At 38.2% G+C, this 71,078-nt stretch overlaps 1 protein-coding gene across 3 annotated transcripts; it reads right to left on the reverse strand.

Annotated features, from left to right (window-relative positions):
* Positions 1-19,760: 19,760 nt before the first annotated feature.
* MTPAP (mitochondrial poly(A) polymerase) lies at positions 19,761-60,029 on the reverse strand. 3 transcript variants are annotated; one of them, XR_009356476.1, is made up of 12 exons: positions 59,847-60,029; positions 53,015-53,187; positions 50,920-51,153; positions 49,590-49,814; positions 42,384-42,595; positions 39,565-39,791; positions 29,454-29,546; positions 29,297-29,370; positions 26,959-27,667; positions 25,053-25,148; positions 24,809-24,962; positions 19,761-20,501 (listed from the first exon to the last, which is right to left on the reverse strand). XR_009356476.1 is itself a non-coding variant. In XM_059183805.1 (9 exons), exons 1-9 carry the CDS (start codon positions 59,998-60,000, stop codon positions 27,305-27,307), a joined length of 1,755 nt encoding a protein of 584 aa, XP_059039788.1. In that variant the 5' UTR covers positions 60,001-60,029; the 3' UTR covers positions 26,653-27,304. The 3 variants fall into 3 exon arrangements, 1 of the variants encoding a protein (XP_059039788.1); XR_009356477.1 differs by lacking the exon at positions 19,761-20,501 and having other exon boundaries at positions 22,985-24,962; XM_059183805.1 differs by lacking the exons at positions 19,761-20,501; positions 24,809-24,962; positions 25,053-25,148 and having other exon boundaries at positions 26,653-27,667.
* Between the last annotated feature and the right edge of the window lie 11,049 nt (positions 60,030-71,078).

Consider the following 71,078-nt stretch of genomic DNA (forward strand, 5'->3'; position numbering starts at 1 on the left):
CAATTATAAGGTTATCAGTATTAGTCTAGTTTATAGAATAATTGGTAAAAACCCAAGTTTACTAATAAGATCCAAATTTAATAGGTGAAAAAACTATAACACTAACCCATTATGTGACTTTTATGAATGAATAAACTTTAATTAATAATGGCTTCTGCTTCCAGCCAAGATGGAGTAACAGGGATAGGACTTGTTCCCTCCCCTAGAATAACTAAAATACCAAACAAGCTATATGGGGGAAAACAAAAACAACAATGAAAAAAATAGTTTTTATGACTTTGGACCTAAAGGAAAAAGCAAGTGAGCTCTGAGAAATGGGAAAAAAATGAAACGAGCCCTAAGTTTTTCCCAGCCTCCTGTCTTGAGAGTTTGCAGCTGAAGTTCAAGGCAAGGGAAGTCAGGCAGAATGAAGAGAACTTCCTGAACCAAGGCACTGCAGTTTGCAGTGCAGAATACTTGGGATGTTTGTACGGAGACAGTATCTAGTTGGATCTTGTTTCTTAATTCATTCTGCCATCTCTGCCTTTTAATTTTCATTTAAAGCAATTACCGATAAAGTACTTACTTCTGCCATTTTGGTATTTGTCTTACATATGCCATATCTTTTTTTTTTTTTTTCAATTCCTTTATTACCGCCTTCTTTTGTGTTTATTTGTTGTAGGATAAAATTTTTATTGAATTCTTACTTACTTTTCTGTATACTTTATAGTTGTTCTCTTAGTGGTTATCCTGAAGTTTGAAATTAACATCTTAAAAATAAAACAACCTAGATGGAGAGGAGAACGGAGTTGAACCATGAGAGACTATGGACTCTGAAAAACAATCTGAGGGTTCTGAAGGGGCGGGGGGTGGGAGGTTGGGGGAACCAGGTGGTGGATATTGGAGAGGGCACGGATTGCATGGAGCACTAGGTGTGGTGCAAATACAATGAATACTGTTACACTGAAAATAAATTATAAAAAATTATTAAAAAATAAAATAAAAAATAAAAATAACACAGCCTAGTTGGAATTAACACCAGTTTAGCTTCAATAGTAGAAGAGTAGCTTCAATCTCTGTTCTTATATAGTTTTGTTCCCTATGTTTATAAATATCACAAATTATATCTTTCCTGTGTGTCCATAACATAATTTTATGATTATTATTTTATGCATTTGTCTCAAATCATATATAAAATAAGATCAGGATTACAAACAAAAAAATATAATTTAACATTGGCTTCTCTGTTGCCCACGTAGTTAACCTATATTGGTGTTATTTCTTCATATAGCTCAGAATTAAGTCTGGTATCCTTTCATTTAAGCCTTAAGTTTCCCCTTAGCATTTCTAATAGGGCAGGTCTATAGGTGACTACCTAAGCTTTTGTTTATCCAGGAAAGTACTATTTCTCCTTGATTTTTGAAGGGTAGTTTTGCCAGATACAGTATTCTTGTTTGACAGGTATTTTTCTTTCAACACTTTAAATTAACCATCCACTACCTCGGGTCTCCATGGTTTCTGGTAAGAAATTAGCTGCTAAACCGACTGAGGATTCCATCTACACAATAGGTCACTTTTTTCTTGGTGCTTTCAAGACTCTCTTGGGCTTTGACAGTTTCACTGTAATGTGTCTTGGTGTGAATCTCTTTGAGTTTATCCTACCCAAAGTTTGTTGACCTTCCTGGATGCATAGATTCATATCTTTTACCAATTTGAGGAAATTTTCAGTCATTATTTCTTCACATAATCTTTGTGCCCCCCTCTCTCTCTCCTTTCCGTGTTGGATTTCTATTATGTGTAGGTTGGCAAGCATGGTAAGTTTCCACAAGTTGGTCAGATTTTGTCTCCTTTTCTTCATTTTTTTTTTCCCCTGCTCTCCAGACTGGATAATTGCAACTGACCCATCTTCAAGTTTATGGATTCTTTCTTCTGCCTGATCAAATCTATTGTTATGCCCCTCTGATGCATTTTTATTTTAATTGTTATAATTTTTTAGATCCCAAAATTTTTAGCTCCATTAATTTGATTCCTGTATATGGTCTTTAATCTCTTTGATATTCTCTACCTGGTAAGACACTTCTTGTTCTCTTTACTTCTTTGTCTATGATTTCCTTTATCTCTTTCAGCATGGATAAGATAATTTAAAGACTTTGGTAAGTACAATTTCTGCTTTCCTGGGGACACTGCTGTTAATTTCTTTTCTTCCTAATAGTGGTGCTACTTTGTTTCTTTACATGCCTCATAATTTTTTGAACATGGACACTTTGAATATTATAGTGTGGTAGCTGGAAATCAGGTCTTTATCCCTCCCCATGATTTGGTGTTGCTGTTTCAGGAGGATTTTATTGGCTTTTTAGTGAGTCTTCTAAACTAATTTTGTAAAGACTCTATTCTTTCTTGGTAGTACACACATTAGTCTCCGTTATATAAGCTTACTGGTCAGCTAGTGACTTGCCAAAGACTTCTGTAAGTGGCTTCAGCCAGTAATCATCATCCTCATCCTCATCATCTCCCAATCTTTGCAGACTGGCTCCACTTGGACACTCCTTCGATTCTTAGCCAAGCTGTGTATAACTTCATTTCCTGCTTTCAGGAGCCTAAAAGTCAGCCAGAGATAAAAGTTCAAGATCTGCTCATGTCTTTTCTGAGCAAGCCTCCAGTCCTGTGTGTGTGTATGACTTTCTATATACCTGAGAGCTTCCCATAGCTCTTACATCCCTATATATCTATCCTCTTTTCCCTTTTTCCCCAGGATTCTTCAGCATATCTACTGTTTGGTGTAACTGTTATCTCTTGCCCCAGGCAATTGCAGCTAGTATATTTGCTATTAAGTGTTTTGACAAATGCTTCCCAGACTCTGTTTTGATTCTGATAAACTCTGAGGAAAACAAATGAAAGCCAAGCCTTTGAGTTGATTATTCAGGGAGTCACCAAACAAGTCAAAACACGTAACACAGTTCTTTGAGAATAGGGTCTGCATTATTCCCTCTGCATCAGGAAGCTACGCAACGAATGCAGGCTGCCGTTTTCATAGCCACTGTCAAGCTGAAGACTAGGGAATAGTAAGCAGGTGAGTGAAAATGTCATAGAGTTCTCTTACTGAAATTCATCAGCTTCCTTCTTTATTATGTATCCTTCAGTACATTGTATAAAGTGTTTGTTAGATTGCAAACTTCCAGAAATATTGATTCTGAAAATTGTCTCTAGCTTAATCACTGTTTCAGGAAAGGGATGGAATTTTGGAGTTCCCTACTAAAACATTTTAATGATTGCTGATCAGGAGTAATGTCACTCAGAGACAACTGATTTTTGACAAAGATACAAAGTCAATTTGATGGATATCTGTATGCAAAACAATGAATTTCAATACATACTCTATACCATATATAAAAATTAAGTCAAAATTAAAGATAAACTAAATTTAAAATGTAAAATAACAAAACAGTTAAAAGAAAACAAATGAGAAAAATCTATTTCCGTGGATGAAGCAAAGATTATTTACCTGTGCCTCCAAAAGCATGATCCATAAAGGAAATATTTGTATGTTGGACTTTATCAAATTTAAAACTTCTGCTCTTCAAAAGATATTGTTACATAGTACAGGGAGTGATGTCAACAACGTGGTAGGATATGTTCCTGCTTTTTATCACCCTTTTTAGTAAAACGATTAAACATCCATACACTAACAAAAGTACTTTTGTGGTTATTTTTGGACCGGGTACTTTACCCCAAGAGGCTCTTTAGGAATCTTGCCCCTGAGTACAGTCCAGCATGTAAGATGCAGACAGAACTCTGTAAGGGCTGCAGAACCATAGAGCCAGTGAGATTGCCTAGAGCCCTATAACTGCTGTCAGGACAAAAATCAGGTGAGTGCCATCCTGGACAGGGACTGATGCATGAGAGAGAATCTGCAGTAGTGGACTTCCCAAAGGGAGGCTGGACTTCCTGAAGGGAGATTCCAGGATACCACTGGGGAAAAAAAAGAAAAGAGAAGAGAAAAAAGGAAAAGAAAAAAGGAAAGAGAAGAGATGCCAATTTGGTTGCAGTGGAGATAGTAAGAGAAACTTTCCCAGTGCCGCGCCTCTCTCAAGGAAACACTGACACAGACTGAATTAACAGGAAGCCAACTCTCCCACAGGGAAATAGGAAAGTGGTGAGTGACAGCTGAAATATACCATTTGGAAGATATATTTCTCCCCATCAATACCTGCAGTACTGTGGTTGGAGCTCTGCAATGGGGGAAGGGAGCATAATGAGAAAGAGGCAGATAGGAATTTCAAACAATATTAGTTTGTGCTCAGTAGAAAGTCCACCCACATGCCTCTCAAAGTACCACCCCTGGAGATCTCTCTATTAGGTCCAGGGGCACCCCAATGCATGAAGTGCTAAACCCACACCTCCCCACCAACTCTGCTACCAGATCTTTGTGTATGATTAGGCATGCACCTGGGAGAACAAGGTCCAGCACACAAGGAGTTGGCTAAGGAAAAAGGCCAAGGCTGTGGGCAAGGGGCAGAGGAAAAAAACCAAAGCTGTGGGCAAGGGGCAGACCACAAACTTCAACTGTGAGGCCACTTGATGGGAAGAAAGAAAGGCTTCCAATATCCAGCAGGGTGAATTATAAGAATCAGAGTAGACATAAAAGTTTAAAAATTCATCCACAAGAGGGAACAAGAAAAGTGAAACAGATCAACTTTCACAAAGACAGAGAAGAAAAAAAACAAAAACAAAAAACCCTTAGATAATAACAACACCATAGAACATAACACTCCATCTGTTGAAGGAAAAGGGCAAAGAGTTAAAGGTGTCTGCTACTTCCAGTGCAAAAGCATAAGCACATAACAACAAAGAATATGAAAAATCAAGGTAATATGGCATCACAAAAGAAATGATAATTCTTAAGCAAACAAATTCAATGACATAAAATATTGTGATCTGATAAAAAATTCAAAATAGTTGTTATGGTTTTGAATGAAATTCTTCCACTTAGATATTTGGACTTTTTTCTGTTGTAGATCTTCAACTAATGTCTATCTTCTCCCCCAAAACTCTAAGTTCTTTGACAGCAGAAGCCATGTTACTTTTATCACCATTACATCACCCAGCACCTACAATGTATGTAATGCATAGCTATGTAAAAATGAAATTAAAAAATGAATTATCTTTAAAATATGCATATGAATATATTATTAAAACTAATTTCACTTATTTCTCTCATCTTTTTTTTTTTTTAAAGATTTTATTTATTTATTTGCCAGACACAGAAGAGAGAGAGAGAGCATGCACAAGCAGGCAGACTGGAAGAGGCAGAGGCAGAGAGAGAAGCAGACTCCCCACTGAGCAAGGAGCTCGATGTGGGACTCAGTCCTGGGACCCTTGGGATCATGACCAGAGCTGAAGGCAGTGGCTTAGCTGTCTAAGGCACCCAGGCGTCCCTTCTCTTATCTTTTTAAAGTGACTATTAGAAAATATTAAAGAGGAGGTAGGTAGCAGGCATGGGTGAAATAGGTGATGGGCACTGGGTGATGTATGAAGTGTTGAATCACTATATAGTACACCGGAAACTAATACAACATTGTATGCTAGCTACACTGGAATTAAAATTTTAAAAATTTTTTTAAAAAGAAACGATTAAATAACCTGAATTATTTTAAAGGTTGTTACGAAGACACTCAACAAGCTACAAGAAAACTCCAAAGGACAATTCGATGAAATTAGGAATGAAGTATATTAACAAAATGAGTTCTTAAACAAAGATACTGAAATTATTTGAGAGAACCAAACAACGAATCTGGAGCTGAAGAATGTAATGAGTGAAACGACAAATGTAACACAAAGTGCCTGTAGCAGGGCAGACCAGAAGGAAGAAAAACATACACAGTTTGGAGAATGGGAATTTTGAAATAACACAAATAGAAGAAAAAACGGGACTAAGATTTTAAGAGCAAAGAAAGCCCACGAGAGCTATGGGAGTCCACCAGAAAGACAAAATAATCAGAATTGGGGTTCCAGGAGGAGGAGAAAGGGGAAGTGGGCGGAGAGCCCATTTAAAGAACTAACAGCGGAGTGACTTCCGGGGAAGACGGCTGAGTAGGAGCATTCAGAGCTCACCTCCGCCCACATCAGTGTAAAGAACCCAGAAAAGAGCCCAAAGACTGGCAGAACCGATTCTCCACAGCAGAGACTAGGCCACATCTTCGAGGGTAGGAAAGGAGGAGATGTGGTGGGAGCGGAACAGACCCAAGGGACTGTCGGCGGGAAGGACGGATGCGGCCGTCTCAGAGAGCCGAGAGGGGCAATCCCCAGGGGACCCGCAGGAGGAAGACGAATCCCCATAACATCTGCTTTGAAAACCTAAGGGGTTTAATAATCATTGAAGCTTCACACCTGGGACTTTGAAAAAAATCAGAGGGTTCAGCTGGGAAAGAGCTGGGAAGTCAGAGGCCATGCCCTTGAAGGGAGCACGACGAACAGCCCCACGGAGATCAGCACTAGAGGCAGCGGTTTGGAAATCGCCTGTGGTAACTGGGAAGATTTACTTACTAATCTTAGACTGTGCACTGGAGGGCAGGGATCGCTGGGAGACTTCTTCAAGAACAAAACAGCTGGTGGGGGTCACTTCATTCCTCCACCCCGCCCCATCCTAGACACAGGGAACACCTCCACCTGCCCCGCCAATAGTACAGCCCACCCACCCACGCTTCTACAAATCTGCCCCCTCCAGCCCTGTCCGCCTCAGCCCGAGGCTACAGGTCCACTCCCACAATGCACCAGTGCGCAGCTTGCTGGCACAGCACCGCCCGCCCCCACATTCTCTTGCAGACCTGCTCCCCTCCAATATGCCTTTGGCTGGAGCCCATCTAAAGCAGTGCCACAAGGCTGGCAGTGCACAAGCAGCCCTGACAGGAGTTAGCACCACTCCAATTGACTCCTGCCCTGGGGAGAGGGGAGGATAATGAGGCACCATCCAACTTTGGCCCCAGCAGTGGGCTGGGGACAGACAGTCTGACTGCAGGACCTGCCCAGCAACAAAAGCTTCTCGAGGGACAACACAGGGAAAGTGCTTTGCACATCAGCGCTACCGCAACACTGGCAAATGCCTAGTCTGATACAACTCAAGCCCAAGGTGGCTCCAAACTGACCTGCTAATGACATAGGGACCAAACACTGTCCACAAAAGGCAAAGAGAGCCATTGCAGATGACTGAACTGAAGGCAAATGCAGCTCAGCCACACACTGAGCACAGGCTACACACACAGGACACAGCCCTGAAACACCAATTCTGGAGAAGGGGACATTCCACTGTAGGGCACTATAGGAACTCTTCATAAAGCCACTACTTTGAAGAGTAGGAGACCTCACTGACTTTCCTAACACATAGAAACAGACACAGAGATTTAGAGTGAATGAGGAGACAAAGGAATATATCCCAAATGAAAGAACAGGACAAAATCACAGCAAAAAAGCTAATGAAATGGAGATAATAATATGTTCAATAGAGAATTTAAAGTAATAGTCATAAAGATACTTACTGGGCTTGAGAAAAGAGTGAAGACCTCAGTGAACCCTCCACAAAGAGACAGAAAACATTAAAAAGAATCAAAGATGAAGAACTTAGTAACTGAAATTAAAAATACATTAGACGAAATAAATAGTAGACTAAAGAAAGGAGAAGAACCAATCAGTGAACCTGGAGGACAGAGTAATGGAAAGCAATCAAGCTGAGCAATAGAGAGAAAAAGTAATAATAAAAAATGAAAACAGACTAAGGGAACTCTGTGACACCATCAAACATAATAACATTTACATTACAGGGGTCCCAGAAGGAGAAGAGACAGAAAAGGGGGCACACAATTTACTTGAAAAAATAATAACTGACAATTTCCCTAAACCAGGGAAGGAAACCAGGAAATCCAGATACGGAGGCACAGAGAGCCTCCAATAAAATCCACACTAAGAAACACAGCAATTAAAATGTCAAAAAGTAGTGACAGAGAATTTTAAAAGCAGCAAGAGGAGGGGCGCCTGGGTGGCTCAGTGGGTTAAGCCTCTGCTCAGGTCATGATCCCAGGGTCCTGGGATCGAGCCCCACATCGGGCTCTCTGCGCTGCAGGGAGCCTGCTTCCTCCTCTCTCTCTCTCTGCCTGCCTCTCTGCCTCCTTGTGACCTCTGTCTGACAAATAAAGAAAAAAATCTAAAAAAAAAAAAAAAAAAAAAAAAAAGCAGCAAGAGGAAAGAAAACAGTTTCATAGAAGGGAAACCCCATAATGCTATCAGCAGATTTTTTAGCCAAAATTTTGCAGGCCAGAGGGAGTGGCATAATATATTTAAAATGCTGAAACAGAAAAACATGAAGCCACGAACACTCTAACCAGTAAAGGTATCATTCAGAATAAAAGGAAAGATAAAAGAGTTTCCTAGACAAGCAAAAGTTAAAGGAGTTCATCATCACTAACCCAGCCCTATAAGAAATGTTGAATGGAAAGGAAAGACCATAAATAGGAGTAAGAAAAGTAGAAAGCACAAAAGCAGTAAAAAACAGTTAAAAAAAAAAGTAAGTATATCTATAAAAATCAGTCAAGGGATTCACAAAATAAAAAGATGTAAAATATGACCCCACATACCTAAAATGTGGGGGAGAGGAGTAAAGAACAGGTTTGAACTTAAGCAACCATCAACTCAATATAGACAGTTATATGCAGAAGATGATAAATATAACCCTAATGATAACCACAAATCAAAAACTGGTACTAGATATGCAAAAAATAAAGAGAAAGGAATCCAACTGTATCACTAAAGAAAGCCAGCAAACTGTGACAGAAGAAAGCAAGAGAATAAAGGAGAGAAAAAATCCCAAACCAACCATTAAACAAGTAACAAAATGGCAATAAGTATATGCCTATCAAAAATTATTTTGAATGTAAATGAACTAAATGCTCCCATAACAAGATATAAGGTGATTGAATGGATACAAAAGCAAGACCCATCTATATGCTGCCTACAAGAGACTCATTTCAGAAACTATTGACGCACACAGATTTTTTTTAAAGATTTTATTTATTTATTTGACACAGAGAGATCACAAGTAGGCAGAGAGGCAGGCAGAGAGGGGGAGGAAGCAGGCTTCCTGCTGAGCAGACAGCCCCATGCAGGGCTTGATCCCAGGACCCTAGGATTAGGACCTGAGGCAAAGGCAGAGGCTTTAATGCACTGAGCCATCTAGGGGCCCCTAGACACATGCAGATTTAAAGTGAAGAGACAGAAAAGCACTTACCATGCAAATGGAAGTGAAAAGAACGCCAGGGTAGCAATACTTACATCAGACAAAACAGACTTTAAACACATAGTAACAAGAGACAAAGAAGGACAGTATATTATCATAAAGAGAACAATCCAACAAGAAGATATAACAAGTGTAAATATTTACTCACCCGATGGGGGAGCACCCAAATACATAAAGCAGCTAATAACAAACACAAAGGAAGTAATCAATAGTAATATAATAATAATAGGGAACTGTAACATCCTATTTACATCAATAGATAGATCATCCAAACAGAAAATCAACAAGGAAAAAGTGACTTTGAATAACACATTTAGACCAGATGGATTTAACAGACATATTCAGAACATTCCATCCTAAAACAGCAATACACAAACTCTTCTCAAGGACACAAGGAACACTCTCCAGAATGGATCACATAATGGGCCACAAAACAAGACTTAACAAATTCAAAAAAGATCTTAGTTATTACCATGCATCTTTTCTGACCACAACCCTATGAAGCTACAAATCAACCACAAGGAGAAATATCAGAAGAATATAAATATATGAAGGTTAAATAACATGCTACTAAACAATGAATGGTTCTACCAAGAATCGAAGAGGAAATCTAAAAATACATGGAGAAAATGAAAAACACAACAGTCCATAATCTTTGGGATGCAACAAAAGCTTTAGTTCTAAGAAGGAATCTCATGGCAATACAGGCCTACCTCTAGAAGCAAGAAAAATGTCCAATAAACAACCTAACCTTATGCCCAAGGGAGCTAAGAAAAGAGGAACAAACAAATCCCAAAACGAGTAGAAGAAAATAATAAAGATTAGAGTAGAAATAAATGAAATAAAAACGAAAACAAACAGTAGAGCAGATCAATGGAATGAGGAACTGGTTCTTTAAAGAGATCAATAAAATTGATAAATATTTAGTCAGACTCATCAAAATGAGAGAGAGAGAGAGACTCAAATAAAATCAGAAATGAAGGAGAAGAAATAACAACCAACACCAAAGAAATACAAAGGATTGTAAGAGAATATTATGAAAAATTATATGGCAAAAAATTGGACAAAATTGTATTTTTTAATATTTTTGTTACTGAAGTATAAGGGTTCTTTATGAATTTTGGTTTTTAACCCCTTATCTGATACATGGTCAGCAAATATTTTCTTTCATTTTGTAGATTACTTTTCATTTTATAGATGATCTCGTTTGCAATGCAGAAGCTTTTATAAATTTGATGCAATCTCACTTAGTTAATTTTTTTTTTTCTGTTCTTGCATCAATTTAAAAGATGGGCAAAGGAACTGATTAGACATTTTCCCAAAGAAGACATCCAAATGGCCAATATCTACCAGAAAAATGCTCAACATCACTAATCATTAGGGTGATGCAAATCAAACCACAATGAGCTCACCTCACACCTCTAAATATGGCTCTCATCAAGAAGACAAGAGATTAGTGTTGGTAAAGATGTAGAGAAAACCCTTGTGCACTGTTGTAAGAATTGTAAACTGGTTCAACCCCTATAGAAAATAGTATGGAGTTTCCTCAAAAATTAAAAATAGAACTATCATATGATCCAGTGATTCCTCTACTGGATATTTACCTACAGAAAACAAAAACACTAACTCAAAAAGATATGAGCGCTCCTATGTTTATTGCAGCATTATTGACAATAACCAAGATACGGAAGCAACCCCAGTGTCCATCTGATGATGGACGTCTGTTGATGGACAACAGACGAATGGATTGAAAAGGTATGTGTCACACACACAGGATATCAGCCATAAAAAAAGAATGGGATCTTGCCATTGTTGAAATAATGTAAACATAAAGTAAAGAATGGGAGAAAATATCAGCAGCTCATGGTATCTGATAAAGGACTTATGCCCAGAATACAAAAATAAAATACTTAAAACTCAGTAATAAGAAACAAAAGGTTGAAGGTTGCTAAGAGAAGATCTTAAAAGTTCTCATTACAGAAAAAAAAAAAAACTGTATGTTTGGTGACAGATGTTGACTAGAATTATTGTAGTGATCATTTAGCAATATATACAAATATCAAATCATTGTGTGTACACTTGAAACTCACATAATGTTGTTATAAGTCAATTATACCCCAATTTTTAAAAAATAAAGAACTTAATTTTTTAATCATAAAATATTTGGTCAAACACCTTAATAAAGAATATATATAAAACATACATAAAGTATATATATTTTTAGGAATAAGAATAAAGAAGATATAAATAGGATATCAGCAACATGGCAGACTAGGAGTTCCAACCCAAACTCTTCATAAAAATGATCATTTAACAACTATTCATAGATTAATGAAGGTCTGGGAGGGCTCTGTTAGAATGGCTATTAACAACAAAACATAGTAAGTGTTGGAGTTGATGTGGAGAAAGAGGATCCCCTGTACACAGGTGGGAATATAAACTCATACAGCCATTATGTAAACCAGTACGGTGAGTCCTCAAAAAATTAAATGGAATTACCATGCGATCCAGCAATGCCCTTCTGGATATATAGTCAAATACAATGAAATCAGTATCTTAAAGAGATATCTGTGCTCTTACATTCATCATGGCACTATCCACAACTGCCTCGATACAGAAACAACCTAAATGTCCATCCACGAATGAATGGATAAAGAAAGTACAATTACACACTCAAACACACATACAGACACACAGGGATATTACTCAGCCTTAAAGAAAGGAAACCCTGTCACTGGTGATAGCATGGATGAACATGGAGAACACTACGTTAATGGAGTCAGTCGGACAGAGAGACACATACTGCATGATCTCGCGTGTATGTGAAACCTCATCAGTCGCACTCACAGAAGCAGAGTGGAATGGTGGTTCTCAAGAGCTGGAGGGAGGAGCAAATGGGGAGATGGCCAAGGGGTGCAAGGCTTCGGTTATGCAAGGTCAGTAAGTGTGGAAGACACAGTGTACATTAGTGGTACTATAATTAATACTGAGTGGTATACTTGAAATTTGCTGGAAGAGTAGATCTTAAATACCCTCACCACAAAGAAGGAAGGAAGGATGGAAAGGAAGAAAAGACAGAAGGAAGGAAAGAAGAAGGAAGGAAGGGGGGTAGGAAATATTACTATGTGAGGGATGGCTATGTTAATTAGCTTGACTGTGGTGATTTTTTGCAATGCACATGCTCATCAAAACATCAGATTGTACACCTTAAGTATATAAAATTCTATTTGTCAAATATATCTCAAAAAAGCTGAAGGGAATAAAACGAGTTATAAAGGAAAAAAAACTGTTTAAAAAGAAAATAAAGAGGTCATATTAAAGGAACTTCACAGGGATTATGGGTCTAACTTCAAGCATAAAATCTATTGCACATTCAAATTCCTCACTGAATTTTAAAAATAAATATATAAATATGTCATGTAAGCTCATGTTAAACATCATTAGTTACTGGGAAAATACAAACGAACACCAAAATAAGACCCTACTACATGATCAATTGTTTGTTTGTTTTTTAAAGATTTTATTTATTGGACAGACACAGATCACAAGTAGGCAGAGAGGCAGGCAGAGAGAGAGGAAGGGAAGCAGGCTTGCTACGGAGCAGAGCCTGATTCAGGGCTCCATCCCAGGACCCTGAGATCATGACCTGAGCCGAAGGCAGAGGCTTTAACCCACTGAGCCACCCAGGTGCCCACCCCCTGCCTTTTTAAGAAGTTTTATTTATTCTACGTGATCATTTGTAATAAAATACTTGGCTCCAATTTTGATGTTTGGTTGCTAAGTTTTCAAGCCCATCTTTTCCTCTTCCCTTTCTGCCCACAACTGGGAAAGAGGATTTATTTTTTTTTTTTTTAAAGATTTTTTATTTATTTATTCGACAGAGAGAGATCACAAGTAGGCAGAGAGGCAGGCAGAGAGAGAGAGGAGGAAGCAGGCTCCCTGCTGAGCAGAGAGCCTGATGTGGGACTCGATCCCAGGACCCCGAGATCATGACCTGAGCCGAAGGCAGCGGCTTAACCCACTGAGCCACCCAGGCGCCCCGGGAAAGAGGATTTAAAAACAAAACCACAAACAATACAGGTGTTCCCAGCCTTAGTGCCAGTGAGAAGTTTAAAACACACAACCATAGCCCATCTATAGAAACGTTCACTCCAACCTCACCCCTTAACCTCACTAAAACCCCAAGCCATTCTCCCTTTCTTGTTATCTCAAGCTAATTTCAAAGCAGCTTAGGAAGCCTGCCCTCTGAAGACTCAGAGAGTCTTATTATGTGATAAACCTTGTCATTCCTCCTTGGTCTGTCTGTGTATGACATCATCAGTGTTGAAATCCAAACCAAACTAGCTGGGGGTCCATCCTACTAGCACCAGATAACCGAATCACCATTAATGTGGCTAAAATTAGAAAGCCTGACTATATTAAATGTTATTGGGGATGGGGAGGGAGTAGAACCAACACATATAATGAGAATGTAATATACAACTGCTTTGGAAAATAACTTGTCAGTTTCTTACAAAGTCAAATAGACATTGGCCATATGACCCAGAAATTCTACTCTCAGGCATTTGGCCAGGAGAAAAGAAAACATATGTTCAAATAATGTTCATAGCAGCCTTATTTACAATAGTCCAAAGCTGGAAATGACCCAACTAGATTATAAATTGGAATACTATTCAGCAACTTAAAAAAAAAAAAAAAACTGAACAGGTAATAAAGCAAAAATAGGAATCTCAAAAAAAATTGTGCAGATCAAAAGCTGAGCACATACTTAATTTCCCAATTATATAATTTCTACTTGCAAATATCTACAGGATAGAATGCAGGAAGTTGCTGCCTGGAGACCACTTTGGGAACGACACACAGGTGCTGGTGGGGAGACACAGGAAGAAGGGAATGCACGAATGCAACATGGAACTTTTGGAAATGATAAATATATGCAGTATCTTCATTTTGGTAATGGGTACATGCCTATGTCAAAACTTAACGAAATTTTACACATAAGATGTGTGCAATGGTTTATATGGAAATTGTGCTTCAAATTAAAAAAAAAATTGAGTATTTCACCTTGATTACTTATTGACAGAAAAGAATTCTAAGGATTGTGCTTTGGATCATTTCTTGGATCTCCCCCCCCAACAATCATTCTAGGTATTCTCTTCACTTTTCTCCTCTTTTGATTCTTTTTCTGAATCCTGTCTTCCTCTTTCTTGGTTTGCTCTCTGATGTTACAGAAGACATCCTTCAAGGATACTGTGAGAAATGACACTTGTGTAAAATTACCTCAACAGTATTTATATGACAGCTTGCGGAGGCACAGAATTTTGGGTCAGAATTCCTTGTCTATCAGAACTTGGAAGGCATTGGCTGTTACCTCGTTTCTCTGTTACTGTTAAAAAGATCAAAGATGGGGCGCCTGGGTGGCTCAATGGGTTAAAGCTTCTGCCTTCAGCTCAGGTCATGATTTCAAGGTCCTGGGATTGAGCCCCGCATCGAGCAGAGAGAAACTACTTCCTCCTCTCTCTCTCTCTACCTGTCTCTCTGCCTACTTCTGATCTCTGTCAAATAAATAAAATCTTGAAAAAAAGAATAAAAGAAAAAAAGATCAAAGCTATTCTTACTCCTGATAATCTTCCTTTGTAGGTAGACATTGTTTTTTGTACTAATCTTTCCTTTTCTTCACTCCCTCTCTCACTGGAGGCCTGTAGAATTTTCTAATTGCTTCCATCAAAGTTTATGATAATGTGGCTTAGGACAAGTTCATTTACCCGTTTTGCTGGTTACTCAGCAAACACCTTCAACCTGAAAACTCATATCCTTAACTTTGGCAAATATTCTTAATGAATTTTTTCCATCTGTTTCTTCCTTCCTCTCAACGAAAGTTCTACTCTTCAGGTTTCAGACCTACTGCTTTTGCTCCTTTAATTTTCTTACCTTTTCTTCCTTGTTTTCTCCTTTTTTTTTCTTTTTTTTTTTTTTTTTTACTCTTTCTGGGCAATTTCTTTATCTACCAAACCTTATATTGAATTTTAAAATTCCATTATATTTCCATTTTTAAGGTTTTCTTTGAGTGTTTATATGTATATGTGTCATTCTGTTCTTTCAGGGATGCATACATTCGCTTGTTTCTACAAGCATGTTAGGGAAAGTTTCTATCTTTCAGGTGTCCCTCCTCTTGGATGGGAATATGTTCGATAAATCATTGTTCTGGTTTCTCCCACTTTAGAAGTGTTTCTCAGATATCTTGTGTATTATTTTCCTATTGCCAAACAAATTACTGCAAACTTACTGGCTTAAAGCAGCACAATCATAAATCTTGAAGTTGGCAGGTTGGTATTCCTTGTGGAGGCTCTAGAAGAAAATCTGGTTCCTTGTCTTTTCCAGCTTCTAGAAGTACCTACACTCCTTGGCTCACACCCCCTCCTCCATCTTCAAAGCCAGCAGCCTATCATCTTCAAATGCCTCTGACTGCATCATCACTGCATCTTCTTCCCTCTCTCTTCTTCTAGTAAGTGATTATATTGGGCCAACCCTGGATCAATTTGACCCACCCAGATAATCCAGAATAATCTTACCATCTCAAGACCTTTAACTTAACCACAGCAGCAAAGTCCTTTTACCATGTAAAGGAACATAATCTTTCTGGAGATTAGAACGTAGACACAGCTGGGGCCATTACACGGTCTACCCTATCTAGTAACCTTTGTTTACCAAGGAGTCCACCTATTCCGTCTCCATCATTTCACTGCTGATCCTGAACACAGATACTTGCAATGTTAAGATAATTAACTTTCACAAAAAAAAAAAAAAAAAAAAAAAAAAAAAGAATAAGAAGAAAAGGAGAGATTTTCCCAAATATATTAATCTTTTGTTACTATCTAACAGATGACCAGTAATTTAGCAGTTTAAAACAATGTATTTATCTTCTCACAGTTTCTGTGGCTCAGGGTTCAGAGATGATTTAACTGGTCTTAACTGGTCTTCTGTTCAGGGTCTCAGAAGGCTCAATAAAATCAAGGTGTTGGCTAGGATGTGGTCTCACCTGACGCTTCGGGGTCCTCCTAGAAGCTTACTCATTCATTATCTCACAGTCTTTTCTTGTCTGGAACTGAGGTCCCTGATTTCTTGCTGGTTGGTGGCTGGGGAGAGCTTACAGCTCTCAGAAGTCATCCTTGACTCCCAGCCACATGACCCTCCACAACACAACAGCTTCCTTCTTCAAGGCCAGCAGGAATCTCTCCCCAGTCAGCAAAAGGATCTTAGATCATATAACATAATCACAGGCATGATGCCACCATCACCTGTAATGTTTAATGCAACCCAACCAAGAGAGTGAGGGTTCCATCCCAGTCACGGGTCTGATCACACAGAAGGACACAGGGTTCTACAGGGTATATACTCCAGGGCCTGGGAATCCTGGGAGCCACAACAGAATTCTGCCTACAACATCATGTATTAGTGTTGAATCTTTGTTTTAGAAAAAAAAAATTTAAAGATTGACATGGAAGCTGAGCTCTTAAACTCTTCTTTGTACTGTTTTTATATCTTAACACATTTAAAATCATGAGCTAAAAATGCGTGCATGGTGGAGGTTTGCGAAAGGGGGAGGGAGGAATTTACTGATTACCAAATATATGTCAGGTAGGGTGCTAGATTCCTTTACTTTATAGTTTACTTCCTGTCTGAAAAAGAACAGCATTTGAACCACAGAGGCACTTTAAAAAAGCTTGTAGTCAAATCAGTCATCAGCATGTTCTTAAGGCTTTTAAGTACAGAGAAAAAAAATTAGACAATGATAGTAACTGTCATTAAGTTGAAAGGCTAAAACTAGTACTTCCAAATTTTCCTAAATGAGTGACTGAGCATGCTTTTGATGGTTTTGGAAAACAAATACTCCACATTTCCCAGCGTAATGAACATTTTCTTAAAAAAAGCAAACCAGATTTTAGTTGCACAGAATTTAAAACAGATTGTAGCTTATGTAACTAAATTTAATGGCCTAAAATACCTTCTCCTGAATCACGCCGGACAGATTTTATTAATCTATGAATAAAATTCACTCCAAAATGGCACTGCACATATTTAATCCCAGTCAAATCTTTCTTCATCTAGAAGATCAAATACAGCTAATATTGCTTGGAAAATAAAAACTACAAAGGACTTCAGAATTAAAAAACATTTAAACCACATTTAAATTCAAATATTGCTTAACCTGACTTTCATCCTGAAGCATCAAGGGGAAGTTTGAAGTATGGTCTTTGTGCAGAGAGATCAAGATAAAAACATCAAATAATTTCCGTTTTCACCAAAAACGGTTTTATTAAATATTTAAAGACCTGTAGAATGTCTCTGGCAATACAGTAATGTTAGAATATATGTAGCAGATCACAAACACAAGTTGAAAACCAAAAATAATGAAAACTCAAAATAATGACGGTTATTTTTAATTGCAGGTTCTGTTACCTATGCAAACACAGGCTGATAAGACAGCTGAAAAACAACAAATATGAAATGGCTGAACATGAGAGCACTGACTCATAATAAGACAGAACACCTATATTATTTCACTGACGTAAAGATGCACTGAGATGTTTATGTTCACATGTAAGATATGATAATAACATAGGCTCAAAGTTCAAAAGAAAATTTCTTCTTATAAAATCATAAAAATTTTAAGAAGCATTATAGCCAAAATTGCCTCATTCTTGGTCTCAACCCAGAGAAATGTTTTTGGAAAACTGGAAGAAAAATTGTATTTCATAGTTGTCTGAGGTGTCTCAAGACGGTTGGAAAAAGAAGATATTTTCCCCATTCTTATTTGGGCATTTTGCACACATTCACACATGGCGTAAGTTTAAACTTTGAACGGGCATGTACAAAATCCTGTATGAGGAAATCACAGTCCAGAAATAATCACAGACCAGAAATAAAAGCAATTGCTGAAGCATAGCATGAAACAGCATTTGCAGGGCCCTGTTTCCTTACTGGTGAATTAGGCATTCACTGCAGACAGGTGTTCACACTGTTACCCAAAGCCCAGCTCAACACATGTTGTTAAGTGAGACAGCATTTGGAAGCTTTTTACAAGGAAGCGTTTGAAATGAATAGTATTTATCATTTCTATAAGGTTAAAACACACACACACACACACACACAGAGGGATGGGAAGCTGGAATCACAAAGAATTCAATGTAATGGCACACCAGGTAATAAACACCAACTCTGAACATTAAAAAGGTGTGCAAAACTGAGGGCAGTTACTTGAAAGCACCGAATGCCAAGAAGGCAGTGAAAAATTACAGGACAGTAGAGAAGTAAACGTACACAGACAGGTTAGCCCAGCATCTGGGGCTACTATTCGCATAAGGGCATCTGCTGATGAGGTAAGCTGAGTAGAGCTTTCAAAAGACTTACAGGAAAGGGGACAAAAACTGAAGTTCAGGGCTTACCAAGGACAAAGGACAGTGGTAAAGGCTGCTCTGGCTTTGGATTGGGGACACGCTCTGAGAGTAAAGAGTAACTAAAATCAGGAACTGAAACCAACTTCAAAATCTCAAAGCCCTTTCTTGACTAAGGTGATTCAAGATCCTAAGTATCCCTACCTCCTTCTGAAAGCAAAACTAAATCAATTCTGAAGGATGAAACCAACCTCTGGGAAATAATCTCTGTTCTTTCACATACAATGTCAACACACAAAATAACACCTAGGTGTACAAGCAGAGAAATCCACATCATGAAAGACGGAGAAACACAGGGCAGCAGATATCCAATTACCACTCACAGACTTTAAAGTGAGTGTTTAATACAAGAAAAGCAGACAAGACAAATTTTTTTCAGAAAATTAGAAAAAAAAATTTAAAGTACCAAGTGGATACTCTAGAATTAGAAAAACAAAAACAAAAACAAAAACAAAAACAAACACCAAAACCTACTAAAGATGATAATTCAGCGAATGGATTTTAAAAATTAGACACAGCTTAAGAAAAAAAAAAATAGTAAACTGTAACACGTTTTCAGAAAGAAATATCCAGAATGAAGACGAAGAAAAGGATAGAAAATACAGAATAAAATATGGTTGGAAGTTTTCTAAAACTGGTGAAAATTATTTTTAGGTCATTAAGTTCATGCTGAGTAACTCCACAGCACATAATCATATGTGCTGACATAATCCACATAATCCACGCTGTGTAAACTTAAGACAAAACCATTATCTTCAGTTATTTGCAAGGACAAAGGGAGAGGAAATGGAAATCTATTTTATTTTATTTATTTATTTTTTATTTTATTTATTTTTTTTTTTAAAGATTTTATTTATTTATTTGACAGACAGAGATCACAAGCAGGCAGAGAGGCAGGCAGAGAGAGAGAGAGAGAGAGAGGAGGGAGCAGGCTCCCTGCCGAGCAGAGAGCCCGATGCGGGACTCGATCCCAGGACCCTGAGATCATGACCTGAGCCGAAGGCAGCGGCTTAACCCACTGAGCCACCCAGGCGCCCAGGAAATGGAAATCTAAAGATTAAAAAGAGACTCCAGAATCAGGCCCATCAAAGTGGACAACAACTGGGTCCTGACTCAAACGAATGTCCTTCCGGAAAACCACTACGAGATCTATAAGACAACCTGAACACTAATTGGATGTGAGGATACTAAGGAATTATTGTTTTTCCTTGTTCCATTTAGATTTAAAAATGGTTTGTGATTTTGTTACAAAAAGTATCTTCTGGAGATACAGATTTACAGATGAAATGGTAGAATGACTGAAATTTGCTTCATACAAAAGGGGCAAGGAACAGGGTTATAAATTAAACACAATTTGCCAAAAGTGTTGAAATAAGTGACAGATTCATGCAAATTCATTGTACTTTTCAGTTTACTTTGTTCAAAATTCTCCACAATAAAGCCTTCTGGAATTCTTAGTACACTTCTTCTTTACTACTTACGGGTGCATTTTCGTTGCTTCTGTGGCGTCTTTGTTTTGGCCTATTACTTATAGATTTGTATATCTTATGTATTACAAAGATTAGTCCTTTCTCAGTAGTTGCCAGAATTCATTTTGCTTATGGTTGTTTCGTGGCACCTCTTCTATTTTAAAGTAGTCAAATTTATCAATGTATTCTTTTATCAGCGCGTGTCATACTTGAAAAGACATACTTCCCTGCTTCAAATTCATAATGTTCGTCCACGGTTTCTTTTAGGACTTTAGGATTTCACTTTCTCCACCTCCACATTTAATCCCAACTCATCTGGAATTTATAAGAGTGAGAATGGGATTAAGCTGGTTTTTTTTTTCTTTTCCCCCAATAGCTATCAGCTGTCCCAACACAAATTATCGAATAATCCATGTTTTTACTGATTTGAAATGCTGTGCTTAGGTTACTGAATTCCCACATAGATCCTGAATCTGTTTGTGGGCTGTTTCATTGACTTGTCTATCACAAACCAGCAGCACTGTGTTTCACTTACTTATGTCTTATACTGTAGTAAGTTATTTACCAAATTAAAAATTTCTCCTAGCAATTCCTGTATGATTATTCTTTGAAACACTTCTGATGACTTTCACATTTGAAAATCCTTATAGGATTTTAATTGATTGCATCATTATTAATTGATAAATATGAGTAAAACTGTTACCTTTATACTAAGCCTTTCTATTCAAGAACAAAAATCATTTTTTCCAGTAATTCAAACCTCTCTTATCTCTTAGTAAGCAGGGTGTCTTGATTTACGGTATCTGGTACATAGTAAACATGGTTACTGAATGAATGACCCTACTGAACCAGTATTTGGAGATTAAGTATCATTATTAGAGAAGCCTGAAAACTTTAAGAAATCAGTGGAGCTTATAAACAGAATACCTTTTGGATGTTACAGAAAAAAATCCTAATTAAAACATTTAATCACTATCTTTTTTTTGTACACCTGTACAAAAATTTGCACGAATATTCAGGATTGCCTTAAGTAAAATTCCAAGGTATTCTCAGAAACATAACAAATACACACCCAAAATTTAATATTCATTTATCATAACAAGTCTCTCTTAAATCCTACTCATTTGAAATTAACAGTTCAAATGGATAGACAGAAGAAGGAAATCATTAGGTTAAAGAACAAGCTAACAGATTACTGCATTAAATTAGGAGACATAATCGAGACATGAATTAAGCTAATGGCAACAGGAATAGAAAAAGATTAACCAAGCAAAGGGGAAAAAACAGAGCCTAAAAGGTCCCAGCCTTTGGCCTGCGGTGGCAGAGAATAATGGCACGAACCACAGAAAAAGGCCAAGTATGAGGTTAAGTCAATTTTAAGGAAGAAGATCATTTTAACTTCATGCAAGCTGCACTGGAGGGGAGGACACAGGACACAAAGCCCAGTGCACAATCAGGATCAAGTGTGAGCAGGTGGGGCGACAACGACCGGTCTTGTCCTATGCCCAGAAAGGATGATGAAGCTGTGCAATCAATGTTACCTGAACACTGTTTATCTGAACCCATCTTACTGGTTAACAGAAGATAAGCAAAGTGCTACTGCTCACCATTAATACAAATGTAGTTACTTCTTTTATTTTTTTAAAAGATTTTATTTATTTATTTGACAGAGAGATCACAAGTAGGCAGAGAGGCAGGCAGAGAGAGAGGAGGAAGCAGGCTCCCTGCTGAGCAGAGAGCCCGATGCGATGCGGGGCTCCATCCCAGGATCCCAGGATCATGCCCTGAGCTGAAGGCAGAGGCCTTAACCCACTGAGCCACCCAGGCGCCCCAGTAATTACTTCTTTAAAAAAAAAAAAGAAAAAAAAAAGGTAAATGATGGGGCGCCTGGGTGGCTCAGTCGGTTAAGCATCTGCCTTCTGCTCAGGGTCTGGAAATCAAGTCCCCATCTGGCTTCCTGCTCAGGGGGGCCCTGCTTCTCTCTCTCCTTCTGCCCCTACCCCTACTCGTGTGTTAGCTCTCTCTCTCTCTCTCAAATAATCTTTATTTAAAAAAGGGTGCATGGGGCGCCTGGGTGGCTCAGTGGGCCTTCAGCTCAGGTCATGATCTCAGGGTCCTGGGATCGAGTCCCGCATCGGGCTCTCTGCTCAGCAGGGAGGCTGCTTCCTCCTCTCTCTCTGCCCGCCTCTCTGCCTACTTGTGATCTCTCTCTGCCAAATAAATAAATAAAATCTTAAAAAAAAAAAAAAAGGGTGCATGAAGAAAAATTTAAAAACAAATAAAAATTAAAAAGGTGAATGAGTCAAATACAAAAATATGCAAAAGATATTATGGTTCTCTTTTCAAAAAACTCAATTACACAAAGTTAAAGGAAACCAGTCAATATTGATAACTGAATTTTATAATCAGTAATGCCAAGAAATCAAGCAGGGAAACTCCAAAAATGTTTACTGTTGGGTCTATTACAGAATGGGAAAGAAGGGGATATGAAGGGACATTATCACATAAATCATTAACCAACAGCCCTAATCACCAAAATTAATTGTTAACAAATTAATTAAATTAATTGTTAAGAATAGCAAGGTGAAGCTTGGCTCAAATGTTGGGATCCTTTCAGACTCTCTTTTTTCCCCCTTTGTTTGGTTAAATTTTTCTATTTCTGTTGCCATTAGCTTAGTTCATATCTTGATTACCTCTCCTAATTTAGGTGAAGCTTGTGCAAGTTTTATATTGATATTATATTGATATGTGCATATATAAATTTACGATAAATTTTTTTTAAGATTTTTTATTTGAGAGAGAGAGAGAATGGGAGAGAGACAGAATGAAAGGTCAGAGGGAAACAGAGACTCTCTGCTGAGCAGGGAGCCAAATGTGGGACTCGATCCCAGGACTCTAGGATCATGACTGAGCCAAAGGCGTTTGCTTATCCAACTGAGCCACCCAGGCATCCTACAATACACATTTTAGATGGAATAAAAAAACAAAAAAACACAGGCTTTGAGTTTCAAATTCCATCTCACAACACCCGTCAGCTTCATAATCCATCTTTTACTATTAATTTTTCGCGCAGAGAACACATCAGTGTGTTATTTTACACAACTCTCTAAGTCCATGTGTAAACTCGGCAAAGATTCATTAAAACCCTAATCATTAAAACGCACTAATTTAAGCCAAATACCAGTAATTTTGTAACAGGAAAAGTTTCAAAAATGTAAGACTTTCACCATACCTAACAATTTAGCAAGTTAAAGAATTTTGGTAAACCAAAGCATAATAGAGACCTGATTTGTCATCTTGTCATTCATTTGAAGCGATTTTATTTGACAGCATTCCATCACAGTAGGTTTTCAATCTGTAACCTATATTTTTTGTTAATTTTGCCTTGGCCTATTCCAAATTAGGTATTTTGCCATACTATCATACTATCCTGGCTTCAAAGTAGAACATTTATTATTAAAGGTGAATCTTTCCAATACCCTCTTTTAAAATGCTTTAGCTCTATGTGCTAACAGCTTTGAAACTTTACCACAGGGGGAGGATAAGTTTAAGTGCATTTATCTAAGATTGGACAGAGAAAGTGAATAATGCCTTTAATCTAGCTTTGACTCCACTGAGTTCTTACAGGTGGGTGGGATACACATACCACAGATAACATATGAACAGTATATTTTTAAATAACTTGTGGTGATTTTACACATCCTGTATGATACATATTACAGATTAAAGATCCTATATAAAATAGACATTTTCTGGGAGTTGTTCCATGGGAATTCCAGAGGAACGTTGTAATGTTTATATTCTTTGGAATATGTATCCCAAGTAACTTAACTCTGCATGAAACCAAAATAAGCCTTTCAAGTATTTAAAATAAATTTTCCAACATCATCCCGAGGTGAAAAGTGATTTTTGGTTATACTTTCATTCCAAGTATATATTGCAAAGAATTTTTCATTAATAAGGCTTTACATGAAATTGTGTGTCACGACCTGATATTTCCTGATAACTTTAAAAACTAACTTAAACCTTACTTCCTTATTAAATATTAAGAAGAAAAACTCTTCTGAGGTATATGGGGTCAGCTTCTGGACCTTCACGGAAAACTGAACAGCCAAATTTTATCTGACTTAATGATGAGATCCATGGAACTGAAACTGAAACTTGCAAACAAAGCAGCAGTGCTCTAAAACTACTTGGTATGAATAGATGAATCATCTAAAAGCACTGCCTTAATTTTTATTATTTTTACACAAAAACCTTCAGTAGCTTACCATTGAAAACACACTCAACTTCCTTAAATTGCCATTGGCAGTCCTTCATGATCTCACCCAACCTTAACTCTTTTTACAACTGCATTCCAACCCACCCAAACTGCCAGTTCTCCGAACACTCTTCCTTCTTCCTGACTCTTTTTCGGGCTGTCCTGCTATTTCCCAGCATAAGCCATATGCTCTTCTCTGTCTACCTGTACTTTCAAGATCTACCTGAGCCATTCATCAGTTAGGCTTTCTCTCTGATCATTTCAGGCAAAAATGATTTATTTGTTTCTAAGGGGTAGTGAATGTTGTACTCCTACAAGGTTTCCCGAAGGGACTGAACGGAGACTGAGGACAGCTACTCACCAACCGAATGCCAGACTCTGGCAAGTGCAAAGTGGCCACATGGGCAAGCTGTGACTGCTTGGTTGCTCTTCCTGATGGCTTTGCTGCGATGTTGCCTGTGCTGGCTTAAAAGACACAGGCAAATGTAGCTTTTCCCTACTGTGGCACCAGCAGGCTGTAAGGAATTGAACAGAGCTGTACTTTAAAGGCCAAGGAATTTCTAGGAACATGACATAACTTGAAACAATTCTAATTCTGTTCTCACCTGACTATAGCCCCTGAGCAAAAGGAAGAAGAGGATCGTAGTAATGACAGCAGGAAGTCCTACTTCGACTGTATTTTCTCTTCTCCTCTATGATCCCTAGAGATTTGTGAATGAGAGAGATTACAGATTTTTTCCTAGAATGCCTCTGGCCAATTCTCTAATTTCCTAAGGACTGGAATTATACTAGTGGACCATAAAATCCGGAACGAAGTAGAAGTGAAATCGATCTGATCTAGGTAGGCTCATATCCAAATTCTTTCCCATACTTATAACAAAAGTTAGATGAAGGCGACCCAATGAAAGCTGAGTAACAAATAGCTAGAAAAGAAACGCCCTGAACAAAACTTCTTCCTGACCTTATCGCTACAATCAGTTTTAAGAAGTGGCAATGACAAGTGCAGATTATCTCTAATATGCAATAAAAACCACGTTTTAAGAATTTGGGAGATGATACAAAGAACTTATGAGAAAACATTAAATTTCCTTGTAGTCTACGTTCAGTTGACTTGAATGAAACTTTAGATTAAAAGATCTTTGTAGATTAAAATTCATCACATAATTTAATCTCAGCCTGAAAAATAACAAAAACCTACAGTATCCAAGTTGTTGTATAGATTATTAAAAATGATCATTTTAGGCTTAACACCAACCTAAAAAAGAAAACGTCCGATCAAATATCTGGGGTCATTTCATTTAGAAACTCTAATGTAGGGCGCCTGGGTGGCTCAGTGGGTTAAAGCCTCTGCCTGTGGCTCAGGTCATGATCTCAGGGTCCTGGGATCGAGTCCCGCGTCGGGCTCTCTGCTCTGCAGAGAAGAGAGCCTGCTTCCTCCACCTCTCTCTCTGCCTGCCTCTCTGCCTACTTATGATCTCTGTCTGTCAAATAAATAAATAAAATCTTTAAAAAAAAAAAAGAAACTCTAACGTAATTATTTTCAATTCCTAGTACAGATTCTAGCCCAACAGAATCAACCTAACTGAAGAACAAATGAAAAATGGCTTTTCAAAGAACTGTATAAAAGAACGTTGCTACTTGTCCGTATAAAAGCACACCATACATATATATGCAAGAATACGGATATCTGTCTGCTGGTTTCAGATGCCAAATCAAAACAGCAGAGCCACACGAGCACTCCGAGAACCCTGCTGCTTCATAACAATTCTATTAGTGAGCCCCCCAAAATATCCCAAGCAGAGCTCGTTAGAGTTTCTGACCTACACCGTAAATCTGAATTCTGAGTAGCAAGAAGAATTTACACATCACAAAAAATAAAAAATAAAAGTAACACGTATAATGTGTCAGACTCTTGACCTAGCAAACTTTCCTATGTACCTCATGTAAATTGTCAACAAAAATCTGAGAAGCAGGCACTATTGTTGTCACCCTTTTACAGAGAAAACAACAGTGGGCCCTGAGAGGCTGAGTAATTTACCAGGAAGCCAGTCTGGCTCAAGTCCCCTGTTTTCAAGCACTACTCTGCTGGCTTCTAAACATGAAAGTCCACAAGGAATGTATGGAAATTATATTTCAATACGTATCTGCTTTGAACAGGAAGAAAGGAGGTTTCAAAAAATAAGAAAAAGAATACTGCAAATATCATATAGTAGAAACAGGGCTTTATTTTTGAAAACAGAAAAAGTACCTAACATTCTAGAATACAATGTACCAATATTTTTATGTATCTGGCTTAGAATACCATGAATGTACTGAAGTATCCGCACTCGTATCTTTTAAAACATGAACCCTTTTGGAAACCTGCTTTAATTTTATATATGAAATAAAACAGGAAAACCTGTTTTAATTTATATGTAAGAATAGTTTGCTTGAAGAATATAAAACTACATACTAAAGGGTAATAGCAAATTCTGAAGCTTTATTAAATTCAATGACTACATATGTACATACCCAAAGTCCTTTTAAATGATTTCCATCCGGGGCCTAATGTTGGTATCAATAATGGTTTGATTCTAAAACTGATTTTTTATCTCTTGCTTTGTATAGTTTATCTAAAGTGCATTCCAATCCTCTGTCACCCATTCCTTGTAGCTGACGTTCTAGGTGCCAATGGATCTGAGCCTTATCAGGCTGAAAACTCCCAGAACTTCAGACGAGGAGGAGACCCAGTGAGAAGATGATGAAAAGAGACATCGGATGACAGTGGGCATCTGTGAGAGTTTCACACGCATTCTTCCAGGCGCCCCAAAGAGCATGTTCTCGAGGGAAACCAGTTCTTAAAGCGGAGGAGGAGCCACTATGCCTGAGTGCTAACTGTTCTTTTCCCATTGGTGTTTGTGTCATTTTCTGGACTGCTACTTTTTATGGATTCCAGTAAATTTTTAATTCTTTCACTTGCAGGCTTCTTCTTTTTCTTCTTGGCAAGAGAAACACTATTTACCACCGAAGGAAGCAGCAGCGTTGCCAGCCCCCAGGGGCGATTACTTGATGGGGAAGGGCGATCTTTATCTTCCTGACTTAAAATCCAGGCACTTTCTCTGGCCAGATCTACAAATTTTTGTAGCTGGCTTTGATTTACATTTTTGCTGATGTTGAGAGAAGTTTCAAAAGGATTCTGAATATGCAGGGGAGAAGACTCAGGTTTGTTTTGTTCCCTTCCCTGCAGATTGTTATAAAGAAGAAAAAAATGTATAAATATATGAAAGGCTCAGCTACAAGAACAACTTAGTCTAATAAAATGTCAAAAACAAGGAAAATCCCAGCATTTACTTTACAGAGTAAAGAAGTGCTCTCCTAAGAGAACTGGGCATGTATGCATGTTGTGTGTGTGTGTGTGTGTGTGTGTGTGTGTGTGTGTACTTCTGACTGGGTTTTTTTACCATTGTAGTTCTGTGATTTTTCTTGAGAGAAATATAAATTAGGTTTATAGCTACGGATGATGATGCTCAGATGGGAGTTATCTAGACTAACTCAATCAACAGAAGTATTTTTAAAGTATCAACTGACCTAAGAGGATAAAGCAAGGAAGGGAAAAAAGTGAAAAATGGCAATAAATAAAATGAAGACACACTTATTTTTGAGACTTGCTAAAAACAAATAGAAGCACACAAAATTAGAATCCTTAAATTAAATACAGTAATTAATGTTTCCCAAGAATAAAGTCAGAAAGGAAGAGAAGGAACAAAAGATTATTCACTATTCATTATAAAACACTGCAAGTTTTCTATTATTCCTAAAGATCCAACTTCTATAAGCCGCTGACAGGTAAGGCCACATCCCATAGAAATAAAAGAAAAGCTAAAGTTGTGATTCATACGACCGGCAGTGATGCATTAGTATATATAATCCCCTCTTTCAAATGATATCACAAATACTACTAAAATATTAACAAAACACAGGGCCAGGATTCTCCAATGTGAGCAGCACCTCTTTATTCCCTAATGGCTCTCAAGCCCTGCCCAGCAGGGGTCCTGCCTATCCATCACCCCTGAAGCCCAGGGGTAAGAGGACAAAAAGGATAAAGAACTTCATGTGATCAGTGATCATCTTCTCATACGGAGGAATCTAAGCTATATGAGCTTGCATTCCAGAGCTCTGTGTCCCCGCCCTCTCCATTCCCCACACTTTTTTGTTGTTGTTGCTGTTAAACAAAAACTCCTTAAGCAGGATAAGAGGCAAGAATGAAAAAAGGAAGAGGTAAATAAAACAACAAAAGAGAATATCTGATTATATGTTTTATGTAGCCAATCTTACAATGGTAGTAGCCAAATGCTTAACTTAATAAACCCAAACAGAGAGCTAACTCAAGTATCCCTCATTTGGTAACAAATTTTGCCTAGGATTCTGCTCTGGATTTTCTTTAAAAAAAAAAAAAAAAAGTCTCTTATTCCAGCTACTCATATGAATCCAAATCATAAATTCATTTGCCCAAATAAATTTAGAGCTCAAATTGAGAGAACCACTAAAATCAAAACGGCTGGGTATCCTACTTCTTCCATGAACACAAAAGCAGTTTAATAAGAAGTATATATAAAGTTATCTTTTCCAGAAGATTTTTCAGAATATATTCCACATTTTGAAGGAGGCAGTATTAGATGCTCAAAGAGCTGGGTTTTGCTCTTCCAAATAACTAGATGAATGATCTTACATAGCTCCTTTAGGCATCGATGTCCTTATTAGTATCTACTACTGTGGAGCTGAAATATACTAACAAGTTAGAGTGCTTTGAAAACTAATTAAACACTAGTACAGCAGAAACCACTTAGTCATTAAATATTAAAATATTTACCTGTCGAATATTTATGGAATTTTTATTGAAAGCGAAATTGCCAAAATATTCAAAAAATTCTTTCAGTAGTGATTCTGTAAGAAAAATAAAACAAGAAAAATAAGAGAAAGGCCTTTTTCAATTAAAAAAACAAAGAAAAAGGAGAAAAAACACCTACCTAGTGTTTCTGTGTTTCCTGAAGGTTTAATTCTATTCAAGTCACTAACAAACGTACAGTTGTGGCCTTCTATTATGCATTTATCTTCTGCACCTTCAAAAAACAGAAATGGAAAATTTTCACATTTCAAAGATATTGTCTACTTCAGAAAAGGATTTGATAATTAACTAAATCAAAGTTACAGTTTAATGTATCCTATTATTAGTGTTATACATATTTACAGTGAATAGGATTTAAAACTCCTTACCAAAGATTTGAGACTAATTACAGTACAGTGAAAATTAGCATTACATTTTTTTTAGCATACTAAAGCTGTCTATCAACAACCCAACGATCCTTAATCTCTCTTTTGAGGCCATCAGTTTTTCAGTCATAAACGAAAATGTAGATAGCTCCCATCCTTCACCAACTCAACTGTTGGCACTATCTTTGATCAAAATATTGAATTTCCTCTCCATTTCTATCCTCATCACCCCCCATGCATGAATTTGCAATGGCGACACAAACTGAATGGTCTAAGAGTTTTGAAGAACTTCTGGTGATTTCTAAAATGCAGTATTCTGGCAAAACTAGAATTCACTACCACAAAGTAAACAGCACCCTAAACTTAAGCATTCACCTCTTCTAATAATACCTGTATCTTCAGAAGGATTCACCCCCTTCATGATAAATATACAGCCAGCATGAAATTCCTCGCCCACTCTAACCTACCTTCCACTGTACAGTAAGCAGGCAAATTCTCACTCTTCGAAAATCAGATTAACAGCCACCTCATCTGAAAGCATTTCCCAACTCCAAGTTGGCCATCCTCCGTTAGTTATTTCACACTCCATGAGCACCTAACTGACTGCCCTGTGATTGTGTACGCACGCTGCTCACGCCCCTACCCCAGTCTGGGATTAAAATGTCGCTGTCCCATTCACTATTCCCCCTCTCCACAACCAGTCTAGCCACAAATGTCTAGCATACAGCAGGCACATAACCAGTAACCTGAATGATCACTTCTATTTTGAAGGGGTTAAATCTAGAAATCAGAAAGAGACAGATAAGGGTCCTTCAAATTTTTGTCTCCCCCTTTTTTGGTCGTTTTTTTGTATTTTCTGTTAAGACTTAGTCACTAATAGAATTTCTCAAGTTACTCTAGATCTTAACATATTAATTTTATGTATTTTTTTAAAAGATTTATTTATTTAGAGGGAGAGAAAGCTCATGCGCATGATGCGAGGCAGGGGAGAGGGAAAGGTGAAGCAGCCTCTGCACTGAGCATAGAGCCCGATGTGGGGCTCAACCCCAGGACCATGAGATCACCTGAGAGGAAAGCAAGAGTCGGATGCTTCAGTAACTGAGCTATCCAGGCACCCTGGATATTTATTTTAATAGCAAATTTTATGTCCTCTATTACTTTACTTAAAGTACCCTGAAGAACTTATACTCGGTTATATTAGATCTATTTTTCTTTAAAGATTTTATTTATTTGAGAGAAGTAGAGCGAGAGAGAGATTGTACAAGAGAGCATATGCATGAACGGGGGGGGGGGGTGTTGGGGCAGGGAAGAGGGACAACCTTGATTTCTGACCATGGAGCCTGATGCTCTGCTCAATCCCAGGACCCTGAGATCATGACCTGAGCCGAAGTCAAATGCTTAAAAGACTGAGCCACCAAGGCATTCCACGCTTAGATCTATTTTTTATGGGACCCAGGCACAGGTTTTACTCGTTCAAATTATCGACAGTTATATTTCTTGTGACATAGTGATAGTCATATATATTGATGTTCTTTTAGCTGTTTTGTCTTTTTTCAGGAAGGTATTTCCAATTAAAGCATTATAGAAAAATGAGGTCCACATTAAAACATTTCAAGAACTGTATAATAATGAAAAACCGAGACTGTCTCTGTGACGGCTACCTTTCACTAAAAGGGTTAAGAGTGTATTAAAACTTGAAGGACAAAAAAAAGTATCCTCTGATTTAAGATAGGGCCATCTTTGTTTTTTTCAAAATTCCTGAGGCATTCACACCCAGCAGCGTGGCTGTCAAGTCCTTCCCCTCCTATGGGCTCTGCCCCATTTATCTACTGTCACACCTAGACAACATGCACACAATCCAATATAATAGCCACCAGCCACATGTGGCTATTAAAATAAAAACTTCACTTCCTTGACCACACTAATCATACTTCAAGTGCCTAAGAGCCACAAGTGACCAGTGCCTACCCTCCTAGGTACAATGTGGATCTGAAACATTCCTATCATCACAGAAACTTCTACTGGATAGTCCTGCAATAGAAAAATGATTCCCAACCTATTCAGACATATGAACCGTAACGCTATTAGTTTAAACCTGTGGTACTCTTTTCTTAAAAGTATTGTATGACATAGTGACAAAAATTTCTAAGTAAATATAAACTCCGGTTATGAAGAAAAGAGCCAGGTAAGCACCTTCATTTCCCCATATCAGGAGCTTGATGACACATTCCCCCACCTTCACCTTAAGTGAGCTTAGAAACTATGAAAAAGTAAGGTTGTGTATTTACTAAATTTGATTTCCTTGCTTCTTTTGGAAACCTCAGAGCCTCATGGATTGGTACACCCATAACTCTTTTTCAGCACAGTATACATGACAAATGAAATGAACCGAGTAATGTTCCCAGAGACATAGCTACACTGATAACTTACCCACAGTCTTCCAGGCAATTAATATCCACACTATAGGAATTCATAATTAGTAACAGGGATCACTACTGGCACTCTTAACAGATTACTGAGGGGCTGCAGTACAGATAATCATGTCTGCAGGCTGTATAATTATTTTGTTAATCTTTCCGGTCGAAAGAACAAAATCTATACTGTGCCAGCTACATGTATTTCTAGTAAGTCACCTGAAGTTGACAGGCACATACGTAAGGGGCGTAACAGGAATAAAGTTCATTTGAAGGCTTACTATTTTTTTCTTTGATAACAAGTCTTTTGTGATGTCCCATTTTTGCAAGAGGAGCTTACTGGAACACAGCTTGAAGAGCTAAAAATTGTAACTATATTCAGCTTCTAGGAGAACTATTAAGAGGTCCAAACGTTCCCGTATGCCATGGATCAGCAGTAATTAAATGGGAGAAGCCAACAGATGATCCGTGCTGTATAATTAATGCAGACAGTATAACACGCGGGGGCGGAGGTGCTATTCACTTAGACACATCGCCGTTTTGTTTCCTTCTAACCTACGCAGCCAGAATGCTTTCCGAAATGCCCATCCAAGCAACTGCCTCTCAAGCACTTGGACCTAACCTTGTGAAGAATGTGTTATGGTGATATCTGTGTTATCAAAGGAGCTTTATTTATTGCCTCGTCGCTCACCCAACTCCAGAATGTGACTCAGATACTATTCTTCACACACACACATCTATATACAGATCGTTCCCTATTAATCACTCACGCTCATCAACGCGCAGGTTGAAGTTTTACCTGCTTCTCCCATCATGCCATATGCTCCACTAACACTCGGCCTCTCCATGAGGAAGCTAATATTCTGATTAAGAGCACATGCTATGGGGTAAAGATGATGAAAGGAACACAAGCGTCTATCTCCCCCTCCAACACCAATGAAATGACACTAAAATGACATAAAATCTTAAAGATGGAGAACAGAAGAAATATGAACCAAAAACTTTTCAGTTTTAGAACAGATGGACAAGCAGCAAAGACTTAGGAGATCTGAAAAGACTGAATCCTGAACAAGCAGTAAAGAAAGCCAAGAAAAAACCTGATCTACGAGACAGACCTCCCAACAACTCAGGAGCTGCGAGCACCAGGGCTAACTGGAAGCACCAAGACTGGGAGCCTGATGGCTGAGAAAGCAGTTAGACTCCCCCAGATCTCCTCTTCCTGGAAAGAAAACCTTGAGCTTACTTTGGACAGGGTAAAAGAAAGGATATCTATACACAGGAAGACAGGAGACACGGTTGAGGGTAGGAACATTGTTCTAAAACGAACAGTAAGTAAACAAAAGTGTAGTAAATGTCTACGTGACAGCATGCTAGTACGGGGTCTTTTCTTCCAGAAAAATAAAAGTCATTTCTGGGGAATCTGAGTAACTCAAGAGGAATGACGCAGACAGTGACACCCTGAGATCATGACCTGAGCCGAAGGGAGAGGCTTTAACCCACTGAGCCACCCAGGCACCCCATCAACTGGACTTTTTAGTTCCTAACTCAAACATGAGCAGAAAATCAAAGACTATCAAAGACACCTGAGGTAGGCCTCTAACATGACACGAAACTTAAAATGAAAAATGAATAAAATGAAAAAAAAAATCAGAAAAACAGAGGCTACATAAGGAAGAATTAATTAATAGAATATATGATGACTGACTGTTTTGACAAAAGATTTAGACAACTAGTAGCAAGCTGGAGAGTCAAGTAATGTTAAGTACATGAAAAACTAAGCAAACAAGAAAATAAGGAGTATTAAAAACTATTAATTCCAAAGAACAGAAGAAGTTGGGCAGGAATGGAAATTAATTTTAGTTTACTCCATGGATTAGACAGGAACAGCATTTAGACAGTCATAAAAGTATAAAGAGTGCATAGCAAAATTAAGCCATAGCCACATTCAGAAGATGAGGCATGGAAGAGACGTGTGCATGGTGAGGAAAAAAGGTAATTCCTCTTCTTCCATAAAGGGAAGTTATACATACTGCCTAAAACTAAAAATCAAGAAACACGGTCATCGTTTTGCAACATATACAAATACTGAATCATCATGCTCTATTACCTAAAACCCATATAAAGTTGTATATGCCAATTATACTCCCTAGTTAAAAATTATGATACTTTCTGAAAATATAGTTTATAACAGCAAACAGATCAGCTAAAAGAGTTAAAAGGGGCTACCTACAGAGAGAGGCAAAAGGAATAGGAGGCAGAGGCTCAGAGTGGGAGTTATTGTTACTAAGTTTGTAGAACATTTTACTCTTCATCTATTATGTGCATCTGTACTTTGGTAGAACTGAACTTTCAAAATCAGTTCTTTTCACCAAACACCATTAAGAGAATTAAAAGGGAAGCACTGTATGTATTTATTTGAGATAAAAAGACATACACATGAATCCGCAATGTATGACCAAGGACTCACGAGGAATACATAAAGAAATCCTACAAATGAATCTTTGAAGAAGACAAGCCAAGAGTAAAATTGGCAAAAGACTTAAAGAAACATTACAAGAATTACTCAAGTGACTGATGTAGATATGAAAAGGTACTCAACTTCATTAGTCATTAGGGAAAAGAAACCCAAAACTCGCCATGATGCCCCTACACATACATTTAGAACAGCTACCACAAAAAAAGATAACACCACGTGTTGGCAAAGATATAGAGCAATTAGAACTTGTCCATAATGCCTGTGGGAGTTTACACTTTGGAAAACTGTTTGGCAGCATCTACCGAAGCTGAATACACCCAAATCCCAAGACTCAGAAATTCTACTCCTAGTTTATACTTGACAGGAGAGCCTATGCTCACCAAAAGAAATGTACTAGAATGATATTAGTAATTACCTGTAATGGTCCCAAACTACAAATTATTTATATGCCCACCAAAAGTAGAATTAAAAATATTTTTTGATTTGTTCATATAGAAGAATACCATGCCACAATGACAATGAGTGGTCCACGAATACACGAACAGTAGGAATGAATCTCCTAAACACAATATTGACAGGGAAGAAACCAGATGCCAAACAATACACTCTCTATGAGACATAAACAGGTAAAATTAACCCATGCTGTGGAAGGAGGGCGTGGAGGGGCCCGAAGGGAAGACAGCTAGTGCTTCAGTGGTATTTTCACTCAGGGAGGACTTTCCATGGGTGTGTTCAGTTTGTGAAAACTGATACATATACACAGATGTACTTCTAGATGTAATATATTTCAGTTACCTTAAAAAAATCTGAAAAACCTCTCAAAGTTTTCTCACCTATGAAAATAGTAAATGTGCCTTTTAAGATTTGCTAGGAGGACTTAATGAGATGGTGTATATGACTTTTTACCCAAGTGCCCAGCACAGAGTCAGCACCCAATAAATTGTTACTGCGTCACACAGAACTAACAATTAAAACTCTCTTCCATCCTGGGGTTTCTGCATCAAAACTGCCAAAGATAATATACCCAGTCTTTTCTTCCTCAACCCTTTAATTCATCGCAGGAAGGAAGCACAGGGATCCTAAACAAAAAGGTATAATCTAACAACTGTTTATGAAAGGAAAATGCCACAGAAAGCACTAAGTGAAGAAGTAAATTTAACAAAGGCAGCAAAGCCAAAATAGGAGAGAACACACAATAATAGACATAATGGGGAAAGGAGCAGAGATTATAAGAAAACACAAAGAAACAGAAATTCAAGAGTAACCAAAATATGAAAGTTTCCATCATGCTCCGTACAAAAAGCTCTCAACTGTAAAACGCTCAGCCTATCCTCTGAAATCTGTTTACTGAACTTCTCCTACGAACCCAATACTATGCCAGGAACGGAAGATGCAGAAATGAATCAAAGACTGCCTGCCCTAAAAAGGCTGGGCCACCACAGGCAGGTAAATAAGTTGGTAACATGACAGCTGTTATAATATACGTGTGTACCAGGTGCTGGAAGCCAAAAGAGCGCTACCTCCAGGAAGGCCGGCAGCGGGGAGACAGCCAGGAGTGACCTAACAAATGAGATCTTGATCTGGGTTCGTCTTCTCCCTTCTCTGGCAGAACCCTGAAGAGCTTCTCTCCATAGGAGAAGAGGAGGCAGTGAGAAGAAGGCAGGATCAGGCACAAGAGCAGAACATGAGGATCAGCAGGGAGGGTAGAGCACTGAGCCTCCAGATTTGCACACAGAAGTGAATGTAAGAGAAGACGAGGAAAGGGAAGATCAAAGGGACCCTAAATATAACTCTACAACCTCTGGATTATTCTAAGTTCCAACCAGGTTTATAAGGCCCTAGAAGTGATAGAAGGTGTTCCAGAAATTCATGCCGCCTTCTATTAATAAACAAGCAAGCAAGGAAATAGTTTTCTTTCTTAAAAAAGACAAATTGAGAGCCACTATCTGAACATCGAGGCAGAGGCACAATGTAGATTATACACAGGACTTAACTCACTCAGCCAATCAACCATAGAGCACCCGAGATGGTTTTGATGGTTTCAGAGTTTAACATTGTTTTTATTCTTAGGTCCTGTTGCATATATACCAATGTGGGACCACTGGTTAAAATCAGAAAGTATAAAAAACATGGAATTTGAAAAATACCTAATAAAAAAATATATTTTTATATAGTCTCCTTAAAATAATCTTAACATCCTTAATATACATTCATTTATGAAAAATTCTTTTATAACAAATTCAAGGTATTATCAGAACTTCAAAAAATCAAAGATAAAAAAGTAACAATAATGCTAATCAAATTCGTGTATTCATTTATTGGCAATTCACACCCACAATGTGCTGTGTGTGGAGATGAAGCTGGAAAAAGCAGCCTGAAAGTTTCTCTTACAGTGTTTAAAAGCTATCACAAGGGAACTCTGGGTGGTTCAGTGGGTTAAGCGGCTACCAACAGCTCAGGTCGTGATCCCAGGTCCTAGGATCGAGTCCCACACTGGGTCCCCTGCTCAGCAGGGAGTCTGCTTCTCCCGCTGCCTGCCTCTGCCCTGATTGTGATTTTTCTCTCTGTAAAATAAATAAATAAAATCTTAAAACAAACAAACAAAAAAAACTAACACAAAAAATTGTAAGCAACCAATCTGGTATTTTAAAATAGAAAATTAAAGAATTCCAAAACTAGCTATGTCTGTTCTGATGCCATTAGATGTGAATAAAGGTAAATTGTTTTTAAAAAGATCTGGAATAAAACCTCAACATGTCATTTTAAGTTTGTCCATCAATCACATTCTTTTTCTAAAATAATTAGCAGAAATTTTTTCAGAAAGATTTTAGGAAGTTACCTAAGGATTTCAAGTGAGAATAATACAGTGAGAGATGGATTTTTTACAACCATTCTGCTAGTTACAAACAGACTGGTGGGAAACAAATGGAGGTAAGGAGAGAAGGTAGTAGAACTGCTCCCAGGAAGGGTATGTCAAGGGCCCAACTCTGGCAGGAGTGGCAGTTCCCGTGCGACTGGAAAAGAGCAACGGGCTATTAGGAACAGTTTGCCCCCTACGTCAACTTGCCTCTGTTCTTCCTCCTTTTCACAGCTTCTGCTTTCCTTAGCTTCTAAACGCCAAGAGTTCCATGATTTTTCCCCAAAATGGCCTCTGTGAGGGCAATTTTTTTTTTTAAAGATTTTATTTATTTATTTGACAGAGAGAGAGAGATACAGCAAGAGACGCAACACAAGCACAAGGAGTGGGAGAGGGAGAAGCAGGCTCCCTGCTCGCCAGAGAGCTGGATGTGGGGCTTGATCCTAGCACCCTGGGATCACGACCTGAGCCGAAGCCAGAGGCTTAACAACTGAGCCATCCGGGCACCCCTGTGAGGGCAGTTTTAGGCATGAGCACACACAGCAAAGGTTGAAGAGGAAGTGCTATTTACAGGTTGTTTATTATGAGGAAATACCCACATTTTATGTCTGTCTGTGTGTCTGCTTTATGCCTCTACCAGATTGTAAGTTAACTAAGAATATCATCCATATCCTCACTGTACCAAAAATGCAAGCCAATGTACAATAAGCAACCAGGAAATAATGAGTGAATGAATGACCCCAAACAATAAAAGAGCACAGCCACGGATGTTGCCTCTTTAGTTCAACCTCAAGAGAGAGATTCATGACCACTACACCCTACCTTCTGAAAACTTCCTACTCTGCCTTCCTACTCTGCCTTACCCTACCACACTGAGCGTTTTTAAAGCTCGGTTTCAAGCTAGACCAGTGCTTAACAGGGTTCACAGGAAGAATTACTTCTAATTTGGATAACGAGAGAAGGTGGCACAGAAGAGAGAACTGAGAGAAGTCACGGTCCAGGCAGAAAAACAGAGTCTGAACCAACGAGCTAAGATGGGAGCATGAGGGGAGGCACCACGGTCCTGAGCGCAATGTGAGCGCGCATGAGGAGGGACAGGAGAAGAGGCTAGGGGATCGGGTGTGGCTAGATAAGTGAAGATCTTCAATACCAAGCTATGTAAATGGAGATTTATTCCATAGGGAATAAAATCCCCGTAAGGTTATTTTAAACCAGGAAGCTTCAGAGATGTACTTTCCTGTGGCCGCAGCACACAGGATGGGGGTTAGACACAGTGGCTGTGCTCTGTGAGCATATTCCTTACTTACCTTCCCTTTAGAATTTAGAAAATTTAGAACTGTTCATCCTTTAGTATTTCCGCAAGCAGTCTACCAAAATGTCAATTCATTTGTGACATAAAGAATATACTTATTTTACAGGGGCGCCTGGGTGGCTCAGTGGGTTAAGCCTCTACCTTTGGCTCGGGTCATGATCTCAGGGTCCTGGGATCGAGCCCCACATCGGGCTCTCTGCTCAGCAGTGGGCCTGCTTCCCCCCTCCCTTGCCTGCCTCTATGCTTACTTGTGATCTCTATCTCTGTGTCAAGTGGATAAATAAAATCTTAAAAAAAAAAAAAAAAAGAATATACTTATTTTACAATAATTCACCCAAGACTGCTTGTAAGCTTTTAACTAAAAAACGCATTTAGGACCTCTAAAACATGATGAAACTTTTTAGCAACTTCAAGAAAAATCTGGAAATAAATTCAGATTTGGAAAGCCATCACCGAAACTCTGATCCACTCAAAAGCTGTATCTGGGATGTGTTTTTTTCTCCCCAAGATCATTCCAGGCTTGGTCAAGAACAGAGAAGCTCCAACTGTTTCATGATAGCTGTAAACAACCCTGCCAACTGACACAAACAGGACAGAACTCTAAGGGCCTCAGCTTCGCAAATCATCTACTCTCATGACCCCTTGTGGGCATTAAAAAATACAAAGCACTTTAATTCTAGATTCACAAAGTTTTAAAAATACAGGAGACAAATTTTATGACTAATAAACAAACGCACGTGTCTGACAACACATGGTAATTATATTCATTTAAAATGTCAGAAAGAGAAGAGACTGCTTCCAGTCTTACCTGCTAGAGTTTTTAGGTAGTCAAGTGTTGGAAGAATAGGGGGTGATCTCCTCTGGAGAAAAAAGATGACCATCATTGTAAGAGAGAAATTTGTAATCCACGAACCAGGAATACTACTTGTTAATGAATGTGCTCGAGCCCAACACCGAATACAGAACACCAAGGCTCTCACTCTTGAGTCGAGAGCACCATAAATATAAAGGAGTTCAGAACTTTTCAAGGCAATCCTTCAAATGAAAAAAAAAAGAGAGAGAATTTTCAAACCCCCAATTATGGCTCCAGAGTAGAGTAAAAACACATACCTGGAAACATACGTAAATATCTTACTGTTATCTACGCATACTCAGCACACCACGATCAGATAATCAAAAGCATTATGTATATGCAATAGAAAATTTAATGTGAATGGCTGAATATCAAAGACATTCATTAACATTAAAACACTCTTTTAAATGCTGACAGTCCTAATGCAGTTGTAAAATTCAGAATTTTTTCTTTTTTAAAGATTTTATTTATTTATTTGTCAGAGAGAGAGCGCGAGCGAGAGCGAGCACAGGCAGACAGAGTGGAAGGCAGAGTCAGAGGGAGAAGCAGGCACCCTGCGGAGCAAGGAGCCTGATGTGGGACTCCATCCCAGGACGCTGGGATCATGACCTGAGCTGAAGGCAGCGGCTTAACCAACTGAGCCACCCAGGCGTCCCTAAAATTCAGAATTTTTAATCAAAGTTCCTAAACATGACTTAAATAATAAAGGAAACACACTACATCCGTGCTCTTTAGAAACTACCAATAAAGACACTGACACATTTGTAAATGAGAGGCTCTACACCTCAGTTTCACACCTTAGTTATCTAGTCCTTTCGCAAGCAAGGAAAATATTCTACTTATTTTATCAAGAGTATATATGTCTTAAAATTCAGCCAAAATTACGTAAGTCTAACATTTATAAAAACCAAAACCCATGAAGATAAAATGTCTTTTAAAGAAATCAAATTTCAATAACTAAAATCTTTTTTAAAAATAAAAAAATTTAGGGGCGCCTGGGTGGCTCCGTGGGTTAGGCTTCTGCCTTCAGCTCAGGTCATGGTCCTAGGGTCCTGGGATCGAGCCCTGCTTCGGGCTTTCTGCTCAGCAGGGAGCCTGCTTCCTCCTCTCTCTGCCTGCCTCTCTGCCTACTTGTGATCTCTGTCTGTCAAATAAATAAAGAAAATCTTTAAAAATAAAATAAAATAAAATAAAAATAAAAAAATTTAAAAAAAGAAATCAAATTTCAGAACCTATTTTCAGAGTCCAGCGTGCTAACCATTACACCATGGAACCCGCTCCTCAGACCCTATTTTCAGTAAGTTTCCTAGTCATAATGCTACAATGCAAAAAATTATTAATCAAAAATATTTTAAAATTAAGCTCCTACTGATCAAACATGTCTTGTAATTTCCCAAAGAACCAACAGAGGGCACAAGACCATTAACAGTAACAACTTCAGCCTATAAAGTTTCATCATGGCATTTACTTCCTGAGTTTAAAGAAAAAAGAAGAAACGGCAAATTAGAAATTCCACATGATTAAATGAGTTATATAAATAAGTCTAAATTAAGCTGAAAATAAGTATCAAATAGTGCAAGGTATTTTATATAAAGAAGCAATGCAGGAGTATAAAAACCTGAAGGATAGTAAATCAAATTTTAAAAATCTGTCCTGACAAAACAATAAACGTAACACTACTACAAACAAAGATGTCATTTTGTTCTAGTTTACATGTTATTTAAAAAAATGTAATAATGATAGGAAGTGCATTATGTATTTTATTTTTACTCTCTGAATACTTGAGAGAAATTCCAAAGCACTCAGCACTAACTTGTTAGTGAACACGAGTTGAAGTGAAACAGCTCTGGAATGGATTTTCTAAATCTGTTTTTGGTAGGGACGCCTGGGTGGCTCAGTTGGTTGAGCAGCTGCCTTCGGCTCAGGTCATGATCCCAGCGTCCTGGGATCGAGTCCCACATCGGGCTCCTTGCTCAGCAGGGAGCCTGCTTCTCCCTCTGCCTCTGCCTGCCATCCTGTCTGCCTGTGCTCGCTCTCTCCCCCTCTCTCTCTCTCTGATAAATAAATAAAATCTTAAAAAAAAAAAAAAAAATCTGTTTTTGGTAAAGAGTATTTATCTAACATGATATAGTGAAATCTAATGCATGCAATGAGAATACTAGAGTTATGAAATAAATTCAATTGAGAAGTTTGCCGAACTAAGAATGAAAGAAAAGGAATCAAAGTATGAAAAAACGTGTCATTTGCACCCCATTTTTTTAAGGAAGCAGGTTGCTAGGATAATGAAATGAAAATATGCTAAAGGAAGAAACTATGCGGTCTGAAGCTGCGTAGACTGCTTTCTGACCTAAGCAAACACCACACAGGTTTAGAACCCAAACTATATCTGGAGCCAATTCAAAGGTCAAACTCAAGGTGCTACTTTATTTTCTAAATATACTTGGAAGACTACATACAGAACATCTGCTCTAGGGCTTTCTTGTTATTATCAGGCTACATAATAAAGAACAATGAAACAGTACTCAGAAGATGATGTTAGTTAGGTATGATAACACTTTAAATACAATATCCTAAGATTTTACTCATGAAGACCAAAAAGCCAATAGATATGTATGAGAAAACATTTCCAATTTTTAAATCTAAGTGTCCAAAACTTTAAAAAGTTATTATTATTAAAACATATATGAATCCAAAGCCACTCTTTCTGTACAAGAAAAACTATGTTAAAACCCCATAATATTCACATTTAAGATGATAAATTCAAGAGATCATACCTATTATTAGTAGTCAAATCACACTGAAATCCAGAGGCCTGGTGTGAGAACCTCACAAGAGGACACCGAGCATTTAAGATTTTTTGTACACCCACACAGCCAGGGCCAAAGTGGTCAAGGCATTCTCCTATCACAGACAGGATCTTCTGAGTTGCAATCCTTTCTGAAGAAACATTCTTCACTTGAAATTCCATCAGAAAATTTCCAGAGGTCTGAATAATAAAAACATTTGTAAATGGGAGCTTTTTATAGGAAGGAATTTCTTAAATTTTCTAGAAGGATGCTCTAAATCATTTTTGGCACAACAGAAACCAAAAAAACAAGAAACACACACTCAAAAAGTTCTTCATGAAATCAAAGCCAACAGCAGACTTAAAAAATCTTCAGTTGTCTTTTGTTTCTTCAGAGTATAAAGTACTAAATTAAAAAATCACTGGCTTTGTACAATTAACTGATATGCCACTATGTATCATGTAACACAAAGTAACATTACATGTAGAATAACTGACTATAAATTCAGCGATCATCTATCTGCCTTTTCCCAGTTAACCATTACATTATAAAAGATGTTTTAAGCCCACAGTAGTTAGAATACGAAGTACATGTACAAATCAAATCAAACAGCAAATCAATCGAAGAAAACAAACTATAATCTGACTTTAACTATATATAGGAATTTAATACAAATGACTCCATAAATCACTGGGTTAAAATTACTATTTAACAAATGAGTCAAGTAACCCTTGAAAAAAATAAACTAGATCCTGACTTTAGCCCTTAACCAAAGTAAATTAAACATAAATCAGATTTACATACAAAAAGTTTTATCAGTAAAGTACTAGAAAACAATGAATGTTTTTGCAAGTAGTGAGGGATTTCCTAAGCATAATACAAAATTCCAGAAGATACAAAAGAAGAAATATGATTTTGTGAGACCATCTCAAGGTAAAGCATATATTCACTACTAGATAAAAGACAAAAATAAAACAGTAATACGTATGTCACATAAAGGACTAATTTCCCAAATTTATGAAGTATTTATATAAATGAAAGGGAGAAAAAAATCACCCAATTCTAAAAATAGGCCAAAATTAAAAAGAAACAAAAATAAGAAATAACAGAAAAAATAAAAATGGCTAACAAAGACAATAAAAGATGTTCTTGTGGGATGCCTGTATGGCTCAGTCCTTAGCCATCTGCCTTTGGCCCAGGTCATGATCCTAGGGTCCTGGGATCGAGCCCCACATCAGGCTCCCTACTTAGTGGGAAGTCTGCTTTTTTAGTTTTCTAGAAACTAAAGAAGAAATTAAAACAACACTGGGACTATTCATTTATCAGTCTGCCAAAGACAAAAGGTTGCCAGGATCACCACTGGTGGACATAGGGAAACAGGTATATCCTGTCGGTGGGAGTGTAAACTGGGACATGTTTGGTAGACAACTGTGGTATCTATTGAAACTCTACTGTATACTTGGACCAGCTACTAAAATTCTAGGAAATTATCCTTAAAAAAACACTTGGCTTCGACAGGCCGATTTACAAAGCTGTTCACTCACTGTAGCATTATTTGCATGGCACACACCCTTCGGTAATTCTATTTAGCTTAATAAGGCTCCCTACCCTCAACCGCGCATTTTCTAGAACCCATTCCTACTACAAGGATTCAGGTCCTAACAATGTTTATCATAGAAATCCACCCCCTTACTCTCAGCTGAGAGGACCAGGCATGGCAGCTGATGTAAGCACTGGAGGACCGTACCATACAGTCATCTGGGACCTGGAACAGCGGCAGTTCAGAGGCAACCATAAGGCCAAAATATGTACCTCAGAAGCTTTGGGGCAGGCACATTCTACACTGCAAGGTCCAACAACGTAAATAAAGTCAGTCGGGGTGCAGAGAGTGTAATGAAGGGGAAAAAGAAAAATAAAGCAACTAAGTAGAAAGAAACTGAATACTGTATGGGCTCTTGATAATTTACACTTCCTACTTCTAGTTCTTTCCTAAGACTCATCCACATTCCTGGCCCTGGGTTCTAGAATGCTTCCTCTACATCTTCTTCATTTTGTTTAATCTAGTTTGAGTTGGTTTCTGTGAACAACCAAAAAGTATTAACTAATACAGCTGACAATAAAAAAGGGAGGAAAATGCACCACCCTAACTAGCTAACAAATAAAGGATTGGTTAAGTAAATTATGGTTCATTCTTTCAGTGGAATATCCTGCAGCCACTGAAAAGGATGCAGGAGACAGAAATGCCATGGCACTATTAACTGGAGGGGGGTAAAAAAAAGATCAAGTTAAAACCTAAAGATTAACAGGTTTTTGTTACAAAAAAGAGTTTCTACATGTAAAGAAAAAAAATCCAAAACAAAATACATTAAACAATTCACAATAGCTACCTCTGGAGGTGGTGGAACCATCAAAGATATTTACGGTACACATTTTGTAACTACTACTTTATAATCAGAAAAAAAAAACCCTTTAAAAATATACAGGTATGACATGTTTACAAATAATCCCCACAAATAAATATGTTGTGTTTTTTTTTACTTTTTGCCATCCAGGTTTTTTTATTTACTAGGAAAAATTACCTCAGAGAAAGAAGGATTTCCTTTAAAAACATTAAAACTTCAAAAATCTAGCTTAGCTTCTTTTTTAAAAACATCTAACTTCTGGTTGCCTAGTCTATTTAAGATTCATACCAATTTACATGGGAAGCAGGAACCCAAACAAGAGTAACCAACAAAGAGAGCACAGGCTCCTCCACAGAAAACCAAAGAAGGAGAAACTTCCTCCATTAGGACTCAACAGTACCAGGAGAACGAGACAGATCTGGTGTCAAATCATCTCAGGATGGCAGAAGAAAAGCACCTGGGAGAGTGGTATCAGACCAGATGACCGAGGAGTCATGATGAACTCAGATGTATGGGAAGTGTTAGAAGTAACGCAGAAGGAAGGAGATAATGAGATTTTTTTTTAATTAAATACTATAATGAGAGAAAAATAAAATCACCGAAGTAACAAGTGAAAATGACACCAGGGAAAAATAGATCTGAGTAAAGGAATCGGGGCCAAGAAACTGGAGAAACCGAACTGTAAGCGGGAATGTGACCGTTACTGAAGCTCTTCATCAAAGAGCCCATGTCACCTTCCTGACATTCAGTAGGATGATCGTGGTCCTGTCCCTCTGAGTTAAGCGCAGTCGCATGGGGACTTGCTGTCACCAATGAAATACGAAGAGGCTTTACAAGCCACTTCCAGGCAGAGCTTTAAGAACCAGAGTTCAGGGGCGCCTGGGTGGCTCAGTGGGTTAAAGCCTCTGCCTTCAGCTCAGATCATGATCCCAAGACCCAGGGATCAAGCACCACATCCAGCTCAGCAGGGAGCCTGCTTCCCCCCCCACCCCCCACCCCCGCCTGCCTCTCTGCCTACTTGTGATCTCTGTCAAATAAATAAATAAACAAACAAACAAATAACTTTTAAACAAAACAAAACAAAACAGAGCTTAGTTCTCTACTGTGCCTTTCCACTGCCTTCAGCAGGATAAGCACAGGCCCCCCGTGGTTCAAGTTCCTCAGCCTGGGAGCTTGAGTGCCCCCTGCTGACCTGCTTTGGCCACACAGCCTTTAGCAACAGATAATCAGTGATGTGCTAATTTACGGTGTTTATCACCAAGGCATAACATGGCCTAATCTGGCCAATGTGAGAAGCAAGAGATACAGAACCACATGACGTAATTCTACTTACATAAATGCACTCTGCACAGAAATAAAACACTGCAGTTAGGGAAGATGCAGATGATAAAACCATACCTATTATCAGCAAAATGAAGATCCTCCCCCAAATTACTCCTCTCTTACAAATAAAACTTGGGAGAAATTCTTCACAAACACCTTATCAATAAACATTTACTAATTTTGCTGTACCTGACACTACTTTGTTTCAGATAAATTTTTAAAACATTACTGCATGTTCTTCATGACTACTCTGGTACTAGGCCAGTATCTAATAAAAATAAAACACAAGGAGGGTAAGCACCTTGTCCACAGCAATGATTTAGACAATGGAATAGGACTTTGCCACCAATTTTTACTTCTGTTACCTAAATCCCATCAGATGTAAACCCTTTAGAAAAAGAAAAACTAAAAGAAAGAGAAAGGCAGATTTTAGCTTAAAATTTTGTGCTAAAATGATCTTTGTGATAAGTTAGGGGGCACATTTCCCTTGTAAGCATCTTCCACACATTAGGAAACTTACACAAGTTTACAAGCTTAGTTGGTAAATAACTTTGACTTATTCGTTAGTAAATCAGCTGTTCAGTGCCTGTGGTACAAGAGTATCTACACAGGCTGAAAGACATACAAGAGTCTAACACCCTCTTCCTAACCCCCCTCAGTCTGGGTCGAATAAAGCAAGCACCTGAACTACAGAGCAAGGTGGTGTACGCATACCAAGAAGGAAGAGGAAGGAGAGCTCACAACTACACGAACCAAGAGGCTATTTTACGAAGCTGATGAATTTAAAAGTGCTTCTGGGGGCACCTTCGTGGGGCAGTCAGTTAAGCGTCTGCCTCAGTTTAGGCTCTGGCCATGACCTCAAGGTTCTGAGATGCAGTTCCGCGCTCAGTGCCATTCCGCCTGTCCTGCTCCCTCCACTCCCCTTACCACTCCTGTGAACACACGCTCTCTCTCTCAAATAAAATCTTTTTTAAAAAGTGCTTCTTTTTCATTATATTTCATTTTGTATGTTTCTATTAGCAAAGCTATTATAATCTTAAACAAGCACATATTTCAAAGTATACATTTATAACACATTTCGTTAGTTAAACCTACATACCAAACAATGTGAAATTGTTTAGTGAGACTGGAACACTGTCTTTTAGTTATTTTTAAAGTTTTTATCTATTTATTGGAGCGAGACAGAATGAGCTGGGGGGGTGGGCAGAGGAAGAAGCAGATTCCCTGCTGAGCACAGGACCCTGAGATTATGACCTGAGCCAGAGTCAGATGTTTAACCCCTGGAGCACTGTCTTTTAGAATGTCTTTTCAGAATGCCTCTATATTTCAGAAATCTAAGACCCAACTAAAAGTTTCCAACACCTCTACTTTCAAAGAAAAAACTTTTCCTGTTTGCATAATAATTAACTAGGAATACTGTTGCTGATAGTGACCAACATCTGAACACTTACTACATGCCAGGCTCCATCCTAAGTGTGTGATGTGTATTAACTCAGTCGGCCCCTCCAGTGCTCCACGAGACAGGTGCTAGAGCACGACCCCAATCTCACAGCTAGAAAAATGTCAGCATAGAGAAGACAAGTAATTTACGAAGGATCCCAGAACTGGTAAGTAAAAAAGTACCTTCCGCAACTTGGCTCTAGAGCACAGGCTTTAACCGTTAACAATACATTATTGTGTACCTCGATTATTTCGCCTAGTCTTTTTACCTATATTAAAAATAACACAGCACAATTTAAGTGTCCCTGCCAGGAATTCAGTATGATATCAAATAGATGCTAGTCTTATTAGAGGGATGAGCCATTTCATTTTGAGGTACTCTGCCTTCCTTGGTAAGTTTTAATTCAGTAAGTACATACTGTGCATATTAACTTGTGCCAGGCACCGTGTGGGACAGGAAAATGAACCAATATGGCTGCTGCCCCAACCCAGCTTATGACATAGTGGGAGCAATGTATCAGCCCCTAACTAAACCTAACACAGAAGAATTTGGAGAGAGACAGAAATATGAGCAACATACTGCGAGAGTTTACAAGGAACTGTGTGACTACAGCTTTGAGGATATACGTAAAGGGAGAGATACAGAAGATAACTTAGAACAGAATTAAGATAGCAAATGTCAGAAAAACTAAAATGTTGCTAATTAACATATGAAACATATATAAGAACTCTCATAAAAACTTATAAAGAATATTTGCTAAGAATGAAAAATGTTTTGTTTTCAAAATGGTAGGCTGAAGGGCCACCTGCACATCCATGTAGAGAGGGGTACTAGTTTGAAATACATAAGAAAAGACAGACATAACAATCTACATTTTATAAACACATAGGAGTCTTTTCAACGTTTTATTATTTTGATATTATATGTTTGGGAGGATGGCAGAGATATTGGTTAACTTTACCCATTAGACATGCATATTTATAAGAACTAAATGGAATATATAATTTCCAAACTGTAAGAGGAAAAAAGTGGAATGAGGCAGGAATAAAGCAGTAATCCACAGGAATAAAAGGTACAACATAAAGAATATCGTCAGTGGTACTGTAACAACATTGTACTGTGCCAGACCTGACAAGACAGATACTTGTGAAGACAGAGTAACATAAACTTTTCTAACACTGCACACCTGAAACTAACATAACACTGTGTCAGCTATATTTCAGTTTTATTTTTTTTTTAGCAGTAATCCAATAAGAGGAAGGGAAAGGGAATGAAAAAGTACAAAAAAATAAATAAATAAAAAATAAGACAGTAGAAATTAATCCAAAAATCATCAGTAACAATGAATGAATACACTGACTTCAAAGACTCACAGCTCAGAATTAAAGCACAAAATTCAGTGATCTGCTATTCATCAGGGAGACACCCAAAATATAACAGCATATTTAAGGTCAAAATGAAGATACAGAAGAAGACACATGAAACAAATAACAAGTGGTTATCTAAACAGACAAAAAAGAAGTTAAGGAAAAAGCATACGTAAAGATAAAGGACATAATTTAATGATAAATGAACAATGAGAAGATATAATAATCATATACCTATATACACACATGAAGCTAACATAGCCTTTAAATAAAACAACATCAAAAGAATTCCAGGGAAACTTAACAAAACCAAAAAATCACGAGATTTCAGAATATTTCATTACTAGATAAACAGATTTAAAAAAATTAGTTAAGATACGGACATTCTGAATAACACAATAAATAACCTTGGCCTAATGGAAAAACTCCAGAATCCTTGGGAAAAAATAATTCATTTTATTATGTGCAGAATATTTACAAAAAAATGATCATATATTTTATCAAAACAAAGAAAGACTTTATAATTCCGAAGAATCAATATCAAATGGATCATATCTTTAGTCAGAGTGTTTATTAAAGTTTAGAAACCAACAGTTATAATTTTACAAAGTCCAAAGATTACTTTTAAAATATCTTTAGTGATCTAATGAAATATAATTACCTTGTTTGTGTTGAATTTTCCAATTTCACCTAGATCCAAAAACATGTCCAAATCACATCCCAATTTCCCAAAACTGTTCACGGAGGAGCCAAAGGGTCTCACTATACAGTCCTGAAAATATGCAGCTGCTAGGTCTTCAATGAGAGAACAGGTGAGGTATCTGAGCTTAATGTCCTCCTCCGTTAGCTGGAACTCCTTCAGGAGAGTGTTCAGCTGATCATCTATCTAGCTGGCCAGAAGAAAACCAACAAAATACAGAAAATGTACAGGTCATAGAAAATAACTGTCATTTTACTTCCAGAGATCTGATGGCTTTGGGGACCTACCATAAAAACATATTCTTTTTTTCCTTCAATCATAAAAGTTGATTAAATTTTTTTAAAAAGATTTTTTAAAAATATTCCTTTAAAAAGAACTGAGGGATGATAACATTGGCAAAATCAAAGTTGGCTAGAGCTAAAATCACCATTACTTTACAATTAAAGTATTGTTTTAGGAAAATGAAAAGAGTAAAAAGCTCCAGAAAGAGATCAAAACAACCACAAAGCTAGACATTTTAAATGAAGTGGAGGAAGGAAGAACCAATGTTAAAGACAAGAAACACTAGAAATAAGCAATGCTTCAGGTAACGAAGGCCCGTAATTCCTCAACTCCTCAGAATAATAATCCTGTATCTTCACCAGAAAACTGGTGTTAAAGGCATCATATTTTGAAACTGTACTGAAGTATTTAAAATAAAAATCATAGCCTCAAATGCCCATATTTGGAAACAGTACTGAAATTAATTGAACTAAGAAGCATTCAACTCAAGAAAAGTAAGTAAAAGAAAATAAAGGAAATGTATAAGGTTAGGAATAAAATTTTTATAATTAGAAAATCAAATCAAAAATAGCATTTCGATAAAAATCATGAACTAATTCTTTGAAAGTAGTAAACTAGCTAAACTTCTGACAAGACTTTGTAAGAAAAACTAAAACTAATATAAACAATGTTAGGGCAGCAAATCAGATTAAATCAGAAATGATATTTTTTCTGAGATATTTTTAAATTTCTAGAAAAATGCCAGGTACAACTGTATGTCATTATGCTGACTGGAAAAAGAAAACCTGTACAGACCAAAGGCTGAAAACTCTGGAAGAATGTGGTTACTTGGGAGGATCACAAAGGGTGTGGAGGCAGGGAGTGGGGGAGGATTACTTTCACTTTTCACTAAACATATTCCCTAGTCTGACTGTTGTATGATAAGAACCTATAATATATAAACTAATGTCATACACACACATATTTTTAGGAATTGGGGAAAACTGGGGAAGTATACTTAAAAACTTACACTTTCTGCATAACAAAGTAATTCAGAAAGCTTCTTGCTTGAAGGAGGGGTATGATTACTGCACTGTATGCAGGGCTGTTCTGAAGTCTGGTTTGATGGATTCTTCATCTTTACATTGAAGAAACGTGACTTGAATGGAATTGCAGCCTCTGTGTCCATACTCGGAGTGCGAGTTACATTCTGTAGTGAAGTGACACTTTCCTTTTGACAAAACTCCACAACAGCATAAAGACCCTATGCCGAAATCATAAGGAAAAACAGAAGACATCTCAGAAGGATATATTTCACATAGTATTTCAGTTCAAATATCCGAATGATTATCGTAATACTAAAAAAGATTCATTACAAATGACAGACTTCTAACACAAGCACTGATTTTAATCATTTTTTTTTTTTAAAGATTTTATTTATTTATTTGACAGAGAGAAATTACAAGTAAGCAGAGAGGCAGGCAGAGAGAGGAGGAAGCAGGCTCCCTGCTGAGCAGAGAGCCCGATGCGGGACTCGATCCCAGGACCCTGAGATCATGACCTGAGCCGAAGGCAGCGGCTTAACCCACTGAGCCACCCAGGCGCCCTGATTTTAATCATTTTAAGCAAACTAAGAAAAGGAACACCATAAAGGAATATTAGTCAACACAGGCTGAAAACAATGATGAAATAGAAAATCAAAAGGCAAATCTCGAAAGAAGTTGCTGTGGCCGATGTAGAAGAGGTTACTGCCTATGTTCTCTAGGATTCTGATGGATTCCTGCCCCACGTTGAGGTCTTTCATCCATTTTGAGTTTATCTTTGTGTATGGTATAAGAGAATGGTGAGTTTCATTCTTCTATATGTAGTGTCCAATTTTCCCAGCACCATTTATTGAAGAGACTGTCTTTTTACCACTGGATACTTTTTCCTGCTTTGTTGAAGATTTGACCATTATCGAATTGTGGGTCCATATCTGGGCTCTCTACTCTGTTCCACTAGTCTATGTGTCTGTTTTTGTGCCAATACCATGCTGTCTTGGTGATCACTGCTTTGTAGTAAAGCTTGAAATCAGGCAACGTGATGCCCCTAGCTTTGTTTTTCTTTTCCAACATTTCTTTGGCAACTCAGGTTGTTTTCTGGTTCCATACAAATTTTAGGATTGTTTATTCTAGCTCTTTGAAAAATGCTGGTGGAATTTTTATCAGGATGGCACTGAAAGTGTAGACTGCTCAAGCCACTTTGGAAAACAGTGTGGAGATTCCTTAAGAAATTAAAAACAGAGATACCATATGACCCTGAAATTACATTACTGGGTATCTACCCCCGAGATTCAGATGCAGTGAAAAGAAGGGCCATCTGTACCCCAATGTTCAAAGCAGCAATGGCCACAATCGCCAAACTGGAAAAAGCCAAGATGCCCTTCAACAGACAAATGGATAAAGAAGATATGGTCTATATTATACAATGGAGTATTATGCCTCCATCAGAAAGGATGAAGACCCAACTTTTGTATCAACAGAGACAGGTCTGGAGGAGATTATGCTGAGTGAAGTAAGTCAAGCAGATAAAGTCAATTATCATATGGTTTCACTTACTTGTGGAGCACAAGGAATAACATGGAGGACATCAGGAGAAGAAAAGGAAAAATGAGTTGGGGGAAATCAGAGGGGGAGATGAACCATGAGAGACTATGGACTCTGAAAAACAAACCGAGGGTTTTAGAAAGGAGGGGGTGGGAGGTTGGGTGAGCCTGGTGGTGGGTATTAAGGAGGGCACGGATTGCATGGAGCACTGGGTATGGTACATTAAACAATGAATCTTGGAACACTGAAAAAATAAAATCAAATTTAAAAAAAAATCAAAAGGCAAAACAAATATCCTTTACCCCTGGCCTTTATCCCTAAGATAACAGACTACTTAAAGTATTCAAATGATGGAATCAGTCAGCTTTAACTTACTTATAATTCTGTAATAATGCCATAGGATGTCTATTCTCATACCAAAAAAATCATTTAAAAAATTTAAGGATATCAAAAGAGAATCTAACTTTACCATATTGCAAATTACAAACAGAACCTTTTTCTCTCAAAGGCATGAATGGTAAATTGTTTTCAAATACTTACAAAGCTCTCATAGAAGAAATGATTACTAATAGGTCCATGTTGAGATAAGTATTTCAGAAACTTTTTTTCACTGATTTTACTCGGGCAATGTATTAAAACAGTTCGCTGTGCCTGCTCTCGTCTTTCTTTCTGCACCTCAGAGAATTTCTTTTTGGGAGTCTTGTCTTCAGAGCCTATGAATGAGACAAAAACATTTCCAGTGCCTGCGTGTGCTTGCACGTTCTCATTCTCTCTCTCTCTCTCTCTCACACACACACACTCACACACAGATATAAAATTTCAAGCATATTTTGAAAAGGTACATTAAGATTTTACAGCTGACTAAAACCATTAAATCCAAGTCTCATCTTCTGTCTTCTTTACCTGCGTTAGAATGAAGCTACACTACTGCCAATTTTCATTTGACCATTCTCCTGGTTTTAATTTACTGCATTCAATGCCTAGCACTAAAAAGAGAGAGCCACAAAATTTTAAAAGCAAAATCAGGAATGTAAAATCACTTGTGTAACACCTTCCCAAATGCACACATACAAAATCTGTACAAAGTATAACATTCCAAAGCCTAAAGGAAATTATTACAAGCCTGGGTGTAATGAGAATGAGTTTACAACTTGAATGTATTAAACTAAGTTATTATCGTCCTTCTTTGCTGTGGGCCTTGATCTGGCTGAAACAATTAACAATGAGTTACCAACTACCATGCTGTGTATCACAGGGAAATCAAAGAATTTAAAATCCAGTTGCTGCCCATAAAAGTTCATGATAATTTTACTAACAAAATGCAGGGTTATTTCTTTTTCCATCAAAACCACTCCAGGGGGTGGCTCAGTGGGTTAAGCATCTGCCTTCAGCTCAGGTCATGATCTCAGGGTCCTGGAATCAGGTCCCACATTGGGCTCTCTGCTCAGCAAAGTCTGCTTCTCCCTTTCATTCTCCCTCTGTGCTTGCCCCTCCCCCACCTCTCTCTTCCTCTCTCTCTCTCTCTCTCAAATAAATAAAATATTTGCGGGGGAAGGGAACCACCCCAAGGGCTGGGGGTTTTACAATCAAAGGAAATGAAGACAAGAGCTGTTAAAGTCAAGATTTAGGTATTAATAATCAATAACCAAGAAGGAAAGATCGCTAACTAGATATAAGGAAAAAGAAAATCATTCAAGTTCTAAGAGCATATGAGAACAAAACACTGAGTTTTAGAAACTCATCTTTTTCCTCCAATCTATTTAACTTCTAGTTGGGTGGCTTAAAAGTGTTTCCAGAAATCTGGAGAGAGAGATTCTAGAGCTTATAAATCACTAAGTCTGGTATCGATACTCCAAAGAAATTCCAAAGAAATTAAATAGTACAGAAAATAGAATTGTTGTTATATGGAAACTGGCAGATGCTTTTAGACCTGTCTTCCTTCAGAAGATTATAATACTGATGGATCAAGGAATAGTACAAACACACTGCACCTTAATTTCAGCAACTCTAAGACATCCTCACAGACCAGACAGACAAATGTGTTTATACCAGTAAGGGCTTGCTGAACCCTAAATTCTGTTCAATAGCACAGACCCAGAGGCAGTTTCTAATGGCACACCACAGAACTCCTGGCCCTGACACAGTCCACATTTCCAACTGATCAAACACATATTGAGTACCCTTCCTACATTCACTGTAGCAGGTGCTGAAAACACATCTCTTAAATAGGGGTCCACATCTCCATTCTGAATGCCAACTCTTTAACATCAATCACTTCTTTCAAGGTCTGATTCCTAAACTGGTCTCATTCACACCAGTCTTGTCCTTCTCAAGCCATTCTTTGTTGACAAAGTGATTTTTATAAATTAATCTTTTAAAAGTCTCATTGTTTGACCTCTCTGCTTCAAACCCATCAGTAGCTTCCCTACTGCATTCAAGATCAAGTCTAACACTAATAGCATGGGTACAGTTACTGGCATTTTGTCCTACCACTCCCTTTCTAAGTCAATTTCTACCATTTCCTCCTTCTGCACTGTTCACTTAAGCTATTCCACACACAGGACTGCCACATACTGTGAACTTTTAAAATTGTCCTGTCTCTGAGTGGAATGCCCACTTTCTCATTTTCTTTTCTTTTTTTTTTTTTAAAGATTTTATTTATTTATTTGACAGACAGAGATCACAAGTAGGCAGAGAGGCAGGCAGAGAGAGAGAGAGAGAAGCAGGCTTCCTGCGGAGCAGAGAGCCCGATGCAGGGCTCGATCCCAGGACCCTGAGATCATGACCCGAGCCGAAGGCAGCAGCTAAAACCACTGAGCCACCCAGGCGCCCCACTTTCTCATTTTCTGCTCGAAAACTCTATTCACCTTTCCATAGGTCTGTGGAAACTTTTGACTTTCCAGGTAGAATCTCCTCCACTCCGTATTACCTTACTTCAACACTTGTGAAAGAAGGTAATTCATGGTGTTGTACCTACTTAACAAGATGGAAAAATATCTGTCCTCCATACTGAGGAGAGAGTCTATTATTATTATTATTATTTTGATCTCAATCTACTGACAGTTCTTCCAATTTTTCCTATTTCCTTTTTTTTCCTTACACCAGATCTGCCTAGATCACCTCACCAACTCTTCCCTTTGTAATTACTACCTATATATTCCTGTCTCTGTTTTTTACTGAGTCTAGACTAATGTCTAAGGGCTTACTGTAAAAGTAAAGTCAAATTGTTAAATTTTAGAAAGTATAACTCCTTTCCTTGTTCTCTGTCTCTAGTAACACCCAACCATTAAGTTTGGTATTTAAGCTTCCAGACATTTTTAAGGCACATATAAACATATACATTTGTATTTCTCCACAAACACTTTTTACATAATTAAAAGATTACTGAAATCATATTATACATTGTTTTATAATATACTTCTGAAGACTTAATACATCAGGGACACCTGTGTTTGTATATGTTTACCTCATTATTTAAGTAACTGCTTAAGTATTTTTGTTAATTTACCATAGTTTAGCCAATCCTCTGCTGATAAATATTCAGGTGCTTTTCCTTTCTTCACTACTACTAACAATACTGCAGTACCAACTGCACACAGTGTCTGTGTACTTTCATGCAAGTATATCCCTGCAGTTGGTCACTAGGAAGAGGAGAGACTGAATTTAAGATTGATAGAGAAGTCTGATAAAAGATCAAGAAATGTGCTTGAGAAGATGGGAGAGTTAGAAACCAAAGAATTAACAGTTCTGGCCTTGAAAAACAGTAGGTAAGAATGATGAGGACAAGACAAAGTTGTGAAGGAAGGGACAAAAAATTCAGGTTGTTTGGGGCGCCTGGGTGGCTCACTGGGTTAAAGCCTCTGCTTTCGGCTCAGGTTATGGTCCCAGGGGCCTGGGATGGAGCCCCGCATTGGGCTCTATGCTCAGCGGGGAGCCTGCTTCCCTCTCTCTCTGCCTGCCTCTCTGCCTACCTGTGATCTCTGTCAAATAAATAAAATCTTTAAAAAAAAAAATTCAGGTTATTATCTCACAAAAGGCTTAGCAAATCTACAAATGACACAAAGTTTAGAGTAAAAAGTAGTGAGTACTAATGTTTTATGACCGACTCAACTTACGGTATTAATGACCTAATTTGGTAAGCATAAACTTAAAACAAAAAATAAGGCTAAATACTGTCCTACATCTAAAATTAAAAACAATATAAAGATACAATGACATAGTGCGGAAGAAAATCAATCTAGAAGTAGTTGCATATAAAGGGCCCAAAATTTCGATTTGGTCATAGCTCAGAATTAATCAAAGAAATGTCTTAATTTCTGGGGTATGAATAGGGAGAGAATAGAGAAACATATATAAAACTCCAAACCTTATCAATATTTTCAAAAATCCAAATCTAAGAGATAACAGCATTTCTTTACTATTTACTGGCCAGGCCACATATGCAATATATGTTCTCCTCTGGACATATTGGATATGAAGGATATTAAAGAACCAGATAGGGGTGCCTGGGTGGCTCAGTAGGTTTTGTCTGCCTTTGGCTCAGGTCATGATCTCAGAGTCCTGGGATCCAGTCCTGCATCAGATTCTCTTCTCTGCTCAGCAGGAAACCTGCTTCTTCTCCTATTCCCCCTGCTTGAGCACGGACTTGCTCTGTCAAATAAATTAGGTCTTAAAAAAAAAAAGAACCAGAGAACATCTGGAGAATAGTAGTAAAGGGTCTAGAAACTGACAGAGAATTACTATAAATAAAGTGGGATTTACAGCCTGGAAAAAAATTATTGAGAACCCAAATGCTGTCTTCAAATATAACAGTGAGTCCTCCATTCGCCGCAACACTTTAGTTTTCCAAGCACTTTTACATATATACTCTATATTTCAATTCTCACAATAACCTCTGAGATAGAGCGGGTCTCATAACTGGTGAAAAAAATGGAACAAAATCAAATGTCTAATAAGGTACGTAGCCATTTATAGAATTAATCTGTCGTCTGGTTGTCAGCAACGTCCCCTTGGAGGCACAAGACATCCCTGCTTGTAGAAAACCACTGTATAAGGGGGGGGGGGCAGTCAATGCAGTTATCCTACCTGTGACACTGACCCTCACTCCATTAGATGGTCTAAGATTATGAGACTATTTTGGAAAGCTCCTCTGGGTCCAAAGCGGGGGTGGGGGTGGGCACGGGATGTGATCGATCGAAAGTTCTTTCTTCAAATTCTACAAATTCAGGTAAAAGATGATCTTATTCTTCCTTCTGGTGAAGGCTACAAACAGGTAAACATGAAGTTGCAGTAGCCATGCCTCCATGGAGAAGATTCTGAGATCAGGAGGCCACCAAACAACAGCTGAGGAAAACAACAATACCCTACACTGGCCATATCCATCCAGCTGACCTTAATGCACCTAGCTCTCTCTGAAGTTTCGTGACATGGCTTGGTTTGTCCTCCCCATCTAATTAAGCTAATTTAAGTTAGCTTCTGTCACCTGGACCCCAAAGAGCAATGAATAATACACTGCATATTCTCATTCTTAAAATTGAGGTTCTTGGGCGCCTGGGTGACTCAGTGGGTTAAGCCGCTGCCTTCGGCTCAGCTCATGATCTCAGGGTTCTGGGATCGAGTCCCGCATCGGGCTCTCTGCTTGGCAGGGAGCCTGCTTTCTCCTCTCTCTCTCTCTCTGCCTGCCTCTCTGCCTACTTGTAATCTCTCTCTGTCAAATAAATAAATAAAATCTTTAAAAAAAAAAAAATTGAGGTTCTTCTCCACTACTCAAATAAAAGCTATGTCTATGTTAAGCTTATTTAGCTCATTACAAACATTTTCCAACCATTAGAGCCTGACCAAAAAATGGAATTGACTGATTTTGGACTAGTATGTTCCTTGTTACTACAAAATATGACTAGAAATGTTTTCCATCAAGTTCTCACACTAAATGGAAACCTCAATTGGAAATTTCTCAAGTCCCTTCTAATTATAAAATGTTACATTTCTGACCTTAAAATGCAGTTACCTTCTTTTTTAAAAATGGAAAAGAAATCTATAGGAATATTTTGTTAGGCACCGCAAGAGTCTGACTGTTTAGCCAGTTATGATACAAAATGAAACACATTTCCTAAGAAAAACAACAAAGCTGTATAAAATGAAGAGTATAACCTAGGAATCGGGTTCTTTCCTTACCTACTTAACAGATGGGTAAGTTTGAACTAGCCATTTGGACTAGCTGTTTCTTCATCTATAAACTGCTGTAATAACTCCTTCTACACCAACCTGACAGAGTTTTAGTTCTCAAAGAGCATAAGAAAAAAAAAAAAAAAAAACTCCCAAATCTAAACCACTATACAGATGTTAAATTACAATAGCTTCTTTGGCAGAATCCTTACTCAAGTTTTCAGTAACTTGAGAATTTTTAACAGAACCACCTTCTACCAAATACAATCCATCAGTATGTCAATGAAATATCATATTAAGTAACAACTCCCGCTTCCTGTCCATATGAATCTTCATTTTATATAGTCTGATGAGAAGAGCAAACCTACCATTTATTTTAGGGAACATTTTACTTGTTTAGCCTACTATAAAAATATTCCCAGAAATAATTTCATCTCTTAAAACTATAGCAGAAATCGACATTTTGCTTACTAACTCTACTCGAGGTCTAAATGAACTCACCTATGTATCCCAGCACAAGTTACTTTGCTCTTTGAGCCTCTCTGTACACTTGTTAAGTGGCGAGAGTTGATACATTCTTTGCCAGATTGTTTTAAAAATTGTAAATCTGATACCGTAGCTCTTGGGTCACAAAAGGGGTTCAGTAATAGTGAGCTTCTCCATACACAAAGCAGCATATAAATTTAGAACGTCTGCGGGACAGCAGCCCGTTCCGGTGAATGCACATGTTCCCATGTTACCAAAATGGCCAAAAGAATAAACCAAAGGACAGTAATTTCCACAAGCAGAACACTGTATTTGGGAGCCGCGAATACTGCTATTTCATTATTGCTTTACTATCCTCGTCCTCCATCAACAACTTGTAAAATCAGATACATTTGTAAATGAAGCAACTGACTGATGTGTGGCATCGCTGTTTTCATTGGGAACGTTGTTTTGCCAAATTATAAAATATTAGCAAGCCTATTTAAATACTTCAATACATCAATACTTCAATACATCACCCAACCCACTCCCACCATGAGCAAGGAGCGCCCCTGCGAACCCCTAATGAGATTAGTGGAGGACGGGACACGGCCTCACCCTCCTGCCAAAGGCTCCACGGACGTATACACAAGCCACGCGCTCGCCCAAGATCCCAGTCTCTTCCCCCCTTCCCTGGCCCGCTGTGGGGCGCCGACACAGACCGGGGACAGGGCGCCCTCACCTGTCTCCACGTTCCTCGAGGACTGCTCTTCTCTCTTAAGGTCTGCGGCCACAGGCCCTGGGTAACTGAGAAGCCTGTGGGTAGGACGTAGGACTTGACCTCTCTGAGCACAGAGGGGTAAACGTGCCAACATCCCCACGCCGCGAGCCGCCATTGCCAAAGCAATAGAAGTAGGAAAACGAAAGGGCACGGGCTCTCGCGCATGCGCGCTGAGGCGAAAGGAATGGGAAGCCTAGAGGGTCAAACTAGGCGAAAACTGCCCGACGGAATCTGCCTTTGCTTTCCGACCGGGTTGCTTTCCGCTCTCCTGCACTTCTCCGAAAGACCCCGCAAGAGAATAAGCCCACCACCTGCTCTTCAAAATAGGCCTGAAAATGGATCCAGAGAGCAGGGTCCTGAGGAAGGAGCACTAATTTGGGAATCTACACTTAAGAGTATAATAAATGACAGCACTTTTTCTTTAACGGACGGTGTTGTGAGTGCTCTGCTCGTATTGACTCCCAATCCTTACAACAACCCTGTGAGATAGGAACGATTATGATCTCCATTTATTTATGGGGAGACTAGGACATACGGAAGTTAGGTGAACATTTCTGAAGTTGCACAGCCAGTCGGGAGCAGAGATGGGAGTTAAACCTAGATTCTCTGGTGAAAAGTTTGTTTTGTTTTGTTTTGTTTTCCTTTTTCTTTTTTTTTTTTTAAAGATTTGTTTGTTTATTTATTTATTTGACAAACAGGGAGCACAGGTAGGCAGAGAGGCAGGCAGAGAGAGAGGGGGAAGCAGGCTCCCCGGCGAGCAGAAAGCCGGATGCGGGGCTCCATCCCAAGACCCTGAGATCAGGACCCGAGCTGAAGGCAGAGGCTCAACCTACTGGGCCACCCAGAAGCCCCTGTGTTTTTTTTTTTTCGTTTGTTTGTCTGTTTTGTTTTGTTTTCTTGTAACGAGTTTATTAAGATTTAGTTCACATGCTACACAGTTCACCCCTTTTGGTGTACCATTCAATGGATGTTGGTATATTTACAAAGTTGTGCTGCAATCACCATAATTATTTTTAGAACATTTTCATCACCTCCAAAAGAAACCCCCTGTCCCTTAGCGATCACTCCCTGCATCACCACACTCCCCAGCCCAGCAGGACCACTTCTCTCCTTTTTGTCTCTAAGCTGTGGCCTTTTCTAGACATTTCGTATAAATTGAATTATGCAACATGTGGTTTTTGCGACTGGCTTCATTCACTGATGTAACACTTTCAAGGCTCTTCCATGTTGTGGCATCTGTTAGTACTTCACTCTTTTCTGTGACCAAAAATAACCTTCCATTACATGGTGTTAAAAGATAAATGGAGGCATATTAAAAATTTTAAGAGATTATTTGAGCAAAAAAATCAATTCAAATTAAGCAACATCTAATCTAGCAGATGGAAAGGACTCTTATAGCCTGAAGGGAAGACTTGAAAATAAAAACAAAAGACTTTTATAAGCAGAGGAGAGCAGGAGGAACAAGGAAGTTATACTAAGCAAAAGCCGGCTGTTATTGCAAAGTTACTTTCCTTTAGGGGCTGTCCCAGTTCTATCCTGTAAATTAATTAACTAGTGCTGATCAGGTGATTTGTAATTGACTGGATTAAGATTCCATTTCCCAGACAGTTGAAACTAATTAAGTCTTGGTTTGGTTATATGGGGTTTACACAAGTGACTCCCGTTTTCTTTGAGCCTGTTGTCTTATCTTTTTTTAAAGATTTTATTTATTTATTTAACAGAGAGAGAGAGAGAGAGAGAGAGAGATCACAAGTAAGCAGAAAGGCAGGCAGAGGGAGAGGAGGAAGCAGGTTCCCTTCTGAGCAGAGAGCCTGATGCGGGGCTGGATCCCAGGACCCTGAGATCATGACGTGAGCCAAAGGCAGAGGCTCAACCCACTGAGCCACCCAGGCACCCCTGTTGTCTTATTTTTAACAATGAATATGCCCCATATGCTTATCCATTTCTGCTGTTTCTACCTTTGGGGTATTATAAATAATGCTACCATGAACATTCATGTAACAGTTTTTGTGTGAGCAGATGTTTTCACTTCTCTTGAGCATATACCTATGAGTGGAAGTGCTGGGCGATATGGTAACTCTGTGTTTAATCTTTCTAGGATATGTCAGGCTATCTTCCAGCTGCACCATTTTCATTCCCACTAACATGTAAAAAGTTTCCAATTTCTGCATATTCTTGCAAAACTCATATACTTATTTTCTTATTTTTTTTGTAATAGCCACACTAATGGGTACAAGTAGTATCTCATGTTTGATTTGCATTTGATGAGTGATGAGCTCTCTTCATGTCATTTGTATATTTGAAGAAATATCTATTCAGATCCTTCCATTTTTTTTGGTAAGGTTTTATTTATTTATTTATTTATTTATTTATTTATTTGTCAGAGAGAGAGAGACAGAGTGTGCACAAGTAGGCAGAGCGGCAGGCAGAGGGGGAGAGAGAAGCAGGCTCCCCGCTGAGCGAGTAGCCTGATGCGGGACTCAGTCTCAGGACCCTGAGATCATGACCTGAGCCAAAGGCAGCGGCTTAACTGACTAAGCCACCCAAGCGTCCCCCTTCACCCATTTTCAGCCTGATTATTTTTACTACTGTTTCAAGAGTTATTTATATACTCTGGATATAAGTCCTTATCAGATACATGATTTGCAAACACTTGATCTTATTCTGTGGGTTGAACTTCACTTTTTGGATGGTGTCCTTTGAAACATAAAAGTTAATTTTGATGAAATCTAATTTCTTTATTTTTCTTCTTGTATTGCTTGTGTTTTAATGTCATATTTAAGAAACAGTACCTCACCTGAGGCTGTGAAGCTTTACCCCTATGTATGCTTCTAAGATTTTAATATTTTCAGTTCTAACATTTAGGTCTTTGATCAATTTTGGATAAATTTTTATAGATGGTATGAGGTAGGCATCCAATTTCATGGTTTTGTGTGTGGATATTCAATTTTTCCCAGTACTATTGTTTAAAAGACTCTATCCATTAAATGGTATTGGCCTATAACTGAAGTCAGTTGATGATAGATACCAGGCTTATTTCTGGATTCTCAATTCTATTTCATTGATCTATATGCCTGTCCTCATACCAGGACCACACTACCTTGATCAATGTCGCTTCATAGTAAGTTTTAAATTCAGGAAGTATGAATTTTCCAAACTTGTTCTTCTTTTCCAAGACTGTTTTGGCTATCTCAGGCCCCTAGGTTTCCGTATGAATTTATGATTATCTTCTTAGTTGCTGCCAAAAAAGTAGCTGAAATTTTGATAGGATTGCGTTGAACCTGTAGATAAATTTCAGGACTATTGTCATCTTAACAAAATCAAATCTAAAACATGAACATGGAAGGCCTTTCTATTTATTTAAGTCTCCTTTAATTTCTTTCAACAGTGTTTTCCAGTTTTCACTGTATGAATCTTACACTTATTAAATTAAATTTATTTCTGAGTATTTTATTCTTTATGATGCTACTGTAAATGAAATTGTTTTCTTCATTTTGCTTATGGATTATGGATGTTTCATTGCAAGTAGATAAAACATTCAATAGAGTGTCCATTGCAAAAATTGATTTTTGTATGTTAATAGTGTATCCAGTAACCTTGATAACTCAGTTTTAGTTCTAATAGTTCTTTTTTAGCTGCATTAGATTTTTCTATAAATAAGTTCATGCCATCTGCAAAGAGAAATTGTTTCACTTCTCCCTTTACAGTTTGGAAGCTTTATTTCATTTACTTACCTACTTCATCTGGTTAGAACCTCCAGTACAGTGTTGAATAGAGGTGGTGAGAATGCACATCCTGTATTGATCCTGTTCTTAGTGGAAAAGCATCCGATCTTCTCTTATAGTTTAAGATGTTAGCTGTGGTTGTTTTGCAAACATCTTTTACGAGGTTGAAGAGGTACCCTTCTCTTACTGTTTATTAAGCATTTTTATCATGAAAGGGTGTGGGATTGTTTTTTTTGTTGTTATTGTTGTTTTGTTTTGTTTTGTTTTGTTTTCTTACATCCATTGAGATGATCTTACACTTCTGTCTTGCATTCATTCAATACGATATATATATTACATTAATGAATCTTCAGGTGTTAGACCAATCTTGCATTCCTGCAATAATCCCACTGGTCATGGTATATCATCATTTTTACATGTTGCTGCATTCAGCTAACCTATATCTCTACTCTAACCTCTTAACTGGTTTGCCTCCTTTTACCATGTTCCATACAGTCTGTTCTCAGTCCTCTGGCTACAGTGTTGTGATCATGTCATTCTTTTCAAAACACTCTATGGACTTCTTTCCCACTTCAGAGTCAAAGCTAAAATCTTACAAGATCTGGTATAAATGAGCCTCCCAATTCTTCTAGAGCACATTTCCTGGCACTCTCTGTCTCATCTACTCTGCTCTTCCTACCTTAGTCTCCTTGATATTTCTCAGAAATCCAAGAAAATTTGCACCTCAGGACATTATCACTTGTTGTATTCTCTTCCTTGGTTGTTTTTCTCCCATATGGCTTATTTTCTTACTTCCTTCAGGGCCCTGTTCAACTGTTGCCTCACTAGAGAAGCATTTTCAGATCATCTTATAAAATAACAATGCTTTTACCCTCAAGTATGCTGTATTATTTCTTATTCTTTTTTTTTTAAAGATTTTATTTATTGATTTGACACAGAGAGAGAGAACAAAAGTAGGCAGAGAGAAAGGTGGCGGGGGGGGGGGGTAAGCAGGCTTCCCGCTGAGCACAGAGGACGATGCAGGACTCAATTCCAGGACCCTGAGATCATGACCTGAGCCGAAGGCAGAAGCTTAACCCACTGAGCCACCCAAGTACCCCTATTTCCCATTCTTCTTACCTGCTCTTTCTTGATAGCATATTTTACCATCTGACACTCTCTATATATGTTTCTACGCTTGTTTTACTTACTGTCTTTCCTTAAGTACAGCATAAGCTCAAGTATATATATTTACATATTTATTGGACAGGTATTATTGATTTATTGCTATGAGCAATGTTCTAAGTGCTGGAGATAAAATGAAAAACAAAACAAAACAAAAAAAACCCACACAGATAAAATCCTTGCCCTAGGGAGCTTATCTTTCAGTAGGGAGAGATATTCAATAAACTAGTATAATAAAAATATGAGTATGTCAGTAGTGATGAGTACAATAGAGAAAGATTTTGCAAGAAATACGGAGGTCACTAACATTCTTAGTAAAAGCTATTTTAATGGAAGGTGGATATAAAAACCCAATTGGAATGGGTTCAAGCATGAATGAGAGGAGAAAAATTAAAACAGATGGTACAGGAAATTACTTTAGGGATCTTACTACTAAGGTGAATAGAGAAATGGTGCATGAAGAAATAACATATTTGTACATTGATTCAAACAATCCCAGTAGAGATATAAAATAGATGTTATAGGAGCCAGAAGAGAAAATTGCTGAGCTACGTCCTTTAGTAGTTCTTGAGAGAGGATGTGTCTAGTTCCCAAGTGAAGGGATCAGACTCGGAATATGCACTATATGAAGATGATGTAGATAGGTGGTGTGTTTGTTAAATGAATAATTCACTGGTGATCATAATAGTATAGTACTTGCCCCAGGAAAATTCCAGCAAGTGGCCTCACATCATGGGGCTTTCCCTGATGTCCTTGATGAACTGAAATCATCTTTGTATGTAAAATAGTCAACTAGGTTACAGTCCACAATATTAAATCTGGGTTTAAGTGCTAACTTGTTTCTCAAGACTGTTGCAGCAATTCTTTTACCTAGAAGCATTTTAATACAAGGTATCAGAAAACCAACTCACATTATGTAGGTTTAAAAAACACATTCATGACTTTTTTTTTTAATATTTTATTTATTTAACAGAGAGAGAGAGAGACAGAGAGAGATCACAAGTAGGCAGAGAGGCAGGCCGAGAGAGAGGGGGAAGCAGGCTCCCCGCTGAGCAGAGAGCCCAATGCGGGGCTCGATCCCAGGACCCTGAGACCATGACCCGAGCCGAAGGCAGAGGTTTTACCCACTGAGCCACCCAGGCACCCCCACATTCATGACTTTTACCCAACATTTCCACCTCGAGGAATTTACCCTATAGATATACTTGTATGAGTGTGCAAAGTTATATGTACAAGAAGGTTCACTGCAGCATTAATTGTAAAAGCAAAAAATGGAAATAACTTCAACATCAATTGTTGGTTACATCAACTAGGGTAGAGACATACCATGAAACTCTCTTCCTTTATTACAAAGAATAAGTTACTTTGTCCAAAGGGTACCTCTGGCATGAAAAGACTTCAAATTTTTACAACATAGAATTCTAATTGTACACAAGTTTTTACAAAAAGAGTGTGTCAGTAAATTAAGTTTTATCATTTAAAAAATTCCATATAGGACACCTCAAAGATATGGTAATTATTTATTTTTTATTTTTTACACTGTGTGGTAGGGCCATGGGTGTTCATTGTATTAGAATTCTTCTTACCATACACATATTTGTAATTACCATTTTGTATCTATTCAATATTTAATAAAAATTTATGCCCGTGATACCTGATTATTTTCTTGTTAATGATTTCTCTTTTGAAAAGGTTAGTGCAAATAAATCTTTGTCAAAGAGTTGGGGGTTCTATTAGCTGAAGTCAGTTCATTCATTCTCTATGTCCATCAAGAATTGCCCACATAGCGGCGCCTGGGTGGCTCAGTGGGTTAAAGCCTCTGCCTTTGGCTCAGATCATGATCTCAGGGTCCTGGGATCGAGCCCTGCATTGGGCTCTCTGCTTGGTGGGGAACTCTGCTTCCCCCCACGCCCCCTGCCTCTCTGCCTACTTATGATCCGTCTGTCAAATAAATAAATAAAAACCTAAAAAAAAAAAAATTGCCCACATAGATTCTCTTGAACATAGGAAGGAGAATCAAGCTTCTGGATATCCCTGTTAGACAGTAGCCTTCTTTTTTTGGTTTACGAAGTTTATTGACTGCTGAGGACTGAATTGTTTCCTAAAAAAAAAAAAAAAAAAAAAAAAGGATAGGTTCAAGTCCTAGCTCCCTGTACCTCAGAATATGACCTTATTTGGAAATAGGGTTGTTGTAGATGTAATTAGTTAGGACGAAGTCATACTGGAGTAGCATGGGCCCCTATCCAATGCAACTGGTGTCCTTGCAAGAAGATGGCCATGTGAAGATAGAGACACAGAAAGAATGCCATATGTTGACAAGGCACAGATTGTAGTTGTGTGGCTGCACGCCAAAGAATGCAAAAGATTTCCAGCAAACCACAGAAGCTGGGGAGAGACAAGGAAGGATTCCCCAACAGATTTCAGAGGGAACATGGCCTCACCAACACTTGCTTTTGGATTTCTAGCCTTCAGGACTGTAGGACAATACATTTCAGTCATTTCAAGCCACTTCAGTGGTGCCATTTAGCTAAGAGAAAGACTGGCGAACTAATAATCTTGCCATATACTTATACTTATTATTAATATTATTGTGACATCAGACAATAGACATCAATCAGATTCAATGAAGCTGAGGGACCCGTCTCTCCTTTGAGAGATCCTGTGAAATACAGCATTGGAAATGTCTGGAAGGGCACTCCCCAAGCTGTCAGCCGTGACAGTTCTCTATGAGAAGGGAAATCAGAGGCTTAGGTGCATAGAAAGGAGGGAGTTTTTAACCTATCACCATCTTAAAAAACAAACAGATATTTGTCACAGCATCAAAAAGAGAAGAGGGCGCCTTCCGCTCAGGTCATGATCTCGGGGTCCTGGGATCGAGTCCCGCATCAGGCTCTCTGCTCAGCAGGGAGCCTGCTTCCCTTCCTCTCTCTCTCTCTGCCTGCCTCTCTGCCTACTTGTGATCTCTGTCTGCTAAATAAATAAATAAAATCTTTAAAAAGAGAGAGAGAGAAGAAAATCCTATGCAGATTGGGAAGCCAATGGGAAAAGAGTGAATAATTGCATGTACATTTCACAGGCCACTAAAATACTTACTGTAAGTTAAGTTAGTCTTTAATAAAAACTGAACATGTGTGAGTAAGGGCTCAGAGACCACATATATTGTTTGCAACCACGTAATTACTGAAACACTCTCACTCTCAAAGTATTGCAGTTGGGCAATAAACTACAAGGTCAACTTACTAATGTCTTTTCAGATCCTGGTTTCCTGTTTGAGTCACCAAGAAGGATTTTGACGTTCAAAGCCAAATATACTAGCTAAGAACATCTCAGCATGCAGAGGCGCCAGGGAAAATTCTACTAGTGGAGAAAAGCAAACTCGGAAGCTCTGGGACTTTTGAAAGTTAGCCCCAATGCAATTTTTCAGTTTCTATGTAATTGTATCTTTTATCTTTAAGATCAGGGAAATGTGGCATTCTCTACAATATCTACTGTATTTAGAACAGTAGACAAATAATGCTTTTCTCACTATGCATTTGAATTTACTTGACTTTTCCTTTCAAATCATCTTTGAGTAAAATTGGATTGACACTCCATGGTTTTTATGCTCTCCACTCTCTGCCCCCCATCCCCAAATGCCTGAGATTCCTACCTCTCATCTGAAAGGTACAGCTCTAATGCCAGAGACTTCTTGAGCTCCTTTATGAAATGCCTGGGTGTTCAGTAGAACACTTACCTGAATGTTTTCACCACTTTCTAGTGCCGTTGTCTAATAAGGGGAGACCCCTGTGGATAAATGGCCCTTAGTAAATGAAGTGTTTGACATTGCCCAACCTTTCATTCCACGTGAGCGAGGAAAACTCACGAACTCCTTTCACTTGCTTTAGACTAATACATGTACAAAGACTGACTTAGTTATCAGGTAAACAGAGATAAATATTTTTATTCAGGCCATTTGTTCATTGATTGATTGATTCATTCATTCATTCATTCATTCATTCTGTGCAAAGAGCACATCTCATAGCTCGGCACCTCCGGGCTCAGCCTCACACCTGGCAGAGGGACAGTCCCTGAGCATGAGCTGAAGATCAGGCACAAGCATCAAGTGAGACAGAGAAAAGAGCACTGGCCTGGGAGTCAGGAGGCTGGAGTCTAGTCCTACCTCTACCAGGAAGCTGCTCTGTTCATCCTTAAGAAAAGGAATTCAACATCTTGCTGTTGTCCCTTGTGTCTGATAAACTGCAGAAAGAGAAACATGAGATCTTCTGTTTCATCACAACACAAAGACTTAGAATTCAATTAAGACCTAGTCCCTTAAACTTATGTGCCAGTAGTATAAGGTTATGCAAGACTTACATCAAGAGTTTCTTGAAGGGGTGCCTGGTTGGGCTCAGTGGGTTAAGTGTCAGACTCTTGATTTCAGCTCAGGCCATGCTTTCAGGGTCCTGAGATCAAGGCCCACATCCGGGGCTCTGCTGAGTATGGAGCCTGCTTGAGATTTGCTCTCTCCCTCTGCCTCTGTCCCTTCTGCTGGTGCACTCTCACCCTCTCTTTCTCTCTCTCAAAACAAACAAACAAAAATAAGCAGAGTTTTTTAAAGCAAGTGTTTCTGTCCTCACGGAGTCCCTTCTCTGCTGGGAAAAACCGACTAGGCAGTATATTACTTTGGTATAGCTTTGATAAATGCTAAAAGGGAGAAAGAAGTAGAAAGCAGATGTTCCCCAAAAGGTATGGTGCAGTGAAGTGGGAAGGAGGGAACCAGTGTAATTGATGAGAGTGGTAAACAGACAGGCACACACTCAGGGTGTGAGTAGTCTGATATTAGAGACTGTGACTTACTCATCCTGTTTCTCCAGCAGTAAGAACATAGTAGGTTAACAATTCATTGAATTATGAACAACTTTTTAGACGTACTTGTGCTGACAGAGGACATACTCTAGTACGCTTGCCTATTGCTTTTCATTTCAACCTATCTGATGATCCTTTTCTTCTGTGTACTCCCTGAAAGATAACTTTTTTATTATAATTTTAAATACCTTATTATAATTTTTATTGTAATTTTACATGCTTTAAAACGTGAAGAATTTATCAATATTCTACCAATTTGGAAGAAGATAGTTTGGACAGAGATGAGAGACCTTTCTGTTATATGAAAGCAGGGCTTGCAACGAAAATTAAAACATCACAATATCTGAGTTTCTTTTAGGTACTTAAAGAACAACTTTTTAAAGTGTCCTTCAGCGAGTTTAGAGGTACTTACCAGAACTGCAAATGCGTGACACCTTGGATCCTGCAATTCTACTTTTATAAATGTATTGTATACCCTTACTTGATCTTGGAGCTGCTTTCTTAGAGCGAGAGATAACAGATAACCTAAATGAATGAAGAGGATCTTAATTTATTGATTTGTAACTACCTTCAAGATACATTGTGAGGGTGCCTGGGTAGCTCAGTGGGTTAAGTCTCTGCCTTTGGCTCAGGTCATGATCTCAGGGTCCTGGGATCGAGCCCTGCATCGGGCTCTCTGCTCAGTGGGAAGCCTGCTTCCCTTCCTCTCTCTCTGCCTGCCTCTCTGCCTACTTTTGATCTCTCTCTGTGTGTGTCAAATAAATAAATAAAATCTTTACAAAAAAGATACATCGTGAAAATTGCAAAGTAAAACAACAGAGGATAGGATACTATATGCGAGCGCACACACACACAAACCCTTGGCTTGTATGTGTACAAACTATTTCTGGAAGGATGCACAAAAAACTGGTAGCTTTGACAGATTCGGGAGACGAATCAGCTGTGAAAAGGGGATTATTTATACCCTTTGTTCCTTTAAATTTTTAAATATTTAAAAACATTATAACTCACGGGGCGCCTGGGTGGCTCAGTGGGTGAAAGCCTCTGCCTTATGCTCAGGTCAGGATTCCAGGGTGCTGAGATCGAGGCCCGCATCCGGCTCTCTGCTTGGCAGGGACCCTGCTTCCTCCTCTTTCTCTGCCTACTTATGATCTCTGTCTGTCAAATAAATAAATAAAATCTTTTAGAAAATTAAAAATAAAAACATTTTAATTCTGAATTTTATTTTAAAGATTTAAAACACTTAATTAAAAATGTAAAAAGGCTTCAGATCTATCATTTGCTTCACAGGAGAGAAATTCAATATCTAATTATTAGGGGAGTCAGGGGGAACTACTTTTCTTTCTTTCTTTCTTTTTTTTTTTTTTAGATTTTATTTATTTGAGGGAGATAGTGAGAGAGAGAGAGCACGAGAGGGGCAAAGTTCAGAGGGAGAAGCAGACTCCCCACTGAACAGGGA

This window comes from Mustela lutreola, chromosome 8, assembly GCF_030435805.1.
Source record: "Mustela lutreola isolate mMusLut2 chromosome 8, mMusLut2.pri, whole genome shotgun sequence".
NCBI classification, from domain to species: domain Eukaryota; kingdom Metazoa; phylum Chordata; class Mammalia; order Carnivora; family Mustelidae; genus Mustela; species Mustela lutreola.

Bases quoted from the DNA above. Each gene is read 5' to 3' on its own strand.
- MTPAP (XM_059183805.1), bottom strand. From the start codon at position 60,000: ATGGCGGCTCGCGGCGTGGGGATGTTGGCACGTTTACCCCTCTGTGCT. The intron at 51,154-53,014 runs GTAAGTATTTGA...ATTTCGGCATAG, and splicing joins ATTTCTTCTATGAGAGCTTT to GGTCTTTATGCTGTTGTGGA. The intron at 39,792-42,383 runs GTATGATCTCTT...TTTCATTTGAAG, and splicing joins GATTTGACTACTAATAATAG to GATTGCCTTGAAAAGTTCTG.